General features: G+C 24.5%; 1 protein-coding gene across 2 annotated transcripts; it reads right to left on the reverse strand.

The window, feature by feature from the left end:
- Positions 1-14,527: 14,527 nt before the first annotated feature.
- On the reverse strand, positions 14,528-40,432 carry LOC109597274 (homeobox protein Hox-C4). Of its 2 annotated transcripts, XM_049964385.1 has the most exons (3): positions 39,208-40,432; positions 27,974-28,006; positions 14,528-16,616 (listed from the first exon to the last, which is right to left on the reverse strand). In XM_049964385.1, exons 1-3 carry the CDS (start codon positions 39,923-39,925, stop codon positions 16,027-16,029), a joined length of 1,341 nt encoding a protein of 446 aa, XP_049820342.1. In that variant the 5' UTR covers positions 39,926-40,432; the 3' UTR covers positions 14,528-16,026. The 2 variants fall into 2 exon arrangements, with proteins under 2 accessions (XP_049820342.1, XP_019868479.1); XM_020012920.2 differs by lacking the exon at positions 27,974-28,006.
- Between the last annotated feature and the right edge of the window lie 31,657 nt (positions 40,433-72,089).

Below are 72,089 nucleotides of genomic sequence, written 5' to 3' on the forward strand. Positions count from 1 at the left end.
CACCTTTCTTGTATATAAAGAAAAGTATAATTTTTAAAAAGTATATGTTAATTAAATTTTATTTTTTTTTTACTTTAAATTATTATATTAATTAGGAAAGCCTAAATTGACTTTTAAATATTTTAAGTTTAATCAAAAGTAGAAATAAGTGATCAAATTAAGTATTTTAAAAAGTTTCTTGTTAAAATTCACATATTAAATGAATGTTTATTTGTGTTTTTCAATATTTTAGACTCTCAGGTTAAATTACCGGGAACGTGGCCGTAAATAATAACTGACAAATTTCCATTAATGGCACCAAAGTCCCGTAGGGAGTCCACAGCGGCCTAACAACAATTAACGGGGCTTAAACGTGTCGTTTCAATTGTGGGGGAGTGACCACTGTCCGTCGTCAAAGGATTGTACGTCGTTTTGTCCCCGAGGAACACTTGCCACTTTCCTGGACCTTCCACTGATCATCACCGACACGAAGTTAAACCGCATCACCATAAAAGACCAAAAGGTTATTTAAGTGAACGTTCCGCTTTACCACACAAAAATGGATGACTTTTATATGAACAGGTATCGATATCGTTTCCTTAAGGAAATTTGCTGGATATCTCCGCGATAGCATCTCCGAAAAACAATTTATTAATAGCGGTCAAGAGTTATGAGACGTATTCCTAACAAATTACCGAACGGTTCACATAATGACGACCCCGAATCCGGATTCGATTAATCTGTATCCATCAAAGCCGGAGCCATTTGCCGGTCGGGGCTCGATTTCGTTGTTAGCTGCTTCATTTTTTTTTCCTCTCTCTTGCTGTTCACCTGCGGAATTCGTGGTACACCGTCGGGCCTCCGAGACGAGAGACATGCTGGACCGTGTTCGGATGGGATCAATCAATTCCCAACCAAACTCTGACGCTCAGATGATGGTTACACGATACGTTGTTTTAGTTTTTATGTTCCCTTTATGTGCTAGACGAATTTAAAGAAAGGAAAACCGCCATCATGAAGTTTCTCACCGACGCAAAATCGCCTTCGAGTGGACCGTTCATTAGGCATGTTGGAGGCTAGCGGGGCCGAATGAATCCATGTCCCAGTCAGTTTCCTTTGATGGGCCTCCGTGCCGACCGGCCAATTATGTCTGGGCCGTGTGGGCCGTGCCCGCCCGCCGCTGCCTCTCTTTTCAGCCCGTACGGCTTTCCCGTTACTGAAAAATATTAAATTAACTTTTGTTTCGTGCCAACGGAGTGCGCTTGACCCCGCACAGGGACGGTTTCTAGATGCGATGATAAATTATCGATCGTCTCGTCGAGGTATGAATAAAAACTTCGGTTAGTTAAAAAGTCCACATTCCACATGATACTCTCACTGGAATGCTCAAATATCATGAACAACACGAAATTAATTAATTATTCATTGATTACCTAGATGTGATTTGTGGGTCTCACCTTTCTTCCCACACCTCACGTTGCTCCAATTTAATCAACATGTTCCTACATCAAGATTTGCACGAATGAACACTTTTAAAAATGTCTAACATTGTTTTCTTAACACACACTGCCACAGAGAGATAATCTTAAAAGGAATGCGACAAGGCAGTGAATATGTGCCTATGACAGTTCAAGGAACCACAAATCAATGTGTTGCGGTGAACCTACATGAACTTACCCGGTAATAAAACCAATATTTAAAGTCTATCGATTACCTACACAATAAAATACTCATGCACCAATGCACCGCTGCTGTTTTATTCATGGGTGAAACTTTAATTAACCCCATAACGCCATTCAAGTGTGGACATTAAAAAAGAAACGAAAACTTTAATTTTACGTCTTGTCAAAGTTTTTTTTTTTAAAGCAGCATATCTAATTAAACTCAGTCATTACTTTATGTCTTTGTACAATGAATGATTGTTTATGTGCATTTTAATATTATTAGACAGCCACAATGACTATTTGCTTTATGTTAATTATAGTACTTGTGTAATACCCACCTGGGTATTATGTAGTTAATAAAATTATAACCTTCAGCTATTTAAATAATTTAAAACATTCTTAAAATAGATAAAAAAATCTCCAGAATATTGTACTAAACCGTTAAAGTACTGAAACTTTTTTTTTTTTTTTTAATTAAACCTTACTATTAAAAATTCTAACAAGTTTTATTTAAAAAATATTGATGAAAAAATCATAAATTTTAACTCAGGTGTTAATAAAAATGTTACTGAGGTTGTATGAAGTGTTCACCAACTTAACCCACATTAACTTAATTTAACCTAAGCTATTTTAATTTAAGTCAAATCACTCCTTATTAAATTATTAATTATTTTATAATACAGTTTATTTAAAAGTAATTTTAGAAGTCCATTTTAAATTAAATATTTAATTCACAAATCTATATTCTAATCTAAATTTTAATCTAAGTAGCTTTTAGTAAAAATTGATTTTTATGGCACGAGTAATAGACACATTAACTATGTGAAGAAAAAAAGCAACTGATTTGTCGGTGACAAATGTAACAAAGTAAACAGAAACACAATAAAATATATATTTTATTTATAAGAGCATAAAACTTTTCCTTCAATCTAACCATTAAATTTAAAATTTGTAACCGATATTTAAAAAATATTGCTAAAACAACAATAAATTTTAACTTATGAGGCAATATATTTCAGTGGTTGTAAGAAATTTTCATGAATTGCTACACCTAACTTAACCAGACCTAACTTAAATGGACTTAACCTACCCTAGCTTAACTCAACCCAACGCATCTTAATATAACTTTTCCTAAAATAATCTATTGTTTAATTTGAAGTAAATTTCCTCATTATTAAATTACTAATTATTTTATAATATTCCTTCTACGCTAAAAACATCCTTATCTGATTTACAAATGTATTTTTTTATTCAATTTTATTGATCTAAGAAGCTTTTAGTAAAATGAATGAAAAAAGTAACTGATTTGTCGGTGATAAAAGTAACAAAGCAGACAAAAACGAAAAAATACTTTGTAAACTGTACATTTTAACTTATGAGGCAGTTAACCTAATCTAACTTGACCTAACCTACCTTAATTTTAATTGACATAAAGAAAAAGATTATTTAATTTAAAGTAAATTTCTTCATTATTAAATTGCTCATTATTTATAATGTATTTTGATTAAAATAGTTAAAAATGTCTCTTTTAAATAAAATATCTGATTTAAAAATCTATTTTTTATTTAATTTTATTGATATTTAACCGTTTAATCTAGTTTTTATGAATTTCTAAACCTAACTTAACCAAACGTAATTTAACCTGAACAAAGCTATTATTTAATTTAAGTACATTTCCTCATTATTAACTTACTAATTAGTTAATATAAATAATATACTTTTAAATTTAACAACTATAAATTTTAGCTCATGAGGTAATTAACCCAATCTAACTTAACCTAATCTACCTTAATTTAAATTAACAATAAGAAACCTATTATTTAATTCAAAGTAAATTTCCTCATTATTAAATTATTCATTATTTATAATATATTCTAAGTAAAAAAATTTACATTTTTTTAGTTTTTTAACCGTTTAAACTAAAAATTAAAATGGTTCATGAGGTAATTAACCCAATCTAACTTAACCTAGCCTACCTTAATTTAAATTAACAAAAAGAAAGCTTTATTTAATTTAGAATAAACTTCCTCATTATTAAATTATTCATTATTTATAATATATTTTGTTTAACAAAGTTAAAAACGTCTTTTTTAAATAAAAAACTAACTTGTCTAACTTTTTAATCTAGTTTTCTTGAATTTCTACACCTAACTTAAGTTTACTTAACCAAATGTAATTTAACCTAACCTATCTTAATTTAACTTAACCTAAACAAAGCTATTATTTAATTTAAAGTAAATTTCCTTATTATTAACTTACCAATTATTTTATAATATACTTTTAAATCTAACAAATGTAAATTTTAACTCACAAGGCAATTAACCTAATCTAACTGATTTACAAATGCATATTTTTATTTAATTTTGTTGGTATCGGACCGTTTAATTTAGTTTTCATGAATGAACTTAAATGTTCTTAACCAAAAGTGACTTAACTTAACCTATCTTAATTTAACTTATCCTAAACAAAGATATTATTTAATTTAAAATATATTTCCTTATTAATAACTAATTATTTTATAATACATTTTTAAATCTAACAACTATAAATTTTAACTCCTAAGGAAATCAACCTAAGCTAATTTAACTTAACTTACTTAATTTAAATCAACCTACAAAGCTATTATTTAAGTAAATTTTCTCATTATTAACTTACTAATTATTTTTTGTTTAAATGAAAGTAAAAAACGTTTATTTTAAATAAAATATCTGATTTACAAGTTAATTTATACATTGAATTTAATTTAAACCATTATATCTAAAGAAAAATTAGTAAAATTAATTTTTATGACATGATCATCAATTTTTTGTCACGAATAAAAGTAACAAAGAAATTAGAAAAATGATTTGTTGTATTGTTATTAATTCAACAATTAAATTTAAAACTTATAACTGATATATAAGCAATATTTTTAAAACAGCAATGAATTTTAATTAGAAAACAATATAAATAATTCTGTGGGTGAAGAAAATTTTCACTTTCAACTTATCAAAGATATATCCTAAACTGACTTAATTTAACCCATTTTATTCTAACTTAACGTAAGCCAACCTATTATTTAATTTAAAATCAATTTTCTTATTATTAAATTAGGTTTTAATTATTCTAGTTCAAACGAAGTAAAAAATCTCTTTTATAAATAAATTAAATTTACAAATATATATTTTTATTGAATTTTATTGATATCTAATATTTTAATCTAAATAGTTTTTACTAAAAAATGATTTTTATGGTACAAGTAATACATTAACTGTTGATTATGACAAAAGATATTCATTTGTCTCTAATAAAAATAACAAGGCAAATAAGAAAAACATTTTTATGATGATATTTTTAGAGGTTTTCCTAACCTGATCATAAAATTATAATTTATAAATGAACATTAAATAGTATTGTTAAAACAATAGATCATTTTAAATAAGGAGACAATAAAAATGTTTATGTAAATGTATAAAGTCTTCCTGACCTGACCTGTAACCTGACGTTACTTTGTATAACTTAACCTAACCATTTAAATTAAATAAATAAATTTACTAATTATTACCGAACATAGTTTGTTTATAAGTTTGGTTTATAAATGTATATTTTGTTGGTATCTAACCTTTTAATCTAAGAAGTTTTTATTAAAAATTGATTTTTATGGCATTTTAGTAATACATTAACTGAAAGCAATTATTTTGTCAATGTTAAAAGTAACAACACAAACAAAAAATAATAATAATATTTTTATTAGTATTATTAGAGCATGAGAATTATTAATGCGAACAAAACTATAGTTAATTAAAGCTAATGCAATGCAATTAAACTAATTGAGGTGTATTACATGCTTATCACTGAATATTTAAACAAGTAACTGCGGCGATACGCTTTTAAATGTAAATTTTGCCGAGATATTTTTAATGAAAACTTAATTAAAGGTAATTCGACTAAGGCCCATGATTCTAATTAAATTTAATGGCCGTTTTTAATTTAATAATTAAAAATCTAATAAATTGATTATTTACATGATTCAGCAGTAAAGTCTTAATGTTTTAATACGTTTATTTTACCCGGAGCATGATATGGACTTTCGTCCTGACATAATTGACCTTTTTACCAAGTTTAATTGCGAGTATATGGCCTAAATAAACAAAAGATTATCACAGGAAGATAATAATGTATTATTGATTAATCAGTTAAAGCTTGTCGGTTTTTTAGCTGGGTACGTCTGTTGAGACAAAAAGAAACCGACTGGATGATGTAATTAAAAATTACCAACGGTTAATCAAGCAACTTTAACAAAAACTGGTTATTTTATACTTACAACTTGGTGTAATTTGTAAACAAACGCAGAAAGTGCCCATATTAATTCTGATATACAGGATGTTTTACAAAATTTTAAATAACACATCGACTTTATAAAAAATGCCAATTATCCTACAAACTACAAATTTGTTGGTTGTAATGTGTAAATTATTTATGTAATTGATAAAAAAATACTTCGTCTAAATATTTTTGTATAGTTTATGTAATTTAATCTAATTTGTTCATAACATAATTTTGATTTTAAGATATTTCAGATTTAATGTTTGAAGAAAGTTAGAAACTACCCCCAAATTTCTACCACCTTGTATAAAGTAATATAAAAATATTATAAAATTGACTTTGTTTTTATGTTTTATTATTTGACACCAACGTTTTATTTATTAGAAATCGTATTAGTTGTCAATAATCATTCTGAAAAATCATATTTTGATGTCAGTGATAACCCATTCTACGACCAAGAATTGTGTAGTCGTTTCAGTGCAATTTCAGAACAAACTATTCATTTCCGTCGGCCCTGGACGTAGTGATGGAGTCAGTCTACTGATATATTAGTAGGTTTTCAAAATGACCCCAAATACTTAGGTTATGTGATTCAAATAACGACTACTCCTGGAATAATTTGATTTACGTCTGACTATTCGACATCGACTAACGACTGAAAACTTATATAAACTTTAGTTGTATTAAGGAGCTTTCAGTTGTCTGATTAGTCGGATATTTAAATTAGTCGTTACTCAAGCAGCAGGTTATTGAAATAAGTTACTTATTTCAATCCAACCTAGAAACACGAGATTTAAACATTATCCTTAAGGAAAGAATTTATACTCTAAATTATTTTTTATTTAATAATTATAAAAGTAATGGTTGTTTAAGACTCTAAAATAATATTGTAATAATAATTCAATCGTACATTTAAACATAATATCAATTTATAAAATAAATTCTTGTTAAGTAAAAAAGCTCTGTAAAGATTTTACTAGAAAAGTTAATTAAAGTAATTAAAAATTCCTGCTATGTTTTTGAATAACTTTAACAAATGTTAATAATTAATTAATTTTTGTTAATAAAATTAAATCTTTGCTAGTCATAAATTATACAAAATTCAAATGATCAATATTTTTTAATTAAGGGTGACAAAACATTAATTTTTAATTAGTTTTAAATGCATAAGTTGTTTAAAACCCTAAAATAATATTTTAATAATAATTTAGTCGTATATTTAAATATAATATCAATTTATAAAATAAATTCTTGTTAAATAAAAAAGCTTTGTAAAGTTTTTAATAGTAAAGATAATTTAATAAATACAGTAATTAAATATTCCAGCTAAGTGTTTAAATAACTTTAACAAACGGTAATAATTAATTAATTTTTGTTAATCAAATTAAATCTTTGCTGGTCATAAATTAGCCAAAATTCAAATGTTTAATAATTTTTTAATTAAGGGTGACAAAACATTAATTTTTAATTAGTTTTAATTGCATAAGTTGTTTAAAACCCTAAAATAATATTTTAATAATAATTTAGTTATATATTTAAATATAATATCAATTTATAAAATAAATTCTTGTTAAATAAAAAATCTCTGTAAAGTTTTTATTAGTAAAGTTAATTTAATAAATACAGAAATTAAAAATTCCAGCTAAGTTTTTAAATAACTTTAACAAACGGTAATAATTAATTAATTTTTGTTAATAAAATTAAATCTTTGCTGGTCATAAATTAGCCAAAATTCAAATGTTCAATATTTTTTTAATTAGGGGTGAAAAAACATTAATTTTTAATTAGTTTGAAATGCATAAGTTGTTTAAAACCCTAAAATAATATTTTAATAATAATTTAGTCATATATCTAAATTTATATTTATTAATTTATAAAATAAATTCTTGTTAAATAAAAAAGCTCTGTAAAGTTTTTATTAGTAAAGTTAATTTAATAAATACAGAAATTAAAAATTCCAGCTAAGTTTTTAAATAACTTTAACAAACGGTAATATTTAATTAATTTTTGTTAATAAAATTAAATCTTTGCTGGTCATAAATTAGCCAAAATTCAAATGTTCAATATTTTTTTAATTAGGGGTGACAAAACATTAATTTTTAATTAGTTTTAAATGCATAAGTTGTTTAAAACCCTAAAATAATATTTTAATAATAATTTAGTCATATATCTAAATATAATATCAATTTATAAAATAAATTCTTGTTAAATAAAAAAACTCTGTAAAGTTTTTAATAGTAAAGTTAATTTAATAAATACAGTAATTAAATATTCCAGCTAAGTGTTTAAATAACTTTAACAAACGGTAATAATTAATTAATTTTTGTTAATAAAATTAAATCTTTGCTGATCATAAATTAGCCAAAATTCAAATGTTCAATATTTTTTTAATTAGGGGTGACAAAACATTAATTTTTAATTAGTTTTAAATGCATAAGTTGTTTAAAACCCTAAAATAATATTTTAATAATAATTTAGTCATATATCTAAATATAATATCAATTTATAAAATAAATTCTTGTTAAATAAAAAAACTCTGTAAAGTTTTTAATAGTAAAGTTAATTTAATAAATACAGTAATTAAATATTCCAGCTAAGTGTTTAAATAACTTTAACAAACGGTAATAATTAATTAATTTTTGTTAATAAAATTAAATCTTTGCTGATCATAAATTAGCCAAAATTCAAATGTTCAATATTTTTTTAATTAGGGGTGACAAAACATTAATTTTTAATTAGTTTTAAATGCATAAGTTGTTTAAAACCCTAAAATAATATTTTAATAATAATTTAGTCATATATCTAAATATAATATCAATTTATAAAATAAATTCTTGTTAAATAAAAAAGCTTTGTAAAGTTTTTAATAGTAAAGTTAATTTAATAAATACAGTAATTAAATATTCCAGCTAAGTTTTTAAATAACTTTAACAAACGGTAATATTTAATTAATTTTTTTTAATAAAATTAAATCTTTGCTGGTCATAAATTAGCCAAAATTCAAATGTTCAATATTTTTTTAATTAGGGGTGACAAAACATTAATTTTTAATTAGTTTTAAATGCATAAGTTGTTTAAAACCCTAAAATAATATTTTAATAATAATTTAGTCATATATCTAAATATAATATCAATTTATAAAATAAATTCTTGTTAAATAAAAAAGCTCTGTAAAGTTTTTATTAGTAAAGTTAATTTAATAAATACAGTAATTAAAAATTCCAGCTAAGTTTTTAAATAACTTTAAGAAACGGTAATAATTAATTAATTTTTGTTAATAAAATTAAATCTGTGCAGGCCATAAATTAGCCAAAATTCAAATGTTCAATATTTTTTTAATTAGGGGTGACAAAACATTAATTTTTAATTAGTTTTAAATGCATAAGTTGTTTAAAACCCTAAAATAATATTTTAATAATAATTTAGTCGTATATTTAAATATAATATCAATTTATAAAATAAATTCTTGTTAAATAAAAAAGCTTTGTAAAGTTTTTAATAGTAAAGATAATTTAATAAATACAGTAATTAAATATTCCAGCTAAGTGTTTAAATAACTTTAACAAACGGTAATAATTAATTAATTTTTGTTAATCAAATTAAATCTTTACTTATCATAAATTAGCCAAAATTCAAATGTTCAATAATTTTTTAATTAAGGGTGACAAAACATTAATTTTTAATTAGTTTTAATTGCATAAGTTGTTTAAAACCCTAAAATAATATTTTAATAATAATTTAGTCATATATTTAAATATAATATCAATTTATAAAATAAATTCTTGTTAAATAAAAAATCTCTGTAAAGTTTTTATTAGTAAAGTTAATTTAATAAATACAGAAATTAAAAATTCCAGCTAAGTTTTTAAATAACTTTAACAAACGGTAATAATTAATTAATTTTTGTTAATAAAATTAAATCTTTGCTGGTCATAAATTAGCCAAAATTCAAATGTTCAATATTTTTTTAATTAGGGGTGACAAAACATTAATTTTTAATTAGTTTTAAATGCATAAGTTGTTTAAAACCCTAAAATAATATTTTAATAATAATTTAGTCATATATCTAAATATAATATCAATTTATAAAATAAATTCTTGTTAAATAAAAAAACTCTGTAAAGTTTTTAATAGTAAAGTTAATTTAATAAATACAGTAATTAAATATTCCAGCTAAGTGTTTAAATAACTTTAACAAACGGTAATAATTAATTAATTTTTGTTAATAAAATTAAATCTTTGCTGATCATAAATTAGCCAAAATTCAAATGTTCAATATTTTTTTAATTAGGGGTGACAAAACATTAATTTTTAATTAGTTTTAAATGCATAAGTTGTTTAAAACCCTAAAATAATATTTTAATAATAATTTAGTCATATATCTAAATATAATATCAATTTATAAAATAAATTCTTGTTAAATAAAAAAACTCTGTAAAGTTTTTAATAGTAAAGTTAATTTAATAAATACAGTAATTAAATATTCCAGCTAAGTGTTTAAATAACTTTAACAAACGGTAATAATTAATTAATTTTTGTTAATAAAATTAAATCTTTGCTGATCATAAATTAGCCAAAATTCAAATGTTCAATATTTTTTTAATTAGGGGTGACAAAACATTAATTTTTAATTAGTTTTAAATGCATAAGTTGTTTAAAACCCTAAAATAATATTTTAATAATAATTTAGTCATATATCTAAATATAATATCAATTTATAAAATAAATTCTTGTTAAATAAAAAAGCTTTGTAAAGTTTTTAATAGTAAAGTTAATTTAATAAATACAGTAATTAAATATTCCAGCTAAGTGTTTAAATAACTTTAACAAACGGTAATAATTAATTAATTTTTGTTAATAAAATTAAATCTTTGCTGATCATAAATTAGCCAAAATTCAAATGTTCAATATTTTTTTAATTAGGGGTGAAAAAACATTAATTTTTAATTAGTTTGAAATGCATAAGTTGTTTAAAACCCTAAAATAATATTTTAATAATAATTTAGTCATATATCTAAATTTATATTTATTAATTTATAAAATAAATTCTTGTTAAATAAAAAAGCTCTGTAAAGTTTTTATTAGTAAAGTTAATTTAATAAATACAGAAATTAAAAATTCCAGCTAAGTTTTTAAATAACTTTAACAAACGGTAATATTTAATTAATTTTTGTTAATAAAATTAAATCTTTGCTGGTCATAAATTAGCCAAAATTCAAATGTTCAATATTTTTTTAATTAGGGGTGACAAAACATTAATTTTTAATTAGTTTTAAATGCATAAGTTGTTTAAAACCCTAAAATAATATTTTAATAATAATTTAGTCATATATCTAAATATAATATCAATTTATAAAATAAATTCTTGTTAAATAAAAAAACTCTGTAAAGTTTTTAATAGTAAAGTTAATTTAATAAATACAGTAATTAAATATTCCAGCTAAGTGTTTAAATAACTTTAACAAACGGTAATAATTAATTAATTTTTGTTAATAAAATTAAATCTTTGCTGATCATAAATTAGCCAAAATTCAAATGTTCAATATTTTTTTAATTAGGGGTGACAAAACATTAATTTTTAATTAGTTTTAAATGCATAAGTTGTTTAAAACCCTAAAATAATATTTTAATAATAATTTAGTCATATATCTAAATATAATATCAATTTATAAAATAAATTCTTGTTAAATAAAAAAACTCTGTAAAGTTTTTAATAGTAAAGTTAATTTAATAAATACAGTAATTAAATATTCCAGCTAAGTGTTTAAATAACTTTAACAAACGGTAATAATTAATTAATTTTTGTTAATAAAATTAAATCTTTGCTGATCATAAATTAGCCAAAATTCAAATGTTCAATATTTTTTTAATTAGGGGTGACAAAACATTAATTTTTAATTAGTTTTAAATGCATAAGTTGTTTAAAACCCTAAAATAATATTTTAATAATAATTTAGTCATATATCTAAATATAATATCAATTTATAAAATAAATTCTTGTTAAATAAAAAAGCTTTGTAAAGTTTTTAATAGTAAAGTTAATTTAATAAATACAGTAATTAAATATTCCAGCTAAGTTTTTAAATAACTTTAACAAACGGTAATATTTAATTAATTTTTTTTAATAAAATTAAATCTTTGCTGGTCATAAATTAGCCAAAATTCAAATGTTCAATATTTTTTTAATTAGGGGTGACAAAACATTAATTTTTAATTAGTTTTAAATGCATAAGTTGTTTAAAACCCTAAAATAATATTTTAATAATAATTTAGTCATATATCTAAATATAATATCAATTTATAAAATAAATTCTTGTTAAATAAAAAAGCTCTGTAAAGTTTTTATTAGTAAAGTTAATTTAATAAATACAGTAATTAAAAATTCCAGCTAAGTTTTTAAATAACTTTAAGAAACGGTAATAATTAATTAATTTTTGTTAATAAAATTAAATCTGTGCAGGCCATAAATTAGCCAAAATTCAAATGTTCAATATTTTTTTAATTAGGGGTGACAAAACATTAATTTTTAATTAGTTTTAAATGCATAAGTTGTTTAAAACCCTAAAATAATATTTTAATAATAATTTAGTCGTATATTTAAATATAATATCAATTTATAAAATAAATTCTTGTTAAATAAAAAAGCTTTGTAAAGTTTTTAATAGTAAAGATAATTTAATAAATACAGTAATTAAATATTCCAGCTAAGTGTTTAAATAACTTTAACAAACGGTAATAATTAATTAATTTTTGTTAATCAAATTAAATCTTTACTTATCATAAATTAGCCAAAATTCAAATGTTCAATAATTTTTTAATTAAGGGTGACAAAACATTAATTTTTAATTAGTTTTAATTGCATAAGTTGTTTAAAACCCTAAAATAATATTTTAATAATAATTTAGTCATATATTTAAATATAATATCAATTTATAAAATAAATTCTTGTTAAATAAAAAATCTCTGTAAAGTTTTTATTAGTAAAGTTAATTTAATAAATACAGAAATTAAAAATTCCAGCTAAGTTTTTAAATAACTTTAACAAACGGTAATAATTAATTAATTTTTGTTAATAAAATTAAATCTTTGCTGGTCATAAATTAGCCAAAATTCAAATGTTCAATATATTTTTAATTAGGGGTGACAAAACATTAATTTTTAATTAGTTTTAAATGCATAAGTTGTTTAAAAACCCTAAAATAATATTTTAATAATAATTTAGTCATATATCTAAATATAATACCAATTTATAAAATAAATTCTTGTTAAATAAAAAAGCTTTGTAAAGTTTTTAATAGTAAAGATAATTTAATAAATACAGTAATTAAATATTCCAGCTAAGTGTTTAAATAACTTTAACAAACGGTAATAATTAATTAATTTTTGTTAATAAAATTAAATCTTTGCTGGTCATAAATTAGCCAAAATTCAAATGTTCAATATTTTTTTTAATTAGGGGTGACAAAACATTAATTTTTAATTAGTTTTAAATGCATAAGTTGTTTAAAACCCTAAAATAATATTTTAATAATAATTTAGTCATATATCTAAATATAATATCAATTTATAAAATAAATTCTTGTTAAATAAAAAAGGTCTGTAAAGTTTTTACTAGTAAGGTTAATTTAATAAACACAGTAATTAAATATTCCAGATAAGTGTTTAAATAACTTTAACAAACGGTAATAATTAATTAATTTTTGTTAATAAAATTAAATCTTTGCTGGTCATAAATTAGCCAAAATTCAAATGTTCAATATTTTTTTAATTAGGGGTGACAAAACATTAATTTTTAATTAGTTTTAAATGCATAAGTTGTTTAAAACCCTAAAATAATATTTTAATAATAATTTAGTCATATATCTAAATATAATATCAATTTATAAAATAAATTCTTGTTAAATAAAAAAGGTCTGTAAAGTTTTTACTAGTAAGGTTAATTTAATAAACACAGTAATTAAATATTCCAGATAAGTGTTTAAATAACTTTAACAAACGGTAATAATTAATTAATTTTTGTTAATAAAATTAAATCTTTTCTGGTCATAAATTAGCCAAAATTCAAATGTTCAATATTTTTTTAATTAGGGGTGACAAAACATTAATTTTTAATTAGTTTTAAATGCATAAGTTGTTTAAAACCCTAAAATAATATTTTAATAATAATTTAGTCATATATCTAAATATAATATCAATTTATAAAATAAATTCTTGTTAAATAAAAAAGCTCTGTAAAGTTTTTAAGAGGTTTTAAATGCACGAGTTATTTAAAACTATAAAATAATATTTTAATAACAATTTAATCGTATATTTAAACATAATATCAATTTATTTATAAATTTATTTTAATAAACAAAAAAGCTCTGTAAAGTTTTTACCAATAAAAGAAATTTAATAAATCCAATTTTTTTAATATTATTAGATTTGTTTACTTATGTCTAATATTTTGCAACTTATAAAAAAAACTAGAAGAGTTAAAATCAATATATATATTTTTGGTACATATACTAATTTATATAAAACTTACCTGTTTTTTAGGGATACTTTTAGTGGAAATGTATGTAAATAAAACTTTCAAATTTAATAGAAGTATACATATTTATTTCTAATATTAATATATACAATCTATAGCTACAGAAATTACTCTCATAGGATCACACTGGGCATAACCTCAAAAATACATGCGCATTGTATAAACAAGACGAGAAATTTACAAATAATATATATATTTTACTCTAATTGTAAACATGATTTATTTACATAAATCCGATATAAATTAAAAAATAAAAACTATACCCTGAGCGTGGTTAGTATAGTGTGTGGGGATAATAAAAAATAAAACTACTATTTGGTAATTGTACAAAATCAAGCACGGGTATAGGTTAGAATTTAAGTTTTTCCTTTTATTATCCGACAGTGTGGGTGTACATGTATTTTCGATTAAATATTTAACAAAATAAAATAAAAAACGGTAACAATAAAACAATCCTTATATAAATAATGGCACGAAAATTATTTAACTAAAAACCACATATGGACACACGAATGTCCGACGATCAATGGGTAATTTCACAGAACTTATATGGTTTTTAGTCGAATTACCGAACGAGACAACAATTATTTTAAGAAATATACAGAATATTACATTGTGTATAAATTAGGCATGAAAATTTCATTTTTCAACTTGAATTATACTAGAACAAAGTGTTCGCTAGTGTATAACATTAATCACAATTGTTTTGTTAGTGTCCCATTTCACATGTATTTTATGTTGAAAGGCATCAACGATGAAGAGTTGCGTCGATTAAATGATGACTGGAACCACCTGAATCAGTTTCAAGATCAACGACTTGTGGTGGTACCAATTTTGGGAGCCACATTTAATCTAAGGACGCATCGAACATCAATCAGTACCCGTGGCATAATATTGTCGGCGTGTTTTTTATATATGTACTGACCCTACGGATGTTTTGCTTTGGAGTCATCTTGTAAAAATCTACGAATCTTGTGGTGACGCAACAAAGTACGGAGGTAGGAAGTTAGAACCCAAGCAATGAGTCTTTGAAGTAAAACAAGGCCTAAATGATGACTTCCTTGTTGTCAGAAATCTTTAACTAGTCCAGAAGGAGCAGCTAAACTGAAGAAGATGGGAAAAGAGGAACACAAATTATATATAACCAATTTCTATACCAATGTAATATAAGAAACTTTTAGATGAAGTCATAAGTTTTAACCTCAGCTAATAGTTTGGGGGATGAATGTCAATCCAGAAGAAGTAATTAAGTTGAAGAAGATGACAGAAGGAACCCAAATTAAATATAACCAATTTCTATACCAACGTAATATAAGAAACTTTTAGGTGAGGTCACATGTTTCAACATCAACTGAGCACTGACACATTTACTTCATCACTTAGGTTCTAAAACAGTAAGTACAAAAAACCAATTTACGTTGAATTCGTAGATCTTCGCCGGACGCTTCCACAGACGCGAACCCGATCGGAGCCAGACAGACACATCATTAATAAAAATTGTACTTTCTTCTACACATTGAGCCGCAGCAACGAACACATTGGCGATTACAGCGCCGTTAGTCCATAGTCCGACTTTATGACCGGCTGGGGGTTGGGCAGGGGTCCGCATCCCGGCGACGCCGAGAGCGGCGTCAGCTGTCCTATGTGCATGCCCGGATCCGGATGCATCATGCCGCCGTGATGCAGCGCCGTCTGCATCGGGTGCGCGTGCGAGTTCGGCGGCAGTTGGTGCCCGCTCAGCGACATGTCCAACATGTTCTCGCCCAGGCCGTCCATGTCGCGGTTGTTGTTCTTCCGCTTGTCGTTGTTGTTCGACGACTGCGACTTCGGACCACGGCCCTTACCGCCCGATTTTGCGGAGGCGGTCGTCGTCGTCACGCCGGCCGGATTCGTTTTCCTGCGGACGTTCTTCGTGTTGGGCAGCTTGTTGTCTTTTTTCCATTTCATGCGCCGGTTCTGGAACCAGATTTTTATCTGGCGCTCGCTCAGCACCAGGGTGTGGGCGATTTCTATCCTTCGTCGGCGGGTTAGGTATCTGTTATAGTGGAACTCCTTTTCCAGTTCCAGGATTTGGTGGCGGGTGTAAGCTGTACGTTGTCGTTTTGGTTCCATGCCCGGTGCGAAGCCTCCATTTGCTGTAACAAGAGAAAACATATTTAGATAATATTCCTTAAACAATCCTCCTTATTTTAGACTATAAGTTATGCTATATGTTGCTAGTGGTTTCAAATCAAACAAAATTTAAACCAGTTCCAAGTATTTGTACTAATGATGAAGCCAAAATAGAACTTGCCGGTTGTTAAAGTCTGGAATTCAATTTATACTCTTAGGATCATCTTAAATATCAGATGTTTAAGACTAAAAGTGACGATAAATGTTGCTAGAGGCTTAAAATCAAACAGTATTTAGACCAAATTCAAATATTTGTTTTGTGGAAGACTAGTTATGAAGCCAAAATAGAAGTTGTCTATTGTCAAAGTCTTGAATTCAATTTATATTCTTAGGATCATCTTAAAAAAAAGACTACAAGTTACTATAAATGTTGCTAGAGGCTTAAAATCAAACAGGATTTAGACCAAATACAAGTATTTGTTTTATGGAAGACTAGTTATGAAGCCAAAATAGAAGTTGTCGATTGCCAAAGTCTTGAATTCAATTTATACTCTTAAGATCATCTTAAAAATCAAATGTATAAGACTAGAAGTTATAATAAATGTTGCAGGGGGCTTAAAATCACACAGGATTTATACTAAATACAAATATTTGTTTTGTGGTAAACTAGTTATGAAGCCAAAATAGAAGTTCTCGGTTGCCATATTCTTGAATTCAATTTATACTCTTAGGATCATCTTAAAAATCAGATGTTTGAAACTAGAAGTTATGATAAATGTTGCTAGAGGCTTAAAATCAAACAGGATTTAGACCAAATACAAGTATTTGTTTTGTGGAAGACTAGTTATGAAGCCAAAATAGAAGTTGTCGGTTGCCAAAGTCTTGGATACAATTTATACTCTTAGGACCATCTTAAAAATCAGATGTTTAAGACTAGAAGTTACGATAAATGTTGCTAAAGGCTTAAAATCAAACAGGATTTAGACAAATACAAGTATTTGTTTTGTGGAAGACTAGTTATGAAGCCAAAATAGAAGTTGTCAGTTGCCAAAGTCTTGAATTCAATTTATACTCTTAGGATCATCTTAAAAACTAGATGTTTAAGACTAGAAGTTACGATAAATGTTGCTAGAGGCTTAAAATTAAACAGGATTTAGACCAAATACAAGTATTTGTTTTGTGGAAGACTAGTTATGAAGCCAAAATAGAAGTTGTCGATTCCCAAAGTCTTGAATTCAAGTTATACTCATAGGATCTTCTTAAAAATCAGATATTTAAGACTAGAAGTTACGATAAATGTTGCTAAAGGCTTAAAATCAAACAGGATTTAGACAAATACAAGTATTTGTTTTGTGGAAGACTAGTTATGAAGCCAAAATAGAAGTTGTCAGTTGCCAAAGTCTTGAATTCAATTTATACTCTTAGGATCATCTTAAAAACTAGATGTTTAAGACTAGAAGTTACGATAAATGTTGCTAGAGGCTTAAAATCAAACAGGATTTAGACCAAATATAAGTATTTGTTTTGTGGAAGACTAGTTATGAAGCCAAAATAGAAGTTGTCAGTTGCCAAAGTCTTGAATTCAATTTATACTCTTAGGATCATCTTAAAAACTAGATGTTTAAGACTAGAAGTTACGATAAATGTTGCTAGAGGCTTAAAATCAAACAGGATTTAGACCAAATATAAGTATTTGTTTTGTGGAAGACTAGTTATGAAGCCAAAATAGAAGTTGTCGATTGCCAAAGTCTTGAATTCAATTTATACTCTTAGGATCATCATAAAAATCAGATGTTTAAGACTAGCAGTTACGACAAATGTTGCTAGAGGCTTAAAATCAAACAGGATTTAGACCAAATACAATTATTTGTTTTGTGTGAGACTAGTTATGAAGCCAAAATAGAAGTTGTCGATTGCCAAAGTCTTGAGTTCAATTTATACTCTTAGCATCATCTTAAAAATCAGATGTTTAAGACTAGAAGTTACGATAAATGTTGCTAGAGGCTTAAAATCAAACAGGATTTAGACCAAATATAAGTATTTGTTTTGTGGAAGACTAGTTATGAAGCCAAAATAGAAGTTGTCAGTTGCCAAAGTCTTGAATTCAATTTATACTCTTAGGATCATTTTAAAAACTAGATGTTTAAGACTAGAAGTTACGATAAATGTTGCTAGAGGCTTAAAATCAAACAGGATTTAGACCAAATATAAGTATTTGTTTTGTGGAAGACTAGTTATGAAGCCAAAATAGAAGTTGTCGATTGCCAAAGTCTTGAATTCAATTTATACTCTTAGGATCATCATAAAAATCAGATGTTTAAGACTAGCAGTTACGACAAATGTTGCTAGAGGCTTAAAATCAAACAGGATTTAGACCAAATACAATTATTTGTTTTGTGTGAGACTAGTTATGAAGCCAAAATAGAAGTTGTCGATTGCCAAAGTCTTGAGTTCAATTTATACTCTTAGCATCATCTTAAAAATCAGATGTTTAAGACTAGAAGTTACGATAAATGTTGCTAGAGGCATAAAATCAAACAGGATTTAGACTAAATCAAGTATTTGCTTTGTGGAAGACTAGTTATGAAGCCAAAATAGAAGTTGTCAGTTGCCAAAGTCTTGAATTCAATTTATACTGTTAGGATCTTCTTAAAAATCAGATATTTAAGACTAAAAGTTACGATAAATGTTGCTAGAGACTTAAAATCAAACAGGATTGAGACCAAATACAAGTATTTGTTTTGTGGAAGACTAGTTATGAAGCCAGAATATAAGTTATCGATTGCCAAAGTCTTGAATTCAATTTATGTTACCCATATTTAAAAAAATATTGAACATTTTATTCGTAAATTTTTATTTATAAAATTAATTAATTATTATCATTTTGTTATTTAAAAAAATAGCAGGAATTTTTAATTACTTTATATTGTCAGTTTTCAGCAATAATTTTACTAATAAATATTCAGTGATCTTTAAACATATTTAATTTAATTAAAAGTACCTTCAATAAATTATCAAATTGTAAATTTTTTACACCGTATTAAAAATAATAAAATCACTTATTTATAATTGAAATTTTACTGGCCAAATCATTTACTATTTAATTAATAAATATAAAAATAGTTTAGAAAATAAATTTCTTCCTTAAGGATAATATTTAAGCCTCATGATTCCAGGTGGGATAATTTTAGACTTTTAAACAACTAATATATTTAAAACCAATTAAAAATGACTATTTAAAAAAAATATTGAACATTTAAAGTTGGTTAATTTATGACCAGTAAAATTCAATTTTATTGTTAATTTTTTATATATAAAATTAAAAAAGGTATTTTATTTTTTCTTGTTTTGAAATATACAATAATTTAAATTCTTTGTTTAAAAACATTAAACAACAATAGTGATGCTCTTACGAAGATGCTAACTTTATAAAATTCGAGTAGATTTCCTTCATTAATTTCATCAATATTTGGTTTTAATTGGAAGGAAAGACTTTTGTATCGCGGTTCGTATTAAAGGTGTTTCTTTATCACAATCAAAACATCCGTCACGTTTTCCTTTTAAATCGAAAACCAAACAAAAACCGTCAAACCGGCGGAGTCATCGTTCCGCGAAGTAAAACAATATCGCTAATTTTCAATTTTTAGCACTGAAATCAATCGAGCTTTTTTATGGATCGCGGCGAATTAAAGGCGACCGTTTAAACCGAAACAAGCGACTGATCGTGAGTGAGGAGCCGCCTTCCCTCAATAAAAAAAAAACCTATTTAGTCTGGATGAAAGTGCAGTTTGGAGGAAAAAGCGGAGCCGTCCCCATTGAGCAACAACAACAAATTTCAATACGCTTAATTAAAGGGGCTCCAACAATGGTCGCGGTTTATTGTTGCTTATGGCGTGTAACCCGTAAATAAACGTCTGCTGCCGTGGCACAATTTTCGTTTCGGATCTGAGCCGGGCCGCCGCAAACAAAAACTAGCCCACAAAGAGGTCTCCAGTTAGCATTCTTATTGCCCAAATGATGATGGTGCACTTTGTCCGTCGGCCGTAAACAACAATTGCACCGCTCCGATGTCTAGGTTGCATCAAGGTCAAGATCGACATTTAGTGTGGTCCAATTTTTTTTTAAATTGCTCTCGCCTTCTCGGAATTCGCCGATTTGGATTAGTCGCGTGTTAATTTCGATTCGGATCCGGCAATTTTTATCTGGGCTTCATCGTCACTCTTCCTCAGAACAAATACTTATATTTGTACTAAGTTTTGTTTGATTTTAATCCACTAGCAACTTTTATTATAACTTCTAGTCTTAAACATCTGATTTTTAAGATGATCCTAAGAGTATAAATTGAATTCAAGTCTTTGGCAACCAACAACGACTATTTTGGCTTCATAACTAGTCTTCCATAAAACAAATACTTAATTTGGTCTAAATCTTGTTTAACTTTAAGCCTCTAGCAACATTTATCGTAATTTCTAGTCTTAAACATCTGATTTTTAAGATGATCCTAACAGTATAAATTGAATTCAAGACTTTGGCAACCAACAACGACTATTTTGGCTTCATAACTAGTCTTCTATAAAACAAATACTTGTATTTGGTCTAAATCCTGTTTGATTTTAAGCCTCTAGCAACATTTATCACGACTTGTAGTCTTAAACAACTGATTTTTAAGATGATCCTAACAGTATAAATTGAATTAAATACTTTGGCAATCGACAACTTCTATTTTGGCTTCATAACTAGTCTTCCATAATACAAATACTTAAATCCTGTTTGATTTTAAGCCTCTAGCAACATTTATCACGACTTCTAGTCTTAAACATCTGATTTTTAAGATGATCCTAAGAGTACAAATTGAATTCAAGACTTTGGCAATCGACAACTTCTATTTTGGCTTCATAACTAGTCTTTCACAAAACAAATACTTGTATTTGGTCTAAATCCTGTTTGATTTTAAGCCTCTAGAAACATTTATCGTAACTTCTAGTCTTAAACATCTGATTTTTAAGATGATCTTAAGTGTATAAATAGAATTCAAGACTTTGGCAATCGACAACTTCTATTTTGGCTTCATAACTAGTCTTCCACAAAACAAATACGTGTATTTGGTCTAAATCCTGTTTGATTTTAAGCCTCTAGAAACATTTATCGTAACTTCTAGTCTTAAACGTCTTATTTTTAAGATGATCCTAAGAGTATAAATTGAATTCAAGACTTTGGCAACCGATACCTTCTATTTTGGCTTCATAACTAGTCTTCTACTAAACAAATACTTGTATTTGATCTAAAGCCTGGTTGATTTTAAGTCTCTAGCAACATTTATCACGACTTCTAGTCTTAAACATCTGATTTTTAAGATGATCCTAAGAGTACAAATTGAATTCAAGACTTTGGCAATCGACAACTTCTATTTTGGCTTCATAACTAGTCTTTCACAAAACAAATACTTGTATTTGGTCTAAATCCTGTTTGATTTTAAGCCTCTAGAAACATTTATCGTAACTTCTAGTCTTAAACATCTGATTTTTAAGATGATCTTAAGTGTATAAATAGAATTCAAGACTTTGGCAATCGACAACTTCTATTTTGGCTTCATAACTAGTCTTCCACAAAACAACTACGTGTATTTGGTCTAAATCCTGTTTGATTTTAAGCCTCTAGAAACATTTATCGTAACTTCTAGTCTTAAACGTCTTATTTTTAAGATGATCTTAAGAGTATAAATTGAATTCAAGACTTTGGCGACCGATACCTTCTATTTTGGCTTCATAACTAGTCTTCTACTAAACAAATACTTGTATTTAGTCTAAATTCTGTTTCATTTTAAGCCTCTAGCAACATTTATCGTAACTTCTAGTCTTAATCATCTGATTTTTAAGATGATCCTAAGAGTATAAATTGGATTCAAGACTTTGGCAATCGACAACTTCTATTTTGGCTTCATAACTAGTCTTCCACAAGACAAATACTTGTATTTGGTCTAAATCCTGCTGGATTTTAAGCCTCTAGCAACATTTATCGTAAATTCTAGTCTTTAACATCTGATTTTTAAGGTGATCCTAAGTGTATAAATTGAATTCAAGACTTTGGCAATCGACAACTTCTATTTTGGCTTCATAACTAGTCTTCCACAAGACAAATACTTGTATTTGGTCTAAATCCTGTTTGATTTTAAGCCTCTAGCAACATGTATCGTAAATTCTAGTCTTTAACATCTGATTTTTAAGGTGATCCTAAGAGTACAAATTGAATTCAAGACTTTGGCAATCGACAACTTCTATTTTGGCTTCATAACTAGTCTTCCACAAGACAAATACTTGTATTTGGTCTAAATCCTGCTGGATTTTAAGCCTCTAGCAACATTTATCGTAAATTCTAGTCTTTAACATCTGATTTTTAAGGTGATCCTAAGTGTATAAATTGAATTCAAGACTTTGGCAATCGACAACTTCTATTTTGGCTTCATAACTAGTCTTCCACAAAACAAATACTTGTATTTGGTCTAAATCTTGTTTGATTTTAAGCCTCTAGCAACATTTATCGTAACTTCTAGTCTTAATCATCTGATTTTTAAGATGATCCTAAGAGTATAAATTGAATTCAAGACTTTGGCAATCGAATTCGAGCAATTTAAATTGCTGTATTCTTTAAAGTAAGAAACAAGTATTATTAAAGTTGATTGACTAAAATAATTTCAACCTCTCTGAAAACAACAATATTTTTAGAATTAAAATTACCCTTTTATTCAATGCAAGGAAAAGATAAATGTAATTGATTTTATATATTTAGCACCTTTATCAATAGATCAATAGAGAGAGATTATTTTAAAAGGAAGATTTAAAAATAGGAATCTGTAATCAGTTGATTACAATGTAAAATACGAGATCGTAGATGTGACTATAAAAAAGGCAACAATTTATGTAGAATTGTATTAAATTGTAAATAATAATTATAACATATATAATTAGAAACACTATTGTATACTGTTAAAAAATTAATTTAAAAGGAAAATTCATAAATAAAAATCTGTAATTAGTGTATTATAATATAAAATTGATATAATGTAAATTGTAAAAACGGTAAATATGGTTAGATTTTAAAATTATTAATATAAAATATTAAAATAAGAACGTAAAATTTAAAAAAAATATATGAAATTTCAGTTTATTAATATTATATTATTAATAAATAATTATTAAAACAACAATAATTATAACATATATTACATACCTAAGTAGAAACAAAATTCTACATAGTTAAAATATTAAAATATATAATAATTTTTATTTATTAATTTACAGTTAAGAAAAATTGTTATTTTAAAAGGAAGATTCAAAAATAGAAATCTGTAATTGGTTTATTATAATGTAAATGTAATAGACGTAACTATAAAAAAGGCTAATATGTTTAAATTTACATTTTCAAATCCTTTGATCAAGATAGTTTCAGCCTTTCTAAAAACAACATTTATATGAAAATTTAAATTACTCTTTTCTTCAGTACAAGAAAAGCCTTTTACCAATAGGCTATTATAGAATCAAATCTTATGTAAACAAATTTTTGGTAATAAATCTTTTCTTAAAAAATATTAATAAGACAAAAGTAACGTAGATGTTGTTTACCGTCGGTTTCACTAATAGAAAAATTAATATGGCAGACTGACGCTATAATTAATTTGAATCAGCCGCACTTTGATGACTACAAACTCATTGATCAATGTTCACCTCATTAACTTGCAATTTTTAATTACTTTAATTATTTCCCATTCTCACATTCATATCCACACCACTTTTTAAATTATAATGTTGATCTAATATTTCTTCACGAACTTCGCAATACGTAAATTTGTTTGTGATAAAGACTCTTATTCATCTCGGAGAAGAAAAAACAAGAAATGAACACGACCACTTTCAGCTTACATATTGGCCGTAGAGTGTTCGGAGTGTTATTACACGAACGTAAGGCAAACATTGGAATGTTGACGTAAATATGGCACAGCGTGTTTTTCTTAATTAGCCCGATTGAGTGTGAATTGTGATTCTCGTAACGATTTGTTCACGTTCCACATAAGCACATAAGCAACGCTACCGTGAACGAATGAATACATTTATATTTTTAACTTCGCACCGCGTAACTTATCTATTTTAATTTGAGTTGACTTCGTCGGATAACGGCCTAAGTTGGTCGTTACGAAGAATGAAATATTCATTCCGCAAAGCAGATACGTTTCTAAAAGTAAAGTAAATCGTGTGATAAAATTCATGCATTCCAAATGTTCCGATGATTGACACGATTTTAATTATTTATAAATCTGTAGAACAAAACCGTCTTTGTTCCTATTGTGTCTGGCCGGGTAATTATTTCGGTAAAATTGGCTAGAAATGGCCGTCAGACAACAGAGGGTCAGTCGACCGACTACCTGATAAGAAGGCACACGATTGGTGAGCTATAATTGGTTCAAACAAGGGAAAACCTATAATTTTGAACTATACCATTTTTTATTATAAAATGGTTTCATTGTTTTTGTATTACAAAAAGTTTTGTTCTTATTTTCAAAGGATGATTTAAAAATAGGAATCTGTAATCAGTTTATTATTATTAGGCTAATACATTTAATTTATCCATTTAATACCTAATTTTCCAACAATTATTACAAAATTATTACATTATTCTACAAAATATATGAAATATAAGTTTATTTTATTGATTTATTTTTATGTAGAATTGTATTAAATGTAAATAATTCTTAAAATAACAATAATTGTAACTTATATTACATACATAAATAGAAATACTATTCTATAATGTTAAAAAATTATTTTAATAATTATTTTTAATTTATAGTAAAGAAAAATTGTTGTTTTAAAAGGACGATTCAAAAATAGAAATCTGTAATTAGTTTATTATAATGCAAAATAGATGTAACTACAAAAAAATCTAATATGCTTAAATTATCCATTTAATACCTAATTCCAGAAGATTTTCAAATAATTATTATAAAATATTAAATTACAAAAGTAAAGCTTTATAAAATATATGAAAAGTTTAATTTATTGATTTATTTATGTAGAATTCGATTAAATTGTAAATAATTATTAATTCTCCCCTATATTGTTAAGAAATAATTTTAATATTTATTTATTAATTCATAGTAAAGAAAAATTGTTATTGTAAAAAGGAAGATTCAAAAATAGAAATCTGTAATTAGTTTATTATAATGTGAAATGGATGTGACTATAAAAAAGGCTAATATGTTTAAATTATTCATTTAATACCAAATTCCAAGAGGTTTTCAAACAATTATTATAAAATATCAAAATACAAAAGTAAAGCTTTATAAAATATATGAAATATAAGTTTAATTTATTGATTTATTTATATAGAATTGTATTAAATAGTAAATAATTATTAATATTGCACTATACTGTTAAAAATTATTTTAATATCTATTTATTAATTTGTTGTAAAGAAAAATTGTTATTTTAAACGGAAGATTCAAAGATAGAAATCTGTAATGTAAAATAGATGTAACTATAAAAAAGGCTAACATGTTTAAATTATTCATTTAATACCTAATTCCACGAGGTTTTCAAACAATTATTATAAAATATTAAAATCCAAAAGTAAAGCTTTATATGTAGAATTGTTAAATTGTAATTAACATATAACATATATTACACATATAAGTAGAAATACTATTCTATATTGTTAAAAATTATTATATTATTTATTCATTATAAATTCATTTATTTATTATAAATTCATAAATAAAAATCTGTAATTAGTGTATTATAATGTAAAATAGATGTCCCTAAAAATATAAATATGTTTAAACTATGTATTTAATATACCAAATTTTCAAATTATTATTATAAAATATTAAACTAAGAACTTTAAAATTAAAAAAAAAATATATGAAATTTCAGCTTATATTATTAAATTATTTATATAGAATGGTTTTAAATTGAAAATAATTTTGCAATAACATTAATTATAACATATATTATATACCTAAGAAGAAACAAAATTCTACATTGTTAAAATATTATTCTAATTTTTATTTATTAATTTATAATTAAGAAAAATTGTTATTTTAAAATGAAGATTCAAAAATAGAAATCTGTAATTAGTTTATTATAATAGATGTCACTATAAAAAGTTCAATATGTGTTTCTATCCATTTATTATCTAATATATATTATTAGTTTATTTATGCACAAAAGATTTACAAATAATTTTTTCAGTAACAATGATACAACATATCAAAAGATTTCCAAATAATTATTATAAAATATTAAAACATGGACGCCAAGTTTTACAAAATTTATGAAATTTTGTTGAATTATTTATGTATAATTGTATTAATTTGTAAATCATTATTACAATAACAAAAATTATAACGTATATTACATACATAAATAGAAATATTCTACATTGTTAAATTTTGATTTAATTTTTATTTATTAAATTATATCTGAGAAATATTTTAAAAGGAAGATTTGAAAATAACGTTCTGTAATCAGTTTATTACAATTTAAAATAGATGGCACTATAAAAAATATGTTTAAACTATTCATTTAGTACTTAATAGCAGTAAATTTAAAAATATATATTAATATAATAAAATGTAGGAACCAAAAACAATATATTATTAAGGTAATAATATATTACTTTATATTTATTAATTTATTGTTAATAAAATAGATGGTTTAAATGGAAAATTTAAAAAAATTCCTAATCAATTTATTACTTTATAATTATGTAATCATAAAAAATGATTGAACCAACACGAAAAATAAATTATTAACGTCAATGTCAGTTCCAAAAAATTGCCAAATTATCCAAAACAAACATCCACCTCCACATTTCCTAAACAATACATCAAATTGACCGTAAATGCAAATTCAGATCAACTAACTACATAAATGTGATTGTCGTATGGAACGATCGGTCAAACGTTCTGATCTGATTGTGTATTTTTTCCAGTCCATACAAAACCATGATACCCATAATTACATACAAAACGTAGTCCTTATTTATACCCCTTTTTTGTTATGTCGCGTGACTGTGATCGCGTTTATGCACACGAATGCGTGAATTAGTGGTAATTACAATTTTCGTTCGGTGGGAAATCGATGTAATGGAAAAAGAGCCATGGAAGGAATTTTTATGTACAAAACATCAAATTTATGTTATTGTTATGTCATCCTACCAGAAGGTTTAAGAAAGATGAAGTGGTGTTTTTGGTCAAAAATTTTCTCCAAATCAATTAACTAACTAATCAATAATCGATGAATAATGCATCGACACGACACACGAAAGAAAAGTTTTGACACGAAAACAGCTGTAACTGAAGGTTAAGTATGTTTAAAAAAAAACTTACTGCCATTAGATGATAATTCATGCGAATTCGAAACTGCAAAGATCAAATAAATATTATTATGACATATGCAAATTAACAGGAAAATGAAAAGGTATTTTTCTGTATGGTTCGTGAGGTTACGTAAAACGTGATCGTGTAAGTTGTATTTGATGTGTCTTGTCAGAGTTAAGGTTGTTCTTGTTGTGTGAAGCTTACGTAAAAAATTAATAGGACTTATACAGTTTTTTATAACTACACAATATGATCAAAAAGTTTTGGGATTAATTTATATGTGGCAGCTTCAGCTGCAGTGTAACTTAACGTTAGGTTAAAGTGTTGACACTAAATTTTGTAGACAATGTAATAAATATTGATTTTTAATGAAATAAGCTCAACAAATAAAAAATGTATAAGTATAATCAATTACAAGACATCAAGAACAAAAAAATGATATTTAGAAAATACACGCCATATCAAAATGATTTCTTTATTAAGCATATTACTTATCTAATTGCATATTCATCCTTAATTACTAAATAAATGATGTTTTATTGAACATAATGAAGATATTCATTTAATTCTATTAAATAAAATTCAATAATCATCTACTTACAAGCCATCATAATTATTTAATAATATATTTATTGGTTCTACCTTTACAATCGATACTAATAAAGATGTTAACCTTTAAAAATGTCATTTAGTCATTTTTATAAATGTGTACCTAAAATATTAGTTAAGTATTAAGATCATTAAATTTATAACTACTTATTTAATCTATTGCAGTTTAAGTAATAAATCCATAATAAAGACTTTATTTTTTATAGTATATTTGTTTCTTTAAAATAAGTTGTTACTGCTGAAAATTAAAAAACTTATTAAAACCAGAAATTTTTTATAATTTCATAGTAATTAATATTCTATTATATAAGGAAGATTTAAAAATAGAAATCTGTAATCAGGTTATTATAATATAAAATAGATGTCACAATAAAAAATGAACTATCAACTTAAAACCTATTTTATTCGATTTTATTTTATTTAACATTTTGATTAAAGTACTTAAAAAAGACAATTATTTAAATTATTGAAATTGTGGAACTAAAAAAATAATTTTTTCAGTATTATTAAAATTATTATTATCATTTAACTACTTTTTTAATCTATTGCAGTTTAAGTAATAAATACATCATAATGACTTTATTTTTATAGTGTATTTGTTTGTTTAAAATAAGTTGTTACTGCATAAAATTAAAAAACTTATTAAAACCAGAAGTATTTTATAATTCCATAGTAATCAATATTCTAACATTATTCTAATTTTTATTTATTAATTTATTGTCAAGAAAAATTGTAATTTTAAAAGGAAGATTTAAAAATAGAAATCTGTAATCAGGTTATTATAATACAAAATAGATGTCACAATAAAAAAGTGAACTATCAACTTAAAACATATTGTATTTAATATTTTGATTAAAGTACTTAAAAAAGACAATTATTTAAATTATTGAAATTGTGCAACAAAAAAAATATTTTTTTTAGTATTTATTAAAATTATTATTATTATTTAACTACTTATTTAATCTATTGCAGTTTATGTAATGAATACATAATAAAGACTTTATATTTATAGTGTATTTGTTTGTTTAAAATAAGTTGTTACTGCAGAAAATTAAAAAACTTATTAAAACCAGAAGTTTTTTATAATTTTATAATAATTAATATTCTAACATTATTCTAATTTATTAATTTATTGTTAAAAAAAATTGTATTTTTAAAAGGAAGATTTAAAAATAGAAATCTGTAATCAGGTTATTATAATATAAAATAGGTGTCACAATAAAAAAGTGAACTATTAACTTAAAACCTATTTTATTCGATTTTATTGTATTTAACATTTTAATTAAAGTACTTAAAAAAGTCAATTATTTAAAGTATTGAAATTGTGGTACAAAAAAAAATAAATTTTACATTGGTACATTCCTCTGAACAATGTTAAAATGTTTAATGGTGATCATTAAATATATCTCTGGTGATTTGTTGTTGAAATTAATACTTAATGCATTAAAATCACGTGGGATCCAATATCAGTTGAATTTGCATACATTTACAGACTGCTATTTGATTAATTATTCCTCTTCCCACAACAGTAAACATACAATAAAAGAAATAAATTGAATAAAGGAATTATCTCATCTATTATTTTAAAATTATTATTTATTATAAAATATACAACAAAAAGAATTTATTGTTTTAATGTTATGATTCAACTTTCCATTTTAATAATCTAAATTCAGTTATGTGGGTTTATACTAAGGCAAGCTAAACAACAATACTGAAGAACTACTTTTTTTAGAAATATTTCTTTCATAACTGTGCCTAATTTTTGTATAATAAATGAGGACAAACTGAAACAAAATCCGATACTAATAAATAAACGGGCACGTGCACGGCTGAAAGATACAAACAAATCGACGACTAGAACCTAAGTCAGTTTAGTGTCATCGTGGGCCCCCATAAATTAAAACGGATACGAGCATTTGCTTCTGTCTGAAACGCGATATCCTGGTCGCCATCCGAGATAGAATAATGACCGGCCGTTTACTTTAATTTTTGTGCTCGCCATCAAACATTATCACCTTTTGAACGCCGGTCCAACGGACACGTTGGGCTCCAGGCTTGCGTAACTGTCCACTCCCTGTGCGATGTTACCGAGTCGGTATCTACGTTGATTCAGTGCACTACGAGGGCGGTGCAGTTTAATCAAATTAAATTTTCTTCTTCTATTTCTTTTAGAGTACCTTTCTGTACCAAATGGGTCTAATAACAATAATTAGTTGCCAAATAAAAAATATTCATTCTTTTTTCATTCATTTTGGTCATTGGGTGAGAAAGAAGAAGTGAAAAAGTCAATGAAGGAATAAAGTTACCTCCTTTTATAACTTTTGGCACATTTATCAATTCTAAATGAAGTAAAACTGAAATTCATTTCTTGTAAAAAGAGAAAAAATGAAGAAGGGAAAGAATGCATTCTTTGTCCTTTTGGTCTACTTATGGGGAAAGAAGCAGTGAACGAAGGAAACATATTTTCTTCAACTACTTCTTATGGTATATCTGTCAGTTATAAATGATGTGAACAATAATTTTAAAAAGAAAAATGTATTATTAATTCTTTGCTCATTTAGGTCACCAATTTATTAGAAGGGAAAAAATCAAAAATGAGAAACAAGAGAAGTTTTTTTCTTTAAGTATTTTTAATGTATTTGTTAGTTTTAAATGAAAAAAAAAACATTATTTTCATTATATATTCATTCTTTATCCTTTTGGTCTTCTTATGGGGAAAGAAGAAGTGAATGAAGGAATCATTTTATCTTCAACTACTTCTTATGGTACATCTGTCAGTTATAAATTATGTAAACAATAATTTTAAAAAGAAAGATGTATTATTAATTCTTTGCTCATTTAGGTCACCAATTTATTAGAAGGGAAGAAATCAAAAATGAAGATCAAGAGAAGTTTTCTTCTTTAAGTATTTTTAATGTATTTGTTACTTTTAAATGAAGAAAAAACATTATTTTCATTATATATGCATTCTTTGTCCTTTTAGTCTTCTTATGGGGAAAGAAGAAGTGAATGAAGGAATCATTTTTTCTTCAACTACTTCTTATGGTACATCTGTCAGTTATAAATGATGTAAACAATAATTTTAAAAAGAAAAATGTATTATTAATTCTTTGCTCATTTAGGTCACCAATTTATTAGAAGGGAAGAAATCAAAAATGAGAAACAAGAGAAGTTTTCTTCTTTAAGTATTTTTAATGTATTTGTTACTTTTAAATGAAGAAAAACATTATTTTCATTATATATTCATTCTTTATCCTTTTGGTCTTCTTATGGGGAAAGAAGAAATGAATGAAGGAATCATTTTTTCTTCAACTACTTCATATGGTACATCTGTCAGTTATAAATGACGTGAACAATAATTTTAAAAAGAAAGATGTATTATTAATTCTTTGCTCATTTAGGTCACCAGTTTATTAGAAGGGAAAAAATCAAAAATGAGAAACAAGAGAAGTTTTCTTCTTTAAGTATTTTTAATGTATTTGTTAGTTTTAAATGAAGAAAAAACATTATTTTCATTATATATGCATTCTTTGTCCTTTTAGTCTTCTTATGGGGAAAGAAGAAGTGAATGAAGGAATCATTTTTTCTTCAACTACTTCTTATGGTACATCTGTCAGTTATAAATGATGTGAACAATAATTTTAAAAAGAAAAATGTATTATTAATTCTTTGCTCATTTAGGTCACCAATTTATTAGAAGGGAAAAAATCAAAAATGAGAAACAAGAGAAGTTTTCTTCTTTAAGTATTTTTAATGTATTTGTTACTTTTAAATGAAGAAAAAACATTATTTTCATAATATGTGCATTCTTTGTCCTTTTGGCCTTCTTATGGGGAAAGAAGAAATTAATGAAGGAATCATTTTTTCTTCAAATACTTCTTATGGTACATTTGCCAGTTATAAATGATGTGAACAATAATTTTGAAAAGAAAGATGTATTATTAATTCTTTGCTCATTTAGGTCACCAATTTATTAGAAGGGAAAAAATCAAAAATGAGAAACAAGAGAAGTTTTCTTCTTTAAGTAATTTTAATGTATTTGTTACTTTTAAATGAAGAAAAAACATTATTTTCATTATATATGCATTCTTTGTCCTTTTGGTCTTCTTATGGGGAAAGAAAAACTGAATGAAGGAATCATTTTACTTTAACTACTTCTTATGGTACATCCGTCAGTCATAAATGATGTGAAAATAATTAAAAAAAAAGATGTATTACTAATTCTTTGCTCATTTAGGTCACCAATTTATTAGAAGGGAAGAAATCAAAAATGAGAAACAAGAGAAATTTTCTTCTTTAAGTATTTTTAATGTATTTGTTAGTTTTAAATGAAGAAAAAACATTATTTTCATTATATATGCATTCTTTGTCCTTTTAGTCTTCTTATGGGGAAAGAAGAAGTGAATGAAGGAATCATTTTATCTTCAACTACTTCTTATGTTACATCTGTCAGTTATAAATAATGTGAACAATAGTTTTAAAAAGAAAGATGTATTATTAATTCTTTGCCCATTTAGGTCACCAATTTATTAGAAGTGAAGAAATCAAAAATGAGAAACAAGAGAAGTTTTCTTCTTTAAGTATTTTTAATGTATTTGTTACTTTTAAATGAAGAAAAACATTATTTTCATTATATATTCATTCTTTATCCTTTTGGTCTTCTTATGGGGAAAGAAGAAGTGAATGAAGGAATCATTTTTGCTTCAACTACTCCTTATGGTACATCTATCAGTTATAAATAATGTGAATAATAATTTTAAAAAGAAAGATGTATTATTAATTCTTTGCTCATTTAAGTCACCAATTTATTAGAAGTGAAGAAATCAAAAATGAGTAACAAGAGAAGTTTTCTTCTTTAAATATTTTTAATGTATTTGTTGCTTTTAAATGAAGAAAAAACATTATTTTCATTATATATTCACTCTTTAACCTTTTGGTCTTATTAATTTTGTCCCCTTTTAGATATGTTTTTATTAGGAAAGAAGAACAAAAAAACTGGAGGAAAGAAATTAAATTTTCTTGTTTTACTTCTTATGGTGCATTTTACATTTATGTAATAATAAATAATCTGTACAATGTACCATATATTTGCTCCTTTTGATCATGTTTTATTGGGATAGAAGAAGTTACAAGCCAAACCAAAAAGTAATAAATCAGAAAGAAGAAATAAACACGAACGATTGGTTATACATCATTGCTAAATACGTGTGGCAAAAGAACCCCAGCAACATGTAAACAACAATAACAAGGACCGAAATAAAAAATCACCCATCGTTATCTAAATTACTTCCCATTTAGTGCGACGTTAAAAATCACTTTGTATTGTGGCCCTTTTAAAAGTCGCGTCAAAATCACGTAGGTCAGGAATACAAATCGCACGTTATTTGTCTCAAGCCACCGACAAAACGGATTATGCACTCAAATATTGGATGGTTGTCGGTTTATTTCACCCGGCTAAACGATGTCTATTTGATCCTCTTCGCAGGCCCGACAACAATAGAAGGAGAAGTGTGTGTCCTCGATGTTGAGAATTACAAATTGGCGGTCATTAGGTGGTATAAAAGAATATAAATTGGCGACACTTAAAATGTTGTGACCTAAGGCAGATGTGCCCTTCAAATTGCGGTCTAAAAAGGCAGCTATGTAAATAGGTTTTAAGTACCATCTATTCCAATACTTTAGAAACCAGCAACAATAAGCTGAAGGCTATTTATTACAAAATAATTTGATTTATCAAGAGCATCATCTGATGATCTGATAGTAAAACCTTTTTTTTTGTGTATTCAGCTTCTGTGGGTCTCTGGTTAGTTAGTGTTATGTAAATGAGCATTATATTTGAAATGAGAAAGTTAGTTAGTCACTTTATCTTAGGAGCAACAGAAGTCTAAGATGTGACAAGTGAAACTATACATCAACTTAGTTAAAAAAATAATTGTGAATTAACCCATTGATTTCTACATAACTCAAATTAATCATGGCAGTGACATTTGGATGAAGTATTTGGTTAAAAAATTCACACGCATGTGTATCACAAAAAAATCTCCAAAGAGTTGATTTATGGCCGACACGTAAAACGTCTTTGATTCCGATTTATAAAACGTGGTACCACACCTTGTAGTGAATTAGTTACAAATGGGGACCACACAATGGGCCTTGACATTAATCTAAATTACCTAAATCATTCAAATTCACAAACGTCGTGTCAAAGAAACGACCTAACGATGGATGCACCAAGGACTTTTGTCCCGGATAAGCACCAACTATTAATTTGAAACCTGAAGAATGTTTGCCAAATAACACGTTGTTCCACCGTGGCCCTAAGGCGGATAATTACCTGTTGGTCATTTGTAATGCGGTGACATAATTTAGATTGGTCCACGATTATTGTGATTAACAACCTCACACGTGGTATAAAATATTAATACACAAGTTACAGATCTAACAAACAATAACAGCAACAAGGATATTGCTCAAACTCAGCCACAGGTCATCGGAATGACCAAATCTGGGTCCCATCGTCGTCCTGGGCATTCGAAAAATGTAACCTTCGTCAATGGATTTCGTGAAAGATCCCGACTGCGATACAAGACAACGATTGTCTTTGTTGCATTTCGTATTGCCCCTTAACAACACGGACTTATTGAAATGTTTATTTATACAAATAATGACAAGGTGGATTTTATTTAATAAAATACCGACAGAGCCATGACGAGGCGGTATTTTCAGCCGACGAACGAAATGAAAAGTAACATTTTTTTTATCTGCTTATTTGATTAGATTCGGTTTCAAATTGTTCTGTTAGTAATCATTAGATAAATGAAGATGTTACGGACGCAAAAAACCGTGACTAGACGCCATAATAAAAGGAAAATTGAAAATAAACTTATCTACTTCTAGAAAAAGCTTTTGAAGAAATTTAATAATATAAATAAAAATAAATATTAAAATAACAAATTAATGCTAAATAACTATAATACATTACAACGATATAACAATTAAATATAATTATTTGATGTATGTAGTTGGAATGTTTAGTATCCATGCCATAAATAAAGTAATAAATTACCTTTAATTACACAAATTATTAACACCTTAAACGAATGCAAAAATTTTAAAATACTTTTTTTTTGAAGAAACATTAAATACACATTAATTTTATGTAGTATTGTTAACTGCCAACAAATTGAAATGCAATTAAATGTAGTTCAAGTTGTCGTAAGTTAAAAAAAATTGATAAATTGCTTTAAACATTATAACCTTTAGTCAATTTATTTTGAAACAATGTTGATGTTGGTGTAATGTAAATTTGCAGAATTAGGCACAATTTATTTAAATGACTACAATGTTTTACGTTTATTTTATTTAACAAATTTGTTTTAGTATTATTTCTTCTGTATGTTTAAGTAGAAAATTTAAAAATAATTAATCTGGAAACTTAATAAACCCTTTTAATTAATCATAGATAGTTTGCCTATGCTATATTGTTCTTTTTTAATTTTAATTTTAATAAAATATTAAAATTATTATTAATTATTGTACGAATTATAATTAATTTTCGTGTCAATAAAATAAATATATTAATACAAAAAAAAATAACGTATAAAAAGAATATAACATATATACATTCTAATATATTGAAAAAGCTTATTTTGCAGGATTATATTATTTGTAATCTTTATTTTTTTTATTCTAAAACAACGAATATATTTATAGAATAAATATTATAATAATATATAATAACAGATATTCTAATTAATTTAAAAAGCTCCTTTTGCAGGAATATCTATTTAGTAATTTAACAAAATATATTGACAAAAATATAAAAATAAAATATAATAATAAATATATTTTAAATTAATAAAACATCTTTTTTTGTAGGATTACTCCGTTGTACTTTTTAAATTTTAATTCTAATTTAATAGAAAATAATTATTAAAAAAAACTATTTATTACTTTGTACTTTTAAAATTGTAGTTTTAGGAATTATTAGAATAATAAATACATGTTTTAATTTATTAAAAAACCTTTTTTGAAGCAATATTTACTTTGTACTTTTTAAATTATAAGTTTAATAAATTAAATATAACAATAAAGAAATTATTATTATTAATATTAAAATAATAAAATACATTCCAATTGATTAAAAAATCTGTTTCAGGAATATCTATTTAGTAATTCTTAAATTATTTTATATATTTATTAATATAACAGTAATATTGATAAAAATATTATAAAAATAATATATAATAATAAAAATGAGCATTAAATTAGTAAAAAAGCTTATTTCACAGGAATACTTATTTTGTACTTTCTAAATTTTGATAAAATAAATGTATTAATATAAAACCAATTATAATAATACATAAACGTTATATTTGTGTAAGTTTTTTTTGTATGAATATTTACTAGTCCTTATAAATAATAATTTTAATATAACAAATATAATAATGATTTTTTATATAAAAAATATACATTTAAATTCATTAAGAAATCCTATTTTGCAGGAAAATCCAATTTTTACAAACAAAAATTATTATTACAGTATATAATAATAAATATAAGCGATTAAAAAAGCTTATTTGTAGGAATATTTATATGTTATATATTATAATTTTTAAATTATAATTTTATAATTATAATAAAATGAATACATTATTAAAAAAATTAAAAATTATTATAATAATAAATAAACATTTTAATTAAAATTATTTTAAATTATTTCACAGAAATACTTTTCGGAACTTTTTTAATTTTAATAAAAAAATTCAATAGAAAACTAAAATAATAATTTATAATAATTAATAAATATTATATTTGATTAAAAGCTTATTTTGCAGAAATATCTAATTTTTAAATTAAACTTTTAGGACTATATATATATATATATATATATATATATATATATATAAATTATATTTTTTAAATTATAATTTTAATAAAATGAATATATTAATAGAAAAATTATTAAAATTATATAATAATAATAAATAATTCTAACCAATTAATCAATTTACTTTATCCGTTTTAATCATAATAATAAAGAAATCATTAGAATAATTAACATGTTCTAATTGATTAAAAAAACTCATTTTGCAGGACTATATATATATATATATATATATATATATATATATATAGTCCTGCAATATATTGATAGAAATATTATTATAATAGTAATAAAAAAATATATAATATATAACAATTAAACTAAATTTATTATTTATTTTATTTTGTGCTTTTTAAATTTTAATAAAATAATTGAATTAATAGAAAACCTATTATAATAATTTATAATAATAAATAGAAGTTATATATAAAATAAATATTATTATAATTATTAAAATTATTATAATAATATATAATAAATAATTAAATATTTTAAATAAATAAAAAAGGTTATTTTGCAGGAATATCTAATTTTTAAATTTAAATTTTAATACAATGTTCATATTAATATAAAAGTTTTATTATAATATATAAAAATAAATATACGTTTTAATCGATTAAAAAAGTTTATTTACACAAATATCTATATTTTATAATTCTTTGATTAAAATTTTAAACTAATATATTAGTAATAAAATAGTATAATAATATATAACAATAATTAATTTTTCTAATTGATTAAAAAAGCTTTTTTGCAGGAATGTATATAAAATTTCAATTTTAAACAACGAATAAATTGATAGAAATATTATTGTAATAGTATATATATATAATATATAATAATAATAATATTAAATTAATATAATAAATATATTAATAGACAGTTAATATCAATCATATATGTATAATAATTAATAGACGTTCTAATTGAACAAAATGTTTATTTTGCAGGAATATCTATTTTATACTTTAATTGTAATATAATAACTAAAATATCAAAGAAAAATTATAGTAATAAATAAATGTACAATTTAATTGATCAAAAGAGCTTATTTGGTAATTTAGAATATTAAAAGAAACAGTATTTTGAAAGCTTATTTCAAGTCAGTAAATAATTTTATTCCGTCGGTAATCAAACGCATTACATGATTCACGATATTATTTAAGTATTCCAATAAACTACTAGTTAATGGTCCTATTATGAAACAAATTATTAAGTAAATCATGAAATTATAGTCTAGAATTTTTGAACTAAAATCATTGTAATAATTATGTACATTATGTATTTATTTCAAGGAGATAATAAACATTGTAAATGCAATGGAAATGTTTTTTTTTATTATGTTTAGACTCATTCATTAATGTAAATTTTCGGGGGAAAGTTTCCGTGATTAACTTTCCGACACGCCTCAACTTATTTAAATCGTCAGAAAAAAACTTAAATATAATTGGCGAATGCCAAAACGTTCATAAATAAGTACGTTTAAGGTGGGAAGGATGTGCAAACACAAACGGCAAAAGGGAAACGAAAACAAAGGAAGGAAAGCTTGTGCCCGATCGTTAAAATCCCACAGGAGGAAAATTGGCGCCTCGCCTGTGCCGTTTCTTTTTCTCTCTGTATTTCATGGATTAATAAATAAGATAAAGTACTCAAATTGAGGCTTCGTACTAGTAAATTTTAGGCAAGAGAAGCTTTTGTGTGGGGTGTTTTCAATCAATACAATTAATAGCAAATCAACACTTACAAGCTCCTGCGACATGCACTTTCCGCATCCACGGATAAATTTGCCTGTCGCCGTTCTCGTCGTCGTCGTCATCTTCGTCGTTGTTAGTCGAACTACCCTGTCCGTCGTCCAAGTCGTCCTGTTCGTCGGACCCGTTGTCTTCCAGCCTCAGTCCCAGCTCCTGCAACGTGTGGGAGCCGGGCGGCGAGCCTCTGGACTCCTGTCCGTGACCGACACTAGCTGGACTACACACACTGGAGTTCACATCACTCGGTTGCGTTACGTTAGGCGAAATGTCCGCCAAGTTCTGCAAAATGCTCGAGGAACTACTGACCGGCGTTTGAGCGTGGCTGTTCTGCAAGGGACCGCAGCTCACCAAAGGCTGCTGGTTGTCGTGGATCTGTAAGGGCGGCCTTATTTGGTGCGAGTGGATGGGTGGTGCGTGGTGAAGCTGATGGTGATAGTAGTTGCCGTAGCTTCCATAGCCGGAATTCGAAAGGGGGACTCCTGCTGACCCGTACGAGGTGGCTTGATGGTGATTGTGGTAGCCGTATTGTAAGTGGTGCTGTTGCTGGTTTAAGTGGTGGTTACCGAAAAAGTTGTCGCTGGGAGACGGTATGTAACTGTTTTGGCTGTACTCCTCGCTGGGCGGAAATTTGGGGTCCACCACTGGAAGGTGCTGGCTCTGTTGGTAGCCCGCGCCAGGCACAGGGTTCATCAAAAACGAACTCATGACCATTAATTTTTCTCAGGCTCTAAAGCGTACGTTGTGTATAAGTAGACTTTTCGGTGGGGACTAGAGATCCTTTTTTCCCGTTCCCCTACCACCGCACTCACTACGGTACACGCCCACAGCACCCAATTAACTAACCACGTGACTGGCTGCGTTCCAATAACCGCGCATGACGTCAGTTACCATGATGGATGGCGCGGCCAGAAAACGAGTGGAAGGGGCCAGTGTCACACGCGGCTCAAAACAACACAATCCTGCCACCAAAATATAAACAAAACAAGGCTGCGTCTGGGCTTGAAGTTCCTCAATTATCAATTACCAACACCACAAACATGTACAAAGAGTAAACTCATCACCAAGTCATAGTCTTAGCACTGAACACTGCGTTTCATCAACACCTCCAGCTTTCCAACCCCGAAATTAACTAAGAAAAACCAAAATTATCCAACTAATTAATTAATTAAGTCGGGACTAAGTCTTGTAGTTGAGTAACAGCACAACATAATCCGTTGGTGTCAGTGCGAGCGCGTGTTGGTCACTGCCAGCAACGAACTGGAGGTCGGATTCGGGGAGCTTTCGAGTGGCAGGTTGCGGTGGCCCCGCCCCCGGCTTGGAAGTCGGACCGCTTAACGCGCCGAACGGGGCCTTTCTCCTACGGTATTTGCGACCGCGTCCCTGCGGGAGGGAGCGAGAGCGATGAACAACACGGTCGGCGGGGGTACGTCGTCGTCGTCGTGTGTGCCTCGTGGGATTCGAGGGAAAAATACGTGGACCGATGAGTTTTTTACGAAGTGATAAGTTCGCGATAAACTTTATGGATTGGGTCGTACGATGCGTATGGTTTTGGGGTGTTTCGGGATTTTTTCTTTTGTGAATTTGAAATTTTACTCAATAAATGTTAATGGTTTTATAGAACAAGTTGAATGAAATTAAATTATTAGATGGCCAAAATTTCTAAACTATTTAAATTCAAAACAATTTTGATGAATTAATTCATAAAAACTTCATAAATAGACTTTTTTACTTACAGTGTTAATTACTTTTTGGCTAAATCACATAAAAAATAAAAATTGCTACATTATTAAATAGTTATTACAAACACAATTTTATTAAAAATGAATAATATTACATTACATCATAAAGTGGTATAGAAAAAATAAATTTGATTTTGTTGTTTGTGATCATGGAAGTTCACAGCAATAATTTTATACAAATAAAATGTTTTATTCTAACTAATTAACTTAGTTAAGTTGACTAAATTATAAAGAAGTATCAAACAAAAAAGTGAGACATATTATTTTTTAAACAAATATAAATTTAGTTCAGTTGAATTACTATGTTATTATATATAAAATATTCCTTTTTCGATTGAATAATATTACTCCATCGCTATATTAAATTGACCTGATATTTTTTAAGGTGATTAAATTATATGAAAGTTTAAAAAGTAAATTTGAACATCTAATACAATAACACTTTATATCTCAATTGAATATTACTCCTTAAATGAATTAATTCATACTGATTTTTCTAGATTAGTTGACTAAATCATAAGAATGTCTAAAATCAAATAATGGTGAAATGCATAATATTAATCTATCGTTCTCTTAAATCATAAAAAATTTGAAACTAAAAAAATAAATTGATATTTTACATCAAATTTTGTTCCATAAAAATAATATATTATTGTCATTATTGTTATTATTATTATTATACCATTATTGTTATAAATACATTATTTATTTCGATTGAGTAACATTACTTCATATATAATTTACATCAGACAGTGATAATATTTTATTAACTAAATCATACATAATTTTAAAAAAGTGAATTTGTTTTTGTTAATTGTGATGTAATGTTAGAAAATACACTGAAACAATAATTTAATAACAAATATTTTAGTCCATTTAAAAAAGAATAATACTAAATTGCTCAGATATTTTATTAAGTTCACTAAATTTTGTTAAGTAGATTAACTGACTAAAACATAAAGAAATTTTGAACAAAAGACAAGAAGGAATTTATTTTTTCTTTTATTTTTTTAACAAATTCAATAAAATCATATTAATCATACCGTTAAACCACTTAAAAAGTTAAAATAAAAAGCTATAAATAATGTATTATTATTTTTTTTTTCCTGTTGAATAATATTATCCCATCGATAATTAAGTAAATCTATTATTTTATCAACATGATCAAATAAAAAATTTTATTATAATTAAATAATATTACTCCATCGATAGTTAATATATTATTAAATTAAGTAAAACTATAATATAATAATATGATTAAATTATAATAAAAGAAAATGAAATTTGTTTTAGTCACTTGTGATTTAATGTAATTAAGAAATTAAATGTTATATTTCACTAAATAATATTAAATTATCATTTTGTTGACCCACATACAAATTTCAAACGTAACATAAACTATAAATAATGTTATAAATTAGTATTACAAATAATCATTTTTATTACAATTGATTAATATTACTCTATCGATAGTTAACATATTATTCTAAGACGTATTGAGTAAAACTGATATTTTGTTAATATGACTAAAGGAAATCACTTTTAATATAATGTAATAAAGAAATATAAAACAAAAAAAATAAGAGCAAAATCGATTTTCTTAATTTTTAACAAAAATAATTTAATCTACATAAAAACTTAAAATAAAACCTAAAATATTATGTGGTATTAAAAAGACTAAATCATACAGTAGTTTAAAAAAGTGAACTTTGTTTATGTTAGTTGTAATATGATGTTTAACAGTTTAACTAACATTAATTTCATAACAAATATAATTTTTGGTCCATTTAAAAAAATAATACTAAATTGCCGAGATATTTTATTAATTTGACTATATTATATAAAATTCAAAACATATATTTAGACAAATAGTTACAAACATAATTTAAATTTTGATTATATATTATTATTCCTTAAATCAAACTGACCTTTTTATAATTGCTATGAAAAATTATTTTTTTAATTTTTTAAACAAATGCAATTTTAGTTCAATAGAATCATACAATTTTGAGTAAAACTAATATTTTTTATTAATATGACTAAATTATAATAAAACAAAATAAATTAGTCACTTGTAATTAAGAAATTTAGTATTTTAGATCTCTAGAATAATATTACTCCATCGATAGTTAATATATTATTTTTTGATGTATTATGTAAAACTATTTTGTTAATATAAATAATGTAAATATGAAAGAAGAAAATGAAAATTGTTTTAGTCACTTGTAATGTAATATTTAATAATAAAGAAATTTAAACCAAAAAAGGAGTGATTTTTTTTTTAATTTCTGAAAGAAAAGCGATTTTAAAATTAAAACGTACAATAAAATATAAATAATGTATTACATTATTACTACAAAAACAATGTTTATTTCAATTAAATAATATTTCTCCATCGATAGTTCATATGTTATTCTCCGATGTGTTAAGTAAAATTGATATTTTGTTAATATGATTATATTTTAAAAGAAGAAAATGAAAATTCTTTTAGTCACTTGTAATGTAATATTTAATAATATAGAAATTTAAAACAAAAAAAATTGAAGTTTATTTTTTTAACTTCAGAAATAATGTTTATTTCAATTTAATAATATTATTCCATAGTTAATATCTTATTCTCCGGTGTATTAAGTAAAACTGATATTTTATTAATAAGATTAAATTTTAAATAAAAAGTAGTAGTCATTTGTATTTTAATGTAATAAAATTTGTAAATAATAAAAAATAATGAAATTTATTAAGTAAAACTGATATTTTGTTAATGTGACTAAATTATAAAAGAAGTGTTTTAGTCATATGTAATGAAATGTAATAAAGAAATTTGAAACAAAAAATAATCGTGAAACGGATTTTTTAATTTTTGAAACAAATGTAATTTTTAGAATAATATTAATCATTCTATTAAATCATAATTTAAATCATAACTTAAAATGTAACTAATATTGTAATAATAATACAAATACAATTTTATTTCAATTGATTAATTTAATTAATATTTTATTCTTCGGTATTTTAAGGAAAACTGATATTTTGTTAAGCTGACTAAATTATAAAATGAATAAATGAAATTTGTCTTAATCACTTATGTATACATATAATGCTATTAATGAAATATAAAACAAAAAAGCGAAGTTTATTTTCTTAATTTAGTCCATAAATTTAAAACAATCTAAAATATAAATATTTTATTATATTATTATTATAAAATTAATTTTTATTTCCATAGAATAATATTACTCCATCGATAGTTATGTCATGACTAAAAAAACTAAAAATGAAAAGATTAAAATTATTTTCGTACAATGTTACAATTTCATTTTATTGATTTGACTAAATATTAAAATTTAATACAATAACCTAAAATATTTAATATATATTTAATAACGTATTTATTTCAATTATTATTTCAATTAATGAATAATAATATCACATCGATTTATCGAGCTTTTTTTAACTAGTTGACTAAAACATAAAAAGTCTTAATTAAATATGATCATTTGTATTGTTTTATTGGGCACAATTTTTTAAATTATTAGCTAGAAGATTAAGCAATATGTATATTATAAATACAATCTTTAATTCAATTAAATATTAAACCATTTATTAGCTAAAATTATTTTAAAACTGACTAAATCACATAATAAAATATAAAATAATATTTTTATAATAAACCCAATTTTTATTTAGAAAATATTACTCTATATCTCAGTCTTTTGAATTGATTATTTTTTTTATAATAATTTGACTAAATTAGAAATTTATGATGTTAGATGTTAATAATCTTTTTGACGATGTAGTTATTATTATATTAAGCATTTTATTTCAAATATAATTTTTTTTATAAAATAATAATATGCTCCATTAAATAAAATAAAACATTTTTATTGAATGGTGCTTAATAATTCACATTTATTTAAATATTTTATTATAATATTACATAATCAGTTATAATATATTAAATTAATGTCACTGAATTTTTTAATATAAAAATTGGTGTTAAACGTTTAAATTAAAAGTTGTAAGCATGTTTTTAATTTACATTATTGGGTTTTATAATATAAAAATACACTTTTCAAGTGTCATTTCATCAATAAACTCTCATTACCATTCTGCGTGCCATTTATTATATACTTTTGACAAGGAAATTTACAAATGATAAATGTGTACATAACCAACTACAATATGACATTATAAATAAACAATAGTTAGACAAAAGACGAAGTTCGTTTTTACAAGTAATGCGTAACACGCAACAGGAAAAAATACTATTGTTGTAATAAATAGCTTTTTTATTCGGTGTAAATGGAATGAATTTTAATTGCATACCAGTTATGTGATAATTATGTAGATTATTACACCTTATAATTTCAAAATTGTTTTTTTACACACTCAAGGTTTTATTTCGTAAAACATTTAAATTTTTAATTCGGCCGTAATTGGTTTAATTTTAATGTGATAGTGATCTAGAACTAACCCTTGTATTTGGGAAAAAATTAATTGATTAAAATTAAAAATTGTAAAATTGTTAACGTTGTCAGGAAGTGGAATATTAATTAAGGAATCCAGTTACTTAAATGATCTAAATTAATTAAGTTTTAAAGTCAATTTTGTGAACCATTAACTACTGTTATCGGTGATCATTATCCAAATATAAATTAAACAAATCTGGTACGTAAAGAATATTAATTACTAATTACCTAGTAATATGTGTTATTACATAATGTATAAAATTGGAAAAGTAATTATTTCCTCGGCTGAATTGAAAGACCAAGATCTAAAAATATAATTTTTTGAACCGCAAAGAAATCATTAGGGGGGCAAAGAAACAAGAAAATATTTTATTTCCTACCGGGCCACGTGAAATAAAAGGAATATGCGACGGCACACGATTAATCTTCCATTCTCGTGCTACTTGAGGTATATAAATCGTATAATCTCTTACAGGTACTTTTTCTCTTCTACTACTTTTGTGAATGTGTTTTGGATAAAATAAAAAAAGCCTGATATAATATTTAATTCTTACATGTATAAGGGTTACTTGTCGAATTCTAAATAGTCGTCTAGACGTGAGTCAACAGAAAACTTTGGGAGCTTTAAATTTTGCCGACTAAATCAAAAATAGAGACGTTTTGACTATCGAAACAAGACTCGGGGGAACGGACCTTTTAAAAATTAACAAGAAACGCACCGGCAAGAATGTCAACGCAAAGTTAAAATACAAATGTCACAAATTGTCGACTTGTTGTTGGAAACAATGTACATGTAAATCAGGTAGGATCAATTCCCTAATGAGTATGGGTGATACTGCGGTAGCCTTTACGAGGCGTCCCAAGGTAATCAAAGTGTGTTAAGGGAAATGCCGACAAGAATTTCGTGTACAAAAGGAAAAGCATGTTAGAATATTTAATGCTCACCGAAGTTATTCAAAGTAATGTGGTTATAATATTATTTAACGTATGGGTAATACGTATTACAAACTATTCACTATATTACGGAGTAACGATAATTATTATTATATTAAATAAGTAAAATAATTAGATAGTAATATAATTCTTAATATGAAATAATTGAATATTAATATAAAATATTATTATTAAATAAATTTTACTGTATTTTTTAATACAAAATTTACTTTTCTCTGCTTTGGTGACGGTTTTATTTAAATTTCATTGCAATACACTTTATTGATTATTATACAAATAAATTAAATTGACTATTAAATAAGAAAAATAATTGTATACAAATATAAAAAAAGGTTTGGAAATGTTTAATAATAGAATATTATTTAACAAGTGGATAATATGTGTTACATAATGTCCATTATATTATAGAGAATGATATTAAACAATTTTTATCAAATTTTACTATATTTTCCAATACAAAATTTACTTTTCCCTACTTTGGTGATGGTTTTAATTAAATTTCATTGTATTATCATATATTTTATTGAGTACTATACAAATAAACTAATAAAATATATAACTTCTTAAGCAGTAAATAATAAAAATAATTGAATATTAATATAAAAAAAGGTTTGAAGACGTTTAGTAATAGAATATTATTTGACAAATGGGTAATATGTATTACACAATGTCCATTATATTATAGAAAATTGATATTAAATGATTTTTATCAAATTGTTCTGTATTTTCCAATACAAAATTTACTTTTCCCTACTTTGGTGATGAAATTATTTAAATTTCATTGTATTATCATATATATTACTCAGTATTATACAAATAAATTAATAAAATATATACTCCTTAACTATTAAATAAGAAAAATAATTGAATATTAATATAAAAAAGGTTTGTAGATGTTTAATAATAGAATTTTATTTGACAAATGGGTAATATGTATTACACAATGTCCATTATATTATAGAAAATTGATATTAAATGATTTTTATCAAATTGTTCTGTATTTTCCAATACAAAATTTACTTTCCCTTACTTTGGTGATGGAATTATTTAAATTTCATTATATTATCATATATTTTATTCAGTATCATACAAATAAATTAATAAAATATACACTCCTTAACTATTAAATAAGAAAAATAATTGAATATTAATATAAAAAAAGTTTGGAGATGTTTAATAATAGAATTTTATTTGACAAATGTATTACACAATGTCCATTATATTATAGAAAATTGATATTAAATGATTTTTATCAAATTGTTCTATATTTTCCAATACAAAATTTACTTTCCCTTACTTTGGTGATGGAATTATTTAAATTTCATTATATTATCATATATTTTATTCAGTATCATACAATTAAATTAATAAAATATACACTCCTTAACTATTAAATAAGAAAAATAATTGAATATTAATATAAAAAAAGTTTGGAGATGTTTAATAATAGAATTTTATTTGACAAATGGGTAATATGTATTACACAATGTCCATTATATTATAAAAAATTGATATTAAATGATTTTTATCAAATTGTTCTGTATTTTCCAATACACAATTTACTTTCCCTTACTTTGGTGATGGAATTATTTAAATTTCATTGTATTATCATATATTTTATTCAGTATTATACAAAGATATTAATAAAATATACATTCCTTAACTATTAAATAAGAAAAATAATTGAATATTAATATAAAAAAGGTTTGAAGATGTTTAATAATAGAATTTTATTTGACAAATGGGTAATATGTATTACATAATGTCCATTATATTATAGAATATTGATATTAATTAATTTTTATCAAATTGTTCCGTATTTTCCAATACAAAATTTACTTTTCCCTACTTTGGTGATGGAATTATTTAAATTTCATTGTATTATCATATATTTTATTCAGTATTATACAAAGATATTAATAAAATATATATTCCTTAACTATTAAATAAGAAAAATAATTGAATATTAATATAAAAAAAGTTTGGAGATGTTTAATAATAGAATATTATTTGACAAATGGGTAACATGTATTACATAATGTCCATTATATTATAGAATATTGATATTAATTGATTTTTATCAAACTGTTCTGTATTTTCCAATATAAAATTTACTTTTCCCTACTTTGGTGATGGAATTATTTAAATTTCATTGTATTATCATATATTTTATTCAGTATCATATAAATAAATTAATAAAATGTATACTCCTTAACTTTTAAATAAGAAAATTATTGAATATTAATATAAAAAAAGGTTTGAATATGTTTAAAAATAGAATATTATTTGACAAATGTAATAATGTGGTAATATGTATTATACAATGTTCATTATATTATAGGAAACTGATATTAAACAATTTTTATCAAATTGTTCTGTATTTTCCAATACAAAATTTACTTTTCCCTACTTTGGTGATGGAATTATTTAAATTTCATTGTATTATCATATATTTTATTCAGTATCATACAAATAAATTAATAAAATATATACTCCTTAACTTTTAAATAAGAAAATTATTGAATATTAATATAAAAAAAGGTTTGAATATGTTTAAAAATAGAATATTATTTGACAAATGTAATAATGTGGTAATATGTATTATACAATGTTCATTATATTATAGGAAACTGATATTAAACAATTTTTATCAAATTTTACTGTATTTTCCAATACAAAATTTAATTTTCCCTACTTTGGTGATGATTTTATTGTATTATAATATTATTAATTGAATATTATACAAAAATTTTTAAATATTTTATTTTCTAATATAAACTTATGTTTTCCTACTTTTATGACTTTAGTTAGACTCCATTGTATTATAATATTATCTATCGAGTATTATACAAATAAAATAATAAAATAAATTACTCTTTAACTAAGTAAAATAATTGATTATTAATATAAAAAGATTTAGAGATATTATTATATTAAAAAGAATAGGTATTAAACAATTTTTAATAAATTTTACTGTATTTTTTTATTTAAAACTAAATTTCTTCAACTAAATTATAGTTATATTTAAATTTCTTTGTATTATCATTTTATTTATTGAATATGTTACAGATAAAATAACAATTAGTTCTAAATTATTAAATAAATAAAATAAATGAATAATAACTTAAAAAAAGTTGTGGGGCGTTTAATAATAGAGGAGTGGGTAATATGTACTACATATATTACAGAGAAGGAATATTAAACAATTATTAATTAATTACTGCATATTTCTATAAAAAATTATATTTTCTCTACTTAAGTGTTGGTTATTCATTCTTAATTATTAAAATAATTAAATAATATAAAGATGAAGATGTTTAATATGGGAATATTATTTAAAAAATGAGAACTATGTATTATATAATGTTCATTATATCGCAGAGAAAATATATTAAACTATTATAAACAAATTTCAATGTATTTTCATATATAAAATTTGATTTTTGATGATGAGTGCCTTATACAGGGTCCATACATTGTCTTAAAAATTACATAACTGGGCTTAAAACGTATAATATATCATGAAATTTTAACACTTACTGTTTGTATGTTGGGACGACCAAAAAATCATATTGCCATATATGTTATGTGTCAGACTTAGGACTTATTGAGTGATGTTGAGTTTACATCTCTACCTTATTTATAAAGTGAATGCCCTGTGTTATATCTAAGAGCAAAAATGAGTCAGTATGGCCTTCTCAGTATCAATAGACAACCTTCAGATAGTCACAGATATGACGGATATCCATATCATTACGCCGACATTAATTGTGAATGCCCGCATATCAGTCGTAGATAATTTTTGATCGATAAACTCAAATATTTTGACTTGATATATATTCACAGCTTACACGACATGGAGCCTGTTGTGACAGCCGCTTGATCGATCTACCTATTACAAGGTACAACATGTCGATCGTACAATTATTTGTTGTACAGTGCGATTTTTTCTTTCGAAAATCGATGTTGCGATAAAGTGAGTCCCTTGTGGGAGTGCAAGTCATTTTCTGTGCAACTGCACAACCGGGCACCGCCGTGCAGGTGACCTGGATGTTCCTGGTACCGAAATGGCGGAATAAATAGGAAAAGTTTCACAACAATGCCCCTTGTTTACCCTCACATTCCTGTGTGATCGTTTACTTCTATTATCTGTGAAAGGATTGTTCTAATTGTTAGTGAAATCAATAATCCTTTAGGTAGGTTAGTAATTGGTCAATTCATTGAGAATCTTCATCAAAAAACCTTCAATTACTTTAAAAATTATTGTATTTTTCAGTTTTAAATATTGAGAGAGGTAAATAGGCAAATTGCCAATAGATTGATATTAGCATATAAATGAGTTATGTTCAAACAATCTGGTTTTAATCATTTTTTATCAAACTAAATAACATGACATAATATATATTTAATCCGGAGGAAATCCGTAAACGGGTGTCAACATAAGAAATGAGACCAGTATTGAGAACGATTTATTTATCGACTAATAATTTCTATCAACGTCAAACAATTAATAAAACATTATTTTGAACGCCTGTCCGTCGAAGTCTGACGACCACAAAATTATAATTAATTAATATTTCCGTATTAGTTTGTCACTTACTCCATCTATTAACTTTGGCTATTTTAAAAAGGCCGAATTTTAATAAGGCCCCCGTTACTCACTACGTGAACGTTACAAGCACGTTTTGCGGCGCATATTTTTAAAACGTCATTGCCGTCATAATTAATGATCGTTTGGCAAAGTTGACATTTCGACGTAACATTGTTGACGACTGTCCCCGTTTTCGGCCAAATGCATTTTTCTTGTATTAATTAGTCACATGTACTGACTTCAAGAATTCGTTTGAGCGAGGATGGAAAAAAATCGGTGCACAAAAACACGACGAACATGACGAGATGGATCTCTTTCGGCGGTTGCATGACGGTATTTTTGTACGTGGTTTATGTGAGTTCATTGTTTTTAGGATATATTTACGTTCTACTCAACGTAAAGAACTTTTTATTAAGTAATTCATGTGTGTAAGTATAACATAATTGAATAACAAAGAGAATCACATTCAAAACTTGATAAATCAGTTGAGAATGATATTTCTCAATTTTTAATAATTTGGAATTATTCATTGTATGATTATATATTTTATTGAGTATTATACAAATAAATTAATAAAATACATTACCTCTTAACTGGTAAATAAGAAAAATAACTGAATATTAATATAAACAAGTTTAGAGATGTTGAATAATAGAATATTACTTACAAATGGATAATAGGTATTACATAATATCTATTATATTATAGAGAATGGATACAAACTATTTTTATCAAATTTTACTCTATTTCACAATACAATATTTACTTTTCTCAATTTTGGTGAAGGAATTATTTAAATTTCATTGTATTATCATATATTTTATTGGGTAAATTAATAAAATACATACTCCTTAACTATTAAGTAAGAAAAATAATTGAATATTATTTAGCAAATGGATAATATGTATTATATAATGTCCATTATATTATTAAATATAAGATTTGGACATGTTTAATAATTAGACTATTATTTGACAAATGGATAATATGTATTACATAATGTCCATTATATTATATAAAATTGATATTAAATAATTTTTATCAAATTGTTCTGTATTTTACAATACAAAATTTACATTTTCCCTACTTTGGTGATGTAATTATTTAAATTTCATTGTATTATCATATATTTTATTCAGTATTATACAAATAAATTAATAAAATATACACTCCTTAACTATTAAATAAGAAAAATAATTGAATATTAATATAATAACGGTTTGGAGATGTTTAGTAATAGAATATTATTTGACAAATGGGTAATATGTATTACATAATGTCCATTATATTATAGAAAATTGATATTAAATAGTTTTTATCAAATTGTTTTTTATTTTCCAATACAAAATTTACTTTTCCCTACTTTGGTGATGGAATCATTTAAATTTCATTGTATTATCATATACTTGATTCAGTATTAAATTAATAAAATATATACTCCTTAATTATTAAATAAGAAAAATAATTGAATATTAATATAAAAACAAGATTTGAAGAAGGTGTTTAATAATAGAATATTATTTGACAAATGGGTAATATGTATTACATAATCTCCATTATATTATAGAAAATTGATATTAAATAATTTTTATCAAATTGTTCTGTATTTTCCAATACAAAATTTACTTTTCCCTACTTTGGTGATGGAATTATTTAAATTTCATTGTATTATCATATATTTTATTCAGTATTATACAAATTAATTAATAAAATAAATACTCCTTAACTATTAAATAAGAAAAATAATTGAATATTAATGTAAAAAAAGGTTTGCAGATATTTAATAATAGAATATTATTTGACAAATGGGTAATATGTATTACACAATGTTCATTATATTATAGAAAATTGATATTAAATAATTTTTATCAAATTGTTCTGTATTTTCCAATACAAAATTTACTTTTCCCTACTTTGGTAATGGAATTATTTAAATTTCATTGTATTATCATATATTTTATTCAGTATTATACAAATAAATTAATAAAATATATACTCCTTAACTATTAAATAAGAAAAATAATTGAATATTAATATAAAAAAGATTTGGAGATGTTTAATAATAGAATATTATGTGACAAATGGGTAATATGTATTACATAATGTCCATTATATTATAGAAACTTGATATTAAATAATTTTTATCAAATTGTTCTGTATTTTGCAATACAAAATTTACTTTTCCCTACTTTGGTGATGAAATTATTTAAATTTCATTGTATTATCATACATTTTATTCAGTATTATACAAATAAATTAATAAAATATATACTTCTTAACTTTTAAATAAAAAAAAATAATTGAATATTAATATAAAAAAAGCTTTGCAGATATTTAATAATAGAATATTATTTGACAAATGGGTAATATATATTACATAATATCCATTACATTATAGAAACTTGATATTAAATAATTTTTATCAAATTGTTCTGTATTTTCCAATACAAAATTTACTTTTCCCTACTTTAGTGATGGAATTAATTAAATTTCATTGTATTATCATATACTTTATTCAATATTATACAAATAAATTAATAAAATATATACTTCTTAACTTTTAAATAAAAAAAAAATAATTGAATATTAATATAAAAAAAGCTTTGGAGATGTTTAATAATAGAATATTATTTGACAAATGGGTAATATGTATTACATAATGTCCATTACATTATAGAAACTTGATATTAAATAATTTTTATCAAATTGTTCTGTATTTTCTAATAATAAAATATTATTTAACAAATGGATAATATATATAATAAAATGCTTTACTTCTTAATTAGTAAATAAGAAAAATAGTTGAATATTATTATAAAAAAAAGTTTGGAGATGTTTAGTAATGGAATATTATTCAACAAATGGGCAATATATATTATACAGTACGAAAAATGCTCTTCGTGTCTGGATGTTGTAAGAGATGGATGCACGACAAAGAGAGTAAAGTTTTGCCCGTTAGTAAGAATCCCTACTCTCAGAGACAATGCGCCGTGCTGGTGCGCGCCGGCGCACAATGTAAATTAATCTTTGCGAATGCATTTAGTAACTCTCCGTATGCGTAGGGATGTAGTTCGAGTTCTTCGGATGCTCCATTTAAATTCCGTAACTTTGTATAATTTTCAATCTGTAAAATGAAATATTTTTTGAGGGTATATCAAAAACAAAAATAAGTATTCTAAAAATAAACAACTTTTTTCAAAATAAAAATGTATCCCAAAAATTAAATTAAATAAATAAATGCATAAGTAAAAAAAACTAAAAATAATTAAATAATGTGTTCAAAGACACCGACTCGTCTGCGGAGACGAACCGCATGCTAAACGCAGCAAAACCAAATGATCCCCTCCAGTCAGTTCGGCCCGCCCACATAATTGCATGTATATCTTTCCTTTTTGTTTACAAAGGGGTATTGATGTTCCGTCTCAATATGCGAGTAGACACGTTCATCATTTTTGATACGGTATAATGTTCATTATATTACAGAGAATGGATATGAAATAATTTTTTACCAAGAAAAGTGAGTGTATCACTCTTGAAGAAAAGAATGTTGATTTGTAAAAAAAAAATTATCTTAGTTAGACCGGAGACTGAATGATGTATTAACGCTAAAAACCACCCTTAAAGTCAAAGCCATTTTTGTTCTTTTCAAAGTTAATTTAAGCCCATAAACGTTATATTTATTTAGGTCACAAAATCATTTACCATATTTAAAGACTATACAAATAAAGTGTCAAATTACCATGAGCTTCCATTAATTCCGGGATAGAGACATCTGCGAAAGCTTTCTTCACGCACACGCATTCAAAGATGGAAGCATGACCGTAAACCGGTAGCCCAAAAGTAAATGAAGTGCGAGTATGAATACACAATGACGTTATTCATTTGCCTCTGGTCGCCACGTTGAATGCTGGTTAAATCCCTTTAAATCACGAAGACCATTAGCCAAGTAGAATCGGTGGTAAAATGCGGACGGTCATCATTTATCTGGAGTGGCCCGCCATTCCGTTCCACACTTTGGCCGAAGGATTTTTCCGACCTTCACCCAATAACCCACACGGACACAGCGACATATGATGCAGCAATTAAATGGTTATTAAATCTAATTAGGTTTCGGTTATTAATCATTTCTTTTGTCTCGTCTGATTCCTTTAATTAGTTTTTGAATCACCTTGAAGGTAATTTCAAATTGCATGAGTAAAGACCTTTGGAAGTACTGAAGAAACCATCAAGAAATCTCCCTTAATAGTTTTTATGCCAATTTATCAGAAGCATTGAGCTTGATAGCAAATCCAGTAATTTATTCATTTGAATTTTAAAACCCCATTCCTAATTTTCTTGACTATTAATTATAAGTCCAAAGATATCGAGCTATCAGTAACAGCCGCTTAATGAGGGGGTAGATAAGAAGGGGCTAATCTAAAGCAGGACGTGCGGACCTCTTCGTGAGTGACACGGCCTACTGGATGGGTGCATGCATAAAGCCGCATCAGTGGATCATTGTTGAAAGTAAAAGGACACAATTATTATTCATTTGTAAATGTCAGAGCGTTTGCCCGATATTCAATATGGTGGGAGTCGCCGGACCACACGACAAACTCGTGATAAATGATGTTCGATTCTTGGGATCCGCTTCTTTCTGTGACGATGGCCGAGTGTTTTTGGTCCTTTTCGCATTTTTAGGCTTTGCAGCTTCCGGCCTCCTCCTCCTCAACACAAAAGCCACTTTAATTGGAGAAGTTTTAGGATTAATATGCACGATTTCAATTTTAAATGGAATAATGACAAATCGATAATGTTTTGGCAGTATAATAGAGGTCGAGGAACGAGTGTGGGAAGGAAGACTAAAGAACGGCGTCCATTAGAAATGGTGCCAAAGCACGAACCCATACACAATTATCGCTAATGTCCCTTAAGCTAATGGCCAGAAATGTCGTCCGGAAGTTGAATAAAAGCACCACCACACGACGTTAGAAGGCACATTCGTCTGAGCCAGTTTCTACAATTTCCAACCTAAAATTAAACGTCCAACTATCAATATCCATCTAAGTACGTAAGACATTCTTCACGCTAATCAAAACGTCGAACGTCCCGACTAGAAAAAACTTATCTCAATCAACCATCGAAGTGACGGAACGAAGCTGAAATATTTCTATTGGCATCCGATTGTTCATGAGGACAGCATTTGCATACTTGATTGCAGCGATTGACATAAATATATTGCAGTTATGAAAAACCCTGACCAACATCCAATACCGGAACAAATGCCGCCATAAATCATGCAGATCGTCACACACAACCCTTTCTCGTCTTCGCAGGGGTGGATTCATGAAATTCCCGTTTAAAATTTGATAGTTAACCATCGGAGGTCAACGTGTAACTAATTGTTGTTGTCCCATTGAAGCCTCCAACAGGTCACACCAGTTATTGGGCCAAAAGGTGGCTTTGTTTAAGGTCATCCTAGGCAAGAAGTGGAGCCTAGTTACGGCCCTGGCTCCGCAATATAACCCTTTGACTCCCGTGTACAGAGCAACAGACTGATTACTTCTTGCGGTATAATTTTACGATAGTCATAAATTATCTTCCAATCTTAGCTATCTGGTATCTACCTGAGGATTTTTATTTCGTGGACATCCGATGATAAATAATAAATCCTCATCAGTCACGTGACCGTAATTGAGACGCCTTCAACAACAAAGAGTGTAAAAATGGTGCAATTTGCATCGACTAATTAAAACTTTATTACCGCGGTCATATTGTTCTAAGTGCGCAAAATAATTAGGGGCACGGCTGACACAATCTAATGATTTATCATCTCCGCCATTAACTGGATAAGAAAGTCGGAGTGGCGCTTTTTTGTGGCCGGTTTTATTCGGGTTTTACACCTGTTAATAAGGTGAATTTAATTTGGCATTTGCCCACCGACTCTCAGATGAAAATAAATGATGTTTCTTTAATGCACTTTTTCGAATGCACTCCGCGTCTAATACGCTCTCTTCCTTTTGATTAATGGATGCCCAGGAAGATCTGAAGGGCGTTCAGAACGGACTAGATCCATTATGGGCTGTTCTTCTATTTTTGCCCATCCACTAATTGTGTGAAAAAGACAATAGGGTATGTTTGGGACCTGTTTTGGCTTTGAAACGAGGCTCTTCAGGAAAGGAATCAATATGCAAATTGAAGGTGTACATTTGGCAGATCATTTACAAATGTTATGCATAAATATTCAGGTGTTATAACACGACCAGCATACCATGAGAAAACGATAAATTGTTCCTTAATAATTCCATTGTATTCGGCATATTCGTATTATTCAATTCGGACGTTTCATCATCATCATCACCATCAAGTCGGGAGGAAAACAGAACGTGCAGTAGTGTGTTGTTTGAAAGGTAATTAATTATTGTCTATTAATAAACCACATTCAATTATTTAGAAAAAGTGACCATTGGGAAACTGAGCATTGGTAAAGTTCATGTATGTTGTACAGAATTGCTCAACTGTTTGTTTTATTTAAGTGGGATGTGTACAAACATTTCATCAATACATGAAAAATTATGTTTATAAATTTTAATGTCTTGTCAATAGAAAGTGGATAAATGTTTGTCAATATTCACCTACTTTTTCCTTTTTCAATGATCCACTCTTAACATTGAAAGCTTAAGTCATAGGTTCTAAGTAAAGTTACTTAAGTTAAGTGAGGAGAAGTGGCTGAATTTCTTCTAAATTAAATATTAAAGGTATTATTCATTCATTCATGTTAGGAGGCTGAAGATTATGGTAATAATCTCGAAGCCATGCAGGAAAGGACCATCTCCCATGAAGCCTACAACTCATTTACAACACCATCGCCGTTCCTGTAACACTGTCACGACCCGATGTAATGCATACTAAAGGTTTTTTCAGATGCAGATGCGTTTCTAATGGTTACTTCTGTAACTGTACAATGACAGTGATCAATCGCTAATCATAAATTCATATTGAAAAGCGGCGTTTTTATTTTGGCCTCGCCAGTCGCTTGCTGGCTGACTGGTGTTTGCCCATTCTTCAATGTTCGATCGGTCCCGCGTTCGGTTGTGATGAAGGACGTCTACACATCGCTGGCATGGGATTGATGGAAACGTTTTAGGTGGTTGCTTTTTTAAAGATTGAGGACAGCTTTATTGGGGACCTTTTTAATCACTATTAATTGTTATAATCTGGCTTATAAATTAAAGGATGCATGTATAAACTTGTCACACATATTGTAGGCTCTTAAGACTTTTTAAATTATATAAATCATTAACTTTTTCTTTCGATTGTCTACTCAACCCAGAAATTTAGACTTCTTTATTTTACTTACTTTTATGTTTTTCGAGATGAAATTATTTAGAAACTGTGAAGGAGTTGTATTTAAAATGAGAACACCATTTAATATAGAGTGCAAAGTAAATTATTGTATTTTGCAAGTTTCCTTTAGTATTATTGTTAAATAGAAAATAAGGTATTGCCAAATTATTACATTGTATTATATATTATTATATTCCTTAATTCTTTTAACAGGTGTACATTTTGAATTCCTTTATCAAAATTCCTTAATAATGTTTAAAGTATCTTTATTTAAACCTCTAAAAATATTATATACTATATAATATATAATATTTTAACAAACAATTTTTATTTTATTATAATAAAATTTATTCTATCAAGTTATTTTGTGGTATTTTATTGAAAAATATACATATTTTTATCATAGTTTAAATTTATATATATTATATACTTTCGAAGCTAAAATTTAGAATTGTATACATATATTGACAGAATGTAAATTATTTAGGTTCTTCAGATAAACTTAAATTATTATTAAAAACTAAACGTTGTTTGTAAAAAAATTATGTGAATGAATTGTATGGCGACCAGTAATTGAATAAATTTTTATTTTATTTCAATGTATCGTTGTCGACTTTATTTTATTCCGAGTATATTTATTTTCATTTCTCCTATTTACGATAAATGGTTTATGCTGCTTTATTTTTTAGATGCTGAATATGAAGGAATATTTTGGGCTTTTAAGAATTATTATAATTTAACCATTCTTCTAAGTTATTTCGTTTATTTACAGTAATTAGATTTTTATAGTAATCCCTTTATTCTAACCAATAATTTAGAAGTTTTTTATTTAACTTATATATATATATTATTTATTTTAGACAAGTTTTGGGTTATTCTAGTTGAAGTTCCTTCATATTATTTAATCCAACATTACATTTATCCTAAAAAATGATTCTTATTATTAATATATTTTTTATAATAAACCAATTAATATATTTTTAATTTGCTTAACAATGTAGGATTTATTTAGGTTATAATTTATAATAACCAAACCAGGTCCTTTAATTTCTAAAATATTGATGTTGTTATTATTATTATAATTATTATATATTGTATATATATTATTATTCTTATGTATAAAATATTATTATATTCCCCCTAAGAGGTTTTAATTAATTTAACATTTTTAATTTCATAATCTCTAAAATATTGTTTTTATTAATATTATTATTAATTTTATTAATATATGTAATTATTATTATTACTTAATACTCCAATAAGAGGTGTACATTTTCATTCCTTTATCAATGTTTTTTTTTGAATCTCTAAACTAATAAATTACCATAAACTACAATTTTTTTACATATCCAAATATTCAATTATTATACAACTTATACGAGAACTTCTTAATTTACTTCATTTTCCGTAAATTTTGACGAGGATTTAAAAAGTTATATATATATAATATATAATATATAATATATAATATATAATATATAATATATAATATATAATATATAATATATAATATATAATATATAATATATAATATATAATATATAATATATAATATATAATATATAATATATAATATATAATATATAATATATAATATATAATATATAATATATAATATATAATATATAATATATAATATATAATATATAATATATAATATATAATATATAATATATAATATATAATATATAATATATAATATATAATATATAATATATAATATATAATATATAATATATAATATATAATATATAATATATAATATATAATATATAATATATAATATATAATATATAATATATAATATATAATATATAATATATAATATATAATATATAATATATAATATATAATATATAATATATAATATATAATATATAATATATAATATATAATATATAATATATAATATGTAATATGTAATATATAATATGTAATATGTAATATATGTAATATGTAATATGTAATATGTAATATGTAATATATAATATGTAATATGTAATATATGTAATATGTAATATGTAATATGTAATATGTAATATGTAATATATAATATGTAATATGTAATATATGTAATATGTAATATGTAATATGTAATATGTAATATGTAATATGTAATATGTAATATGTAATATGTAATATGTAATATGTAATATGTAATATGTAATATGTAATATGTAATATGTAATATGTAATATGTAATATGTAATATGTAATATGTAATATGTAATATGTAATATGTAATATGTAATATGTAATATGTAATATGTAATATGTAATATGTAATATGTAATATGTAATATGTAATATGTAATATGTAATATGTAATATGTAATATGTAATATGTAATATGTAATATGTAATATGTAATATGTAATATGTAATATGTAATATGTAATATGTAATATGTAATATGTAATATGTAATATGTAATATGTAATATGTAATATGTAATATGTAATATGTAATATGTAATATGTAATATGTAATATGTAATATGTATTATTATTTAATTTAGGTATTATTATTTAATACATTAAAAAGTAATCAAGAACTCAATTATTTGAATGCACATTTTTTTATAAAAACTATTTTTCAGCAATTTTATTTGCACCACATTATTTTTAAAATTAATGTTTCCATTTCGTTTCGCCGACATTTTTACGCGGATCAGATTCGCCACCGTTAAACTGATTATTTGAAAATGAGAAAGAAACCTCTTAATTTCCTTATCAATCATAATCAAGCCGGCGGAGCGTATTCCCCGCCTGAATTGCCTCAAAAGTTTTATCTCCAGGAAGTGAGCGCTTCCGTTTGATAACCAAACATCTCATTTACTTCTTCTCTTCTACGCCGCTACGCCGGTCCCCACGCCACCCCGTGCCGCCAAACCAACATCGACCACCTTATTTCTTAGGCATGCCGATTGATTGATCGCTGAACGGTGATTTTACAATTTTATTTACACTCATTAAGAAGCGATTCTATTCTGCCGCACCAGAAGGTGCTTGTTAAACATACCACTTTGCTGGGGAAACATGATTATTTATTATTTAAGGTGTGAAATCGACAATGTTTATCATGTTTAAGTGGTTAATCTGTTTTTGAATAAGAAAATCTGTCATATATAATTCATTTAAAATATACATACAAAAGGACATTTATTTTCTCATTCTTTTTAATATGGTAAATACTTATACAATTTATTTGGAATATTTTTATTGGATATCAAACACTGAAAATATGAATAAACTGAAGCTGAAAACACTTTCTACTTCTTCACGTCCACTCTAGTGTAGAAACTTAAAATAGAAAAAATAAAATAAGATGACAAAATAAAATGAAATAAGATGAATAAAATAATTAAAACAAATAAAGTAAATAAAATAAATAAAAAAATTAAATAAACAAAATAAATAAAATAAATAGAATAAACAAAAAGAATAAACAGAATAAACAGAATGAACAGAATAAACAGAATAAACAGAATAAACAGAATAAACAGAATAAACAGAATAAACAGAATAAACAGAATAAACAGAATAAACAGAATAAACAGAATAAACAGAATCAACAGAATAAACAGAATAAACAGAATAAACAGAATAAACAGAATAAACAGAATAAACAGAATAAACAGAATAAACAAAATAAACAGAATAAACAGAATAAACAGAATAAACAGAATAAACAGAATAAACAGAATAAACAGAATAAACAGAATAAACAGAATAAACAGAATAAACAGAATAAACAGAATAAACAGAATAAACAGAATAAACAGAATAAACAGAATAAACAGAATAAACAGAATAAACAGAATAAACAGAATAAACAGAATAAACAGAATAAACAGAATAAACAGAATAAACAGAATAAACAGAATAAACAGAATAAACAGAATAAACAGAATAAACAGAATAAACAGAATAAACAGAATAAACAGAATAAACAGAATAAACAGAATAAACAGAATAAACAGAATAAACAGAATAAACAGAATAAACAGAATAAACAGAATAAACAGAATAAACAGAATAAACAGAATAAACAGAATAAACAGAATAAACAGAATAAACAGAATAAACAGAATAAACAGAATAAACAGAATAAACAGAATAAACAGAATAAACAGAATAAACAGAATAAACAGAATAAACAGAATAAATAAAATAAATAATATTAGATACAATAAAAATAAAATAGAATAAAATAAAATAAAATAGAATAAAACAGAATAAAACAGATTAAAAGAGAATAAAATAGAATAAAATAGAATAAAATAGAATAAAATAGAATAAAATAGAATAAAATAGAATAAAATAGAATAAAATAGTATAAAATAGAATAAAATAGAATAAAATAAGGTGCAATATGATAAAATAAGTTAAAATAAAAGTAAAAATGTTCAGTTATGTGTTTGGTGTGAAATACGCTCTATATACTGTATCATGTTGTTTTAACTGTTTTAGAGGTAAATTATAACATTTTTCATTATGATTTTTGCTGAAAACACAGAAACGTAGTTACGAAAACCGACTGAGTAAACATTTTAATTTCATCATTATCGAACAATACAGTTGGCACAATGGTCTGGCGTCCGATGCGCCAACAAAAATAAACAAGTAGAGGTAGAAAAAAAGCGATCATCCCGAATCATGCACGTCAGTAAGCACACAAACATCAAGAGAGGAAAGAAAAATGGTCCGATCCGGGATGGGAGAAGTTCGCATTATTATAACATCCTGGCTGGCAGACGGACAGACGTCTAGGACCGGCTTGGCAAGGACAGCCCTCCTTCCTGTTTTGCGTTAAAATTCCTGCTGCAAAAGGCACCCTTCAAATTTTCACAAATATACGTTTTGACGTCCAATTCATATTTCATCGCGGACGAAATGGAAACAACTGGGGTCGATGGAATTGCGACTATTGTAATAAATTAATTATCATAAAAATATTATTTACGTTTGCAAGGTTGTTTAATATTATTTATTGTATTATTTCTTTTGTATAATTCGAAAAAAACAAATTATCCAAACTGAATGGTCTGTTACACATGGTACAAAACATAGTAATATGTACTAAAAAATACTTTTTGACCTGTTTGTAAAATTATTTTATAAAGAATATTTGTATAAAAATAAAAATTTAAATTCAAATTTGTTTTAAACTATATTGTTATTAAAACTATAAGTAATATAATTAATTTTTTAAAATAATAACGTAGTTATTAACGATTTTAGTGTAATTAATGTACAATATGATTCTAAAATTTGGGAACAATTAAAACAGGTTCATGAAGAAATCATAAATATATATTTTTTCTAATGTTAAAAAAAAAATTCAAAAACTTTCATTCATGTATTTAAATTTGTATGTGTTATCCTAAAATAATATATATTTATTATAAATAAAAAGTATAACAACTTTTGAATAAAATCTGAATTAAAAGTAAGAATAAAATATAAATAATTTTACGAAGAATACAAATTAATTTTAAAATTTGACTCAAAGAATATTAAACATATATAATTAATAAGTAATATTTTATATATAAATCAGAATTTATATATAATTATCAAATTTTACTAATACTAATAATAATACTAATTAAAATATTTTTTATTAATTAAAAAATTGATTTTAAATATATTGCTAATAAAATAAGTTTTTAATTAACTTATTTAATACTATAGAATTTAATTAATATTAATTTGTTAATATTTATTTTTTATTAATTAAATAAAGAGGTTTTAAGTACATTGGTTATAGAAAAAGACCTTTTTAATTAATTTATTTAATACTACAGAATTTAATTACTATTAATTATTAATATTCTATATTATTAATAAATTAAAAATCAGAAAAAAATAAATATTTTTTAGATTTTATTGAATAGAGAATATATTAATTGCTTTTTTAATTTTTGAAAAAAATTGGATTAAAAATAAGAATAAAATATATTAAAATTAATCTTGAAATTTGATTCAAAGAAATTTAAACATATATAATTTGTAAATTGTGAATCAAAATTTATTTAAAATTATCAAATTTTATATATTATATAATTTACTTAATATTTTTTATTAATTAAATATATTGATAATAAAAAGAAAACCGTTTAATTAATTTATTTAGTATTATAAAATTTGATTGAAAAAATAAAAAAAAAATTGTTAATTATTTGTCTATTTTTTTTTATAAATCTGAAATAAAAATAAGAATAAAATTTGTATATTTTTTCTTTTACAACTTTTATTAAAAGAAACTTAAACATAACATAATTAATAATTAAATAAATAGATTTTAAATATATTGGTAAAAAAGGAAAAAAGTTTTTAATTAGTTTAAAATTTAGTTAATATTAAATTGATAAAACATAAATTAAAAATTATAAAAATACAATTTTTTGTAGAATAGAAATTACGTTAATTGTTTTTGTAATTTTTGGAAAAATCTGGATTAAAAATAAGAATAAAATATTAAAATAATCTTAAACATAAATAATTAGTAAACAATATTTAATTTACGTATCAAAATTTGCTTAAAATTATTCAATTTTATTCAATATATTGGTAATAAAATGAAAAAAGTTTTTACTTAATTTATTTAATACTATAAAAAAATAAAAATTAAATTTTTTATGGAATGAAAATTATGTTAATTGTTTTTTTTTTCATTTTTTAACAAATAAATAAATAGAAATATATATTTTTATTAATCTGCTATAAAAACAATAATAAAACATATTGAAATAATTTTTTAAATTTAATTCAAAGAATCTTAAAGATACCAATATACTTGAATCAAATTTTTTATAGAATGGGAATCATGTTAATTCTTTTTTTTTTGATTTTTTAACAAATTAATTAATAGAAATATATATTTTTATTAATCTACTATATGGAGCAATAATAAAATATATTGAAATTATTTTTTAAATTTAGTTCAAAGAATCTTAAAGATACCAACATACTTAAATCAAATCATAATTATCAAATTTTATTTATCATATAGTTTAAATAAATTTTTTCTTCACTAAATAAATTGATTTTCTTAATGTAGATATGTAATAAATAGAAAGTTTTTAATTAATATGTTTACTGATTTACTGATTTGATAAAACATAAAGGATAACAGATAATTGATAATTGAAAAGATTTAATATGTGAATAAAAATAAAAGAAATAAACCAGCAACAAAACTAAATTTATAAATGGCCGAAAAAATCTTGTTTCGGCCATTTATTTCGGTAAAAACATTTGCCGAAAATATGCATTCCTCGGTCCAAATTCCGTTCCACCCTCGTGCCGAACCCACCCCACGTACCCAGGCTGTCGTCCAATCGCATCGATTGATGCATTTTTTCACGCTCGGTCGGACGTTGTTTTTCGCCTATTGTTATCTCAAAAATTGCAAATTACAGATAGTTTACGATTCGTTACGTTCTCGTTCTTTGGGAATTTTTTTTTTTTTTAGAATAATGACTGTCAATGGTCGAAACGATTAATTTTCTTCGTCGGGCACATTTACAATAGATTAATAGATACACGAACTTGTACTGGGCTATGTGTGTGCCTGGGCATGCATAATTTTTTATAATGGACGCTTTTTTACGAAAATGTATGTAAATAGTATCGATAATATTCATGCTAATTTTGATAAATTATGCAATATTATTTCGTGACAATTTGAATAAATGCCAATATTAAATTTTGAAGTATTATTATTAATGATACGTTGCTCACTGAAATTACTAAATAATTATCCTGAACTTCGACATGTTGTGTTCACATAAAACTAAATTAATAAACAACAATTAAATTAACATTAATTAATTTCATCTATTATGATTATAACGCAATTGCACTTACGATTATGTAACTTTTAAATTACATTATGGCAGCTTATTTTATTTTATTTTACATTTTATATAAAAATATATAATATCTACTACATCATTTTTTATCTACTTATTTCAAACTACATCATTTTAACACTGTTTATATTATTTTAAATTTCAGATAATAACATAAAATGTCTACTATATATTATTATATATTATATTATATCAATATCTTAAAACTTGAAGCACCTTTTAAATCATTTTATAAAATAAACAGTTATTTTAAATTTTATATAAAAATATTAAATGTCTACTACCCCAATTTTGATCTACTTATCTTGAATGACAACTAACCTAGTATTTCAGTGTCTTAAAAGTTTAAGTACTGGGGGAGAATGATTGACACTTCTGAATGTCGTTTTAATTAAAATACATTTATCATGGGAACTTTTAGATGTTTTAATTGATGCGTCCCTTAATCAGGTTGAATAAGGGCGAATCGAAAAACGTGTCCAATATTTTATACCAACTTTAGCTTAATTTATATAAATAGTTTTAATTTTATAGTATTGTATGACACAATTAAAATTTATTTAAAACAGTAAGATATTTATTGAGAATCAAGTAAGTTATCAATTAATAAGTATTATTTAAACATTGTGGTCTATTCTGTACCAACGAATGATCACAAATTATTAATTTATAATTGCCTATATTTAATATTATTTAAATTAATTTAAAATGACATTTATTTTCACATATTAGACAACATATAGTTTAATATAAATCTGAAATTTACTGAGAAAATTACGTATTAAAAAGGGTTTAATTTAATAAATACGATGATGATATGTATATAGAACTAAAAATGATACCGCATATTTTGAACCCTTATGCCGCCTACATAAAAGATGAATTTATCTTTCATGTGACAACTGGGTTGTCATCACGCCCAGTCATTTTACTATAACGCCATTAAACATTTTCGTATGTCTTGCTGACGGTTCCATCATTTGACTGGACCATTACATTATAATTCTCACATTAGGCTCTATCAATATGGATTTTATAAATGAACTGTTTCTCAAATTAACAAAACGTAATTTAAACAAGGATACAATGATAAAGTTGGTATTTACTGATAAGTTAACAATAAAATAGATTAATATTAAAATCAGATACTTTTATTTAACTTTATGTATAATTTATTATTCCAATTTGATGCTTTACTATTTACATTCTCACTAATATCAATTAATTTACATCACTGAAAAGTATGACTATTACTAATTTTTCGACAGTGGGGACATTTTTATTTTTAGGTTAGCCTATTTCATCATATATAACGTATATATTTGTAAACAAACTATGTTTTTGAGTTGGTAGTATTGCATATCAAAAGTCACTAAAACGTTACCATTTTTATTATTATTGATATTAAATGATGGGTATTTACCATGAATATCGTACTACATACAGTATTTAAAACTGTTTTGAGTATTAACACCAACTTTTATTGAATATTTATTCCATTCAAATTTAGTTCGTAATATTTGTAGTTTTTTTGGCATTTATTTTTAGGTCATAATATCTTAAGTTGGTAGTATTGATTAATATCCAAAACCCCTAAAAAATTTCTTTTAATAGTTGTATAAAAGTGTTTCAGTAATTAAGAAAAAGTAATTTTATAGTAGAAATATTTATAAAAGCAAGAATTTCATAAACATTTCTAAAAAATAAAAGATTTAATTAATAACGTTTTAAAAGTTATACCAACAGATACTTTTAAATTATTTTATATTTCATTCATTCAAAAGTTTATAAGTTGGTAGTATTGAATGGTATAATATTAAGTCTCTAAAAAGTTACCAAAATGGATTTGAATTGTTGTTGTAATTAACAAAAAGTAATTTTATGGAATAAATTTTGAAAATAAAGGTTTAATTTTAAGAAAACAAATTTTATGTGTGCTGATAAACACCTTTATTGAATATTTATTTCACTCAAATTTAGTTTTTTATTTTACATAATCTCACAAAAACTAATAGAATTTATTCTCCAATTTATTGTTATTTGTTTTTAGGTTATGTTATTTTAGTATATATAATCTGCACATGTTAAGTTGGTAGTATTGGTTAATATCAAAATTCATAAAAAAAATTCCATTATGTGTTGTATAAAACTGTAATTAAAAAAGTAATTTTATAGTAGAAATGTTTATAAAATCAAGAATGTCATAAATGAATGAATTTAATGTTTTGTGAAACAAAGACTATAATATTTAATAACGTTTTGAAAGTGTTAACAACACACGCTTTTAAATTATTTTATATTCCATTCATTCAAAAGTTTATAAGTTGGTAGTATTGAATAATATAAAAAGTCCCTAAAAAATTACCAATATGGATTTGAACGGTTTATGTAATTAACACATAGTAATTTTATGGTAAATTTTAAAAATAAAGGATTTTATATTTCATTCATTCAGAAGTTTACAAGTTGGTAGTATTGAATAATATAAAAAGTCCCTAAAAAGTTACCAATATAGATTTGAACTGTTTATGTAATTAACAAATAGTAATTTTATGAAGTAAATTTTAAAAATAAAGGTTTAATTTTAAGCAAACGATGAGTATTCACCATTAATTTCACCATTAATTGGTAAATTGTACTTAGATAATTTAACATCGTTTTGAGTATTAACAAGATATACTTTTATTGAATATTTATTTCATTCAAATTTAGTTCTTTACATTTTGTAATCTCACAAACTCCAATAGAATGGTATCTCTAATTTATTGTCATTTATTTCTAGGTTATGTTATTTTAGTATAAGTAATCTGTACATCTTAAGTTGGTAGTATTGGTTAATATCAAAAGTTTCTAAAAACTTCCCATTATGTTTTGTATAAAATTGTTTATGTACTTAATAAAGTAATTTTATAGTAAAAATGTTTATAAAAACAAGAATTTTAAAAATGAATGAATTTAACGTTTTGTGATAAATAAAAAATAAAAGATTTAAGAACATTTTAATAGTGTTAACATCAGATACTTTTAAATTATTTTATATTTCATTCATTCAATAGGTAATATTGGATAATATAAAAAGTTCCAATTTATTGCCAATTATTTTTAGGTTATGTTATTTTAATATATGTATATGTTAAGTTGGTAGTATTGGTTAATATTAAAAGTCCCTAAAAAGTTTTCATTGTGGATTTTATAAAACTTTTCTCCAATTTATTGTCAATTATTTTTAGCTTATGTTAATTTAATATATGTATGTGTTATGTTGGTAGTATTGGTTAATATCAAAAGTCACTAAAAAGTTTTCATTATGAATTTTATAAAACTGTTTCTATAATTAACAGAAAGTAATTTTATAGTAGAAATGTTTATAAAAGCCAAAATGTTATAAATGAATGAATTTAATATTTAGTTATAAATTAACACTAAAATATATAATAATATTTTAGGAGAACAACATTTTAAACTATTTTATATTATATTAATTCAAATGTTTAATTCGAAATAATAATGAATTATATATATTCTTCATATATGATACAATAATTGTATATAGGGTATATTTTGTAATTTAATTTGGAGCTTTCAACCCCAGAAAAATTGTGGACGGGGTTGGCCTGTTTTCCCAGAACATCGGTGAATGGTACGTTATTAATTGCACAGTCACATCGGCTGTGAATTTCGTTGGGTACAAATTCGAGAGTCACCGTTACTCAGCTTGATTTTATATTGCATTTCCTTGTTTTCCTTTTGGATTAATTTCATAAGACCCTGTCAACCGGTGATGTGTTTGTTTGCCATCGATTTCGCAGTCTCGGAAAATAGAGTCTGACGTATAAGAAAGTATATATAAATTTATATTTAATTGTGGTGGATGCGCCCAATTTATTCAAAACTAATCACAAAGGATAACTGATTTAATAGTAATTTATTTAATTAAAAATAAAGTAGCACATAATATAAAGACTGCTGTGCATGAACGTGCATTTTTAAAGAATATTAATTTAGTAATGGAGCGAACAGATTATAAACGAACGTTCCACGGCAGAAATTTCAATTTTCCATACTAATATTAAACAGGAGGCGCGCCTCGTTTCCACATGCAATATCAACACCTCGCCGCTTTCTGCTCAACAAATTGAACTATCGACGAGGCTTTTCCAACAAAATTACATCGCCAACATATCTTTTGAATGTTGGGAAGAATTTAATCTGGCAACATATTTTTAGAGTATTAAAATCTCACGCTATCATGAAAATTAAATTAATAACGATATCGATTTTTTAATAAAATGTTAAATCTAGTTTACTACTTTATTTTTTATTTCGTATATAGTAGAATATTATTTTTTTATACAATTATTATAAAATAATATAAATTTATATATTTTATAAGCATATAGAAATAATTAAAATATTTTTTATTATATAAAAAAACATTAATGTCTAATAATTATTATAATTATTGCAAATAAAAAAGCACATTGAAAAAAATACTTACGTAAATACTTATAAAAAAAAAGAAATGAATTTATTTTATATTAAATTTATTTTTCAACTTTTCAAAAAGTTTGATAATTTAGATAAAATTTATTTTGATTCATAATTTATAAAGTTATTAACAAATTTAATTATTATATACAGGATGTTACTAAATAAATGTATTTCTTATAAACTTGACTCTATCGTATTTCATTTATTTATTTAATTAATTATATTATTTATGAGCTCATAGAAATATATAAAATATTTAAATTTTAACATCTAATAAGTATCTTGTTTCAATTAAAAGAATAATATACAAATCCAAAAAATATTTAAATTTATAAAAATAAAAAATGGATTTACTTATATTTAATTTGTTACGATCAATAAATAAATTATAGTTACTTTGTTGAACATAATTTTACTTTTTATATGTAAATATGATTTTTTTCAATAAAAAAGTTTGATGATTTAGATAAAATTTATTTTGATTCATAATTTAAAAATTACAAAAATTAATAACAAATTTAATTATTATACACAGGATGTTACTAAATAAGTGTATTTCTTATAAACTTGACTCTATCGTGTTTCATTTATTTATTTAATTAGTTATATTATTTATGAACTCATAGAAATATATAAAATATTTAAATTTTAACATCTAATAAGTATCTTGTTTGAATTAAATGAATAATATACAAATCCAAAAAAAAATATTTAAATTTATAAAAAATGGATTTACTTATATTTAATTTGTTACGATCAATAAATAAATTATAGTTACTTTGCTGAACATAATTTTTTTCATTAAAAAAGTTTGATAATTTAGATAAAATTTATTTTGATTCATAATTTAAAAATTATAAAAATTAAAAACATATTTATTTATTATATACAGGATCTATATAATAATCAATAAACAAATTATAATTAATTTGTTTAAAATAAATTTATATATAATTTTTTTTATATAAATATCATTTTTTTCATTAAAAATTTGATGATTTAGATATCATTTATTTTGATTCATAATTTAAAAAATAAAAAAATTAAAAAACTAATTTATTTATATATTATATATATATATTTAAATTTTAACATCTAATAAATATCTTATTTCAATTAAAAAAAAAAAGTATATAAATTGAAAAAAATATTTAAATTTATAAAAATAAAAAATGGATTTACTTATATTTAATTTGTTACGATCAATAAATTAATTATAGTTACTTTGTTGAACATTATTTTACTTTTTATATGTAAATATGATTTTTTCATTAAAAAAGTTTGATAATTTAGATAAAATTTATTTTGATTCATAATTTAAAAATTATAAAAATTAAAAACATATTTATTTATTATATACAGGATGTTACTAAATAAGTGTATTTCTTATAAACTCTCCTAGATACAGGTAATCAAAACAATTAAT

This window comes from Aethina tumida, chromosome 3, assembly GCF_024364675.1.
Source record: "Aethina tumida isolate Nest 87 chromosome 3, icAetTumi1.1, whole genome shotgun sequence".
NCBI lineage: Eukaryota > Metazoa > Arthropoda > Insecta > Coleoptera > Nitidulidae > Aethina > Aethina tumida.

Excerpts from the sequence above, each read along its gene's own strand:
- LOC109597274 (XM_049964385.1), bottom strand. The coding sequence starts at position 39,925 with ATGGTCATGAGTTCGTTTTTGATGAACCCTGTGCCTGGCGCGGGCTAC. Across the intron at positions 28,007-39,207 it reads AGTGCATGTCGCAGGAGCTT|TTTCGAATTCGCATGAATTA; the intron begins GTAAGTGTTGAT and ends TGATCTTTGCAG. Across the intron at positions 16,617-27,973 it reads TGAATTATCATCTAATGGCA|CAAATGGAGGCTTCGCACCG; the intron begins GTAAGTTTTTTT and ends CTCTTGTTACAG.